General features: G+C 36.0%; 3 protein-coding genes across 6 annotated transcripts; 1 reads left to right on the forward strand and 2 right to left on the reverse strand.

Moving 5' to 3' along the window:
• Nucleotides 1–15,231: 15,231 nt before the first annotated feature.
• On the forward strand, nt 15,232–22,396 carry LOC109009978 (polypyrimidine tract-binding protein homolog 3-like). 4 transcript variants are annotated; one of them, XM_035694872.1, is made up of 15 exons: nt 15,232–15,360; nt 15,818–15,886; nt 15,989–16,060; nt 16,185–16,261; nt 16,454–16,532; nt 18,031–18,163; nt 18,390–18,454; nt 18,565–18,614; nt 18,696–18,737; nt 18,850–18,901; nt 19,004–19,061; nt 19,156–19,169; nt 20,240–20,347; nt 20,430–20,573; nt 21,692–22,396. In XM_035694872.1, the coding sequence occupies exons 2-15, from the start codon at nt 15,830–15,832 to the stop codon at nt 22,079–22,081; spliced, it is 1,341 nt and encodes a 446-aa protein (XP_035550765.1). In that variant the 5' UTR covers nt 15,232–15,360; nt 15,818–15,829; the 3' UTR covers nt 22,082–22,396. The 4 variants fall into 4 exon arrangements, with proteins under 4 accessions (XP_035550765.1, XP_035550763.1, XP_035550766.1 ...); XM_035694870.1 differs by having other exon boundaries at nt 19,156–19,211; nt 21,692–22,387; XM_035694873.1 differs by having other exon boundaries at nt 19,004–19,057; nt 19,152–19,169; nt 21,692–22,387.
• Nucleotides 22,397–22,901: 505 nt separating this feature from the next.
• On the reverse strand, nt 22,902–34,645 carry LOC109009989 (RNA-binding protein 39-like). The gene is made up of 13 exons (XM_018990675.2): nt 33,930–34,645; nt 28,238–28,316; nt 28,064–28,120; nt 27,368–27,423; nt 26,286–26,517; nt 26,041–26,127; nt 25,873–25,947; nt 25,633–25,716; nt 25,057–25,121; nt 24,787–24,985; nt 24,626–24,714; nt 23,967–24,081; nt 22,902–23,149 (listed from the first exon to the last, which is right to left on the reverse strand). The coding sequence occupies exons 1-13, from the start codon at nt 34,451–34,453 to the stop codon at nt 23,108–23,110; spliced, it is 1,704 nt and encodes a 567-aa protein (XP_018846220.1). The 5' UTR covers nt 34,454–34,645; the 3' UTR covers nt 22,902–23,107.
• Nucleotides 34,646–35,777: 1,132 nt separating this feature from the next.
• On the reverse strand, nt 35,778–43,732 carry LOC109009988 (protein LIKE COV 2-like). The gene is made up of 7 exons (XM_018990674.2): nt 43,457–43,732; nt 39,132–39,184; nt 38,896–39,005; nt 37,850–38,017; nt 37,421–37,518; nt 36,946–37,072; nt 35,778–36,596 (listed from the first exon to the last, which is right to left on the reverse strand). Exons 1-7 carry the CDS (start codon nt 43,562–43,564, stop codon nt 36,496–36,498), a joined length of 765 nt encoding a protein of 254 aa, XP_018846219.1. The 5' UTR covers nt 43,565–43,732; the 3' UTR covers nt 35,778–36,495.
• Between the last annotated feature and the right edge of the window lie 10,335 nt (nt 43,733–54,067).

The following is a 54,067-nucleotide window of genomic DNA, read 5'->3' on the forward strand; positions in this document are numbered from 1 at the left end:
ATGCATGGAGCTTGATATAAGAAATGTTATATTTGAGGGAGATGCTCAAGTGATTGTTAAAGCAGTCAACTGTGATTCAGAAAGCTGGAGCTGGTATGGCCAAGTTATTGACGACATCGGATCTTTACTAAGGAGCCGAGTTGATTGGAGAGTCGTTTTTACTCCTAGAGCTGGGAATTGTGTAGCCCACCAGCTTGCAAAGCTACGATATTCGTTCGTTTGTTGATGAGTCTCGAATATTTAAGTGTGTAGCCCACTAGCAGTCAAAATGAACGGTCACTTTGAGATCAGTACAAAATAGCAGCTCCCTATACATACATATATATATATATATATATATAAAATTATAAGTAACTTGCAATATTTAAAAGAGTAGAGAATGAAGAGTTCTAACAATATATACATTGCATTGATGTGGCACTATTACAATATAACTATATCAATGCAATAATAAAAGTGGGAAATGAAACGAAATTAATGGTTGGGTCTTTAAGTTTTAATTATTTTCAGATCAAGTGCTAAAAAAAAGTCATCGTTAAAATGATTGATACGATGGTCTCGAATACTAAAGAAGCCTTTATTTTGTTTGTTGCAGAAAATACGTACCACACTAGGAAGAAGCGCACTATATATTTTAGATTGTTTTGGGAAAAAGTAGTGGAAAACTTTTGTACCGTTTAGATTCGAAATTCATATTAATTTATTTTATTTTATTATTATAATTTTTTTAAATTTTTATATAAAATATAATAAATAATTTAAAATTTTAAAATAATAATAATATTAAAAATAAAATTTAATATTATTATTATTTAACTTATTTAAGATTATCTGAACTTATCTTAATTTATCTATAAATTCAAACGGGACGACCATAAGAGCATGAGAATTCCAAATTTTAGAAAAGCAATAACACGTGCAATATTGCAATAGGATAATGTTGACAGGATAATGTTGACAGTAGAACATGAAAACTCCAAAAGTGATTACACGGATTTACAGGCACGTGGGACCCACGTGTTGGGAGGAATGAAATTGCGATAGTCTGAAATGGGTGGATCCGTAATAGGGAAACACGGGGGTGGGGCCCGCGTGTATGCGTGATGGAGCGGCAAATATGTGGTGGTGCGTGGAACCCACGTACAACTTGAATAGGAGCAGTGGAGCACAGGTAATGCCACGTATGGGTACATAGACAATGAAAATAATAGAAATAAATATTAAAATGAGATGAAACGAGAGAAGAAGGTTTAGACTTTATTTATATTCGTAATTTATCTCAATCTTTCTCAATTCATTTTATCTCATTATTACAATTTTATCAAATTTTCACATAAAATATAATAAATAATTCAAATTTTATTTTACTAATTATAAACCATCTCAATCCATCTCAACTTATCTATGAATCCAAACTATTCCTGAAACTGATAAGTTGAAACTATTTCAATATTTAAATAGGCCCTCAAAAGCAATAGATCACATATCAACATCCAAAATATTAGAGAAAACTTAAAATAAACTGGCACAAAGAACTTGTAAAAATAGGGAGGAATGGAAGAAAGGAAAGATAGGAGTTTGGGAGGAGTCCAAGTTCTTACTGGAAGAGAAATGTTATAAGAAAATCTTACATCACATATTTTTATTTAATTAATATGTGATTTATTCTTTTTATTTTTTTATTTAAACACACATATTACATGTTGAGATTATGTAGATGTGTGTGATATAAGCTTTTCTTGTAACATTTATCCCTTGAAAGAAAGGGTAGTCACTACTCAAAGGACACAAAGGCCGTTCTGTAGGTCCAAACGAAAACTAATAATAACTTTTTTAATCAGTAAACAAATAAAAAAAAATTAAATATATGAGCGATCAAAATGAAGAGACTATAAAATGAGGGAGCATACTGAGTCACTGACGTTTACCATGAGATACACTTAAATGCAGGAGATTACGTTCGATTCAAGGAGTGCTGGGACTCTTTAAGAAATTTATTATATTATAAGGAAATTAATACATTTTTATGGAACCAAACATCGGTTACAGATTTTTGGATTAAATCAAGATCTCCTCTGATCATCTATATATAAGAGAGACAGACACGGAAAATAATAAATGTTACATGATCTGCTTTATGAGAAATGCTGGACATCAGCCGAAAGCCGCAACACACCCTTTAGAAATTTTTTTTTTTTTTTTTTCAACTCAACACGTTGTGTTGAAGATGTAGGCTGATATTGTTCATTTCTCTCTGCTTTATATATATCTTTCTATTCCGATCCTCACATTTTAGACAAGAATTGAGTGAATCTTTTTCTCAATTTCTCGATTGTAAATTAACCAAATATTAAGAGTACCATTAAAATAGGTACGTATTTGAAGAAAAAGAAATTATTTATATAATTTTAAAATGTGAAGTTTCGTGACAAACCCGAAATCTACATAAAAATAAGTCTCTTTTTTAAATAGTGGACATTTTTTTTTTTTTAAAAGGGAATGCACGTAATTAATTTGCACCATCCAAATTAATCGCACGTATAATTACATTTTTTGAGAAACAAGGTGACAGATATTATAAATGGCCAGATTAATGATAATACAATGTAATAATATGATGATAGTAAGAAGATATGAGATGGTTTTAAATAAAAATTAAAAATTAAATAAAATATTATTAGAATATTATTTTATTTTAAAATTTAAAAAATTTGAGAAAATTTAATATAATAAAATATTATTAGAATATTATTTTTATTTTATAATTATTGCATCATTAACTTTGTTGATGATTTATATAGTCATTTTGGATAGTAAAAACGTTTTATCTCATTTCAACTTAATTCATCATTATAATTTTATCAAATTTTTATATAAAATATAATTATGTGAAACGCTTTTACTATCCAAACGGATTAATATAGATCATCAACAAAATTAATGATGTGATAATTACAAAATAATTATGTGCAAAACCTTTAAAGCAAAACCCGTCCAAAAGAACATGATCAGAGAGAAAACGGAGAGAAGGAAAGAAATAGGGCTTCGTTTGGAACCACAATTTCTCTCAACTCATCTCAACTCATCATTACAACTTTTTCAAATCCCAACACAAAATATAATAAACAATTCAAATTTTTTAAATCCCAAAATAATAATAATAATAATAAATAATATTCTAACAATATTTTATTATCTCAACTCAACTCAACTCAACTCACTTCAATATCCAAACGCAACCTAAGGGAGGTTGATCCAATCAAGTCTCCCTTTTCTTGTCTAATTTCTTAAGCATTTCCATGGCAGAATCACCGTACTCTTCTACAAGTAAAAGTAATCCCCAGAAGGTGCTGATCATGGAGACAGAGAATACTGTGCCTCAGCATCTCTTGCAGCTCAATGATGAAGATGACAACGGCAACAAGAACAAGAACAAGAACAAGGACACTGATGAAGAGGTTGATCAAAACCCACGAGTAATGACTTGGGCAAATATTGGACAGATTACCGAGGAAGAAGAGGCGAATCGGCCGCTAAAGAAGCAGAAGCATCGGTCTCTTGTCAGTATTTACATGGCGACGAAACCGATGAATATTAATTGCTAGAAATGAGAAAAATGTGAGGTCTTAAACAAGCTACTGTTTTACTCCACGTTCCATACTTTTCTTTTCTTTTTTTAATAAATTTTTTCAATTTTTTAACACTCCATACTTAATATTATTTTAATTTTTATTATTTTTTATTAAATATTTATTATATAAATATTAAATAATAAATTTGAAATAATTAAAAAAAAACTCAAAAAAAATATTAAAAATTTAAAAAAATGTAAAGGATAGTGAAAGTTGCATAACAAAGCTTTTTTTTTTTTCCCCCAACTTTTTGTCATACTCATATCACCTGTAACCTCTCTCTCCCTCTTCAAACTCAGAAAAAAAAATTGGAGACTATAATTTGAAGATTATTTTTTTATCTTTTATAATTAATTTGGTTGTTGTGTTTTATTAAAAAATGAGATGAAATGAAATAAGAAATATATTAATAGTAATAAAAATTATTTGTGAATAGTAATTAAATTGTTTGAATTATAAGTTTTATTGGATTTTGAGAAATGAGAGATAAAAAAATTAAATAAAAATATTAGAAAAATGATATTTATAATTACAGATTACTCAAATACTGCACACTTCTTTTGAAAAAAATGAGTAAACATGAGATTCACATGAAAAAAAATTAATAGCAAATCTCACTCTTTTTCAAGCGGGGTGTGAGACGCTTGCACAACCCATGAATATATCTAATATTATTCTAAATATTATAAAGTTAAAATATCATTGGAATATTATTTTTTAATATCATTTTTTTTAATATTTGAAAAAGTTGAATTATTTTTTGTATTTTGTTTGAAAGTTTGAAAATTTTGTAATGATTAGATAATAACTAGATGAAAAAGTTAAAAATTTGAAATTGAAAAATATTTGTATTGGAGTGATGTTTAGAAAGAAGACGAGATGAGATGAGACTTATTCCCGAACAACTCTTAGGTATGCTTAATTAGGGAATGAGATGAGATGAAAAATCTGTGAATATTGAATAATAGTGAAATGGTTTGTGAATAGTAGTAAAATAGTTTAAATTAATTATGATGTTTTATGAGGTTTTGGAAAATAAGAGAAAAAAAAATTTAATAAAAATATTATAAAGTTAAAATATTGTTATAATATAATTTTTTTAATATTACATTTATTTTAGATTTTGAAAAAGTTGAATTATTTTTTTTTTATATTTTATTTGAAAGTTTGAGAAAATTATAATAATTAGTTTGAAAAAGTTTTAACGATTAATTTGAAAGTGTTTGTGTTTGAAATAGAGCGATGTTTGGGAATGAAGTGAGATGGTATGAGATGAAATAAGATGGAATATGAGATGAAATGATATGAAAAACATTACCAAACATCCCTATGATGATAGAGTGTGTTTATTCAAATTTAGGCAGCTAGGTAGATAAATGCAATATCTTGTTTTCCTGCCGGAGTACAATTGCATGCTAATATTTTAACGAAAAAGTTTTTACGTACATGCATGGGAAATTTCGTTTGATCCAACCAGCTGCCAAAACAATGATCTTCTTTTCTTCTTTCATAGGAACAAATCATATTAGACAAGTATTCATTGTAATCCACTATATGGACAACTTGCATGCATTTTTTGTTTATTTCTGAAGGCCAAAAATGGCAAAATTAAGCAAAGACTTAAAAATTAATCCTTTTAATTCCCAGTTGATCATGATCTGTTCCTCAATTCTTATCCCAATATATACAATGATCAATACTGTGTATATATGGTACTGATCATAATTATCATAAAAAATGATGTTATTGTTTAAAAGGTTACACGTATATTTTCTAATTGTGTAAAGAACAGAAATGGAAATGGAAACGAAAAAAGGTGGAAAAATATAATTTGTATTTTGTAATCTAAAGTATTACAAAATGTAGCCTTATATACACTTTAATAAAAGTGGGAAAAGTAATTATAAGGTTAAAAATATATTTTTAACTCTAATACACCCTCCTCAAGCTGGAGCATGAATATCAATGAGGCTCAACTTGGACATCATGGCAGAAAACAGTGGACTGGCTAGAGCACTGGTGAAGCAGTCAACTAATTGATTTCTTGAAGAAACATGCATTGCACACAAAAAACCATCTTGAAACATATCACGAACAAAATGGCAATCGATTTCAATGTGCTTGGTACGTTCGTGAAATACAGAGTTTGAAGCAATATGCAACACAGCTTTACTATCACAATAGAAAGAAACAATTGCTTGAGGTACTTGAAGATCTGAAAGCAACGAGGATAGCCAAACTAATTCACAAATTGTGGAAGCCATTGCTCGATACTCGACTTCTGCAGAGAATCTTGATACTACAGCTTGCTTCTTGGATTTCCATGACACAAGAGAATTGCCAAGGAAAATACAAAAGCCAGTGAGGGATCATCTGCTATCTTGACATCCAGCCAAATCTGAGTCAGTAGAAGCACTCAGTTTGAGTGAAGAATTAGTAGAGAAGAAGAGTCCTTAGCTAGGAGCAGATTTCAAGTATTGTAGGACACGATATGCAACATTTAAATGAGGCTGTCGAGGTGAATCCATAAACTGGCTAAGGACATGCACAACAAAGGTAATATCGGGTCTAGTGATTGTAAGATAAAGCAAACGACCAACCAATCTTCTATAAACTTTGGCATCCTCAAGAAGAAGAACACCTTCACTCCGAGACAATTTCAAGTTTTGTTACATGGGAGTCTTAACTGGTTTACTTCCCAAATATCCAGTGTCGAATAATATCTCCAAGGTGTATTTCTTTTGAGAAAGGGATATGCCTTTGGAGTTGCGAGCAACTTCAAGTCCCAAAAAAAATTTCAATGGACCACCAAGATCTTTCAATTTAAATTTATCATCAAGGAACTTCTTGAGAGTGTCCACTGCGGCAACATCATTGCTAGTAATTAATACGTCATCAACATATACTAATAAAGCAAAAAAAGAAGAGCCTTGTGACCGAGTGAAGAGTGAATAATCAGCTATTGATTGGACGAAACCATGTTGAATAATGATGGAGGAAAACTTAGCAAACCATTGCCGAGATGCTTGCTTTAATCCATACAAGGATTTATTAAGCTTGCAAACTCTAGTGTCTCCTTTTTCACCAAAACCAGGAGGTATGGACATATAGACTTCTTCTTTCAAGTCACCATGCAAAAAAGCATTGTTGACATCTAAATTAATAAGATGACAACCTTTAGTAGCTGCAATGGCTAATAAAGACTTTACTGTAACCATTTTTGCAACTGGTGAAAAAATATCGAAAAAATCAATCCCTTCTTATTGAGTAAAACCTTTAGCCACCAGCCTAGCCTTATACCTTTCAAGGCTTCCATTAGACTTAAAGTTGACCTTATATACCCATTTGCATCCAATTAAATGTTTTCCAGGTAGTAGAGTTGTCAATGTCCAATTATGATTCTGCTGAAGTGCATTAATCTCTTATGCCATAGCAGTTCTCCAATGGGGATATTTTACAGCTTGATGATAGAATTTTGGCTCAACAAGTTATGAAATGGCTAAAGAACATGCTCGGTGTGGTGAAGATAATCGAGAATAAGAAATAACAGATGAAAGGGAGTATAGCTTACCAGATTCAGGACCAATAAAAGGATGTGAAGATGGGATAGAACAAGCATTAGAAATTGCCAAATGACAGTGGTAATCCTGCAAGTAGCCAAGTGGTTTGTGTGTTCTCAATGATCTTCTATATGGAGGTGATGAATCTGGTATAGTAGGGACTGAGATAGAGTCTAGAGGAGAAGGAAAAGAAGCATTAAAAGAGTGATTATGGCTAGACTAGGAAGGACAACAGACGATGATGGATTCATAAAAAAAAAGTTATCAATGTTATATGGAACATATTGGAAAGGAAAAATCTGCTCATGGAATTATCATCAAGGTCATACAATTTGTAACCCTTAGAAGCAAGTGCATATCCAAGAAAAATACATCTATAAGCTCGAGGGAAAAATTTAGATCTGTTATGCGCAAGAGTGGAAGCATAACACAGTGAACCAAATACTCTTAAATGAGTATATGATGGTGATTTATGAAAGAGCAACTCATAAGGAGTTTTATTGGAAATAATTGGAGAATGAGTTCTATTGATTAGCTACACGACAGTGAGGATGCATTCACTCCAAAAAATCAATGGAACATTGGATTGAAAAAGGAGAGCTCGAGCTACATTTAAAATGTGCTGATGCTTCCTTTCAACCACTGAATTTTGTTAGGGAGTAGCTACACAGGACAATTGATGGATAATGCCTTTGCTAGAAAAGAAATGATGCATAGCAAACTCATTTCCATGATCAGACCTAATGATTTTGATAGAAGAGGCAAACTAATTTTCAACCATAGCAGTAAAATATTGTAAATGACTTCGAGCATCAGATTTTGATTTGAGCATATAAAGCCAAGTACTACGAGAATAGTCATCCACTATGGTTAAAAAATAACGAAAACCTCCTATGGATGAAGGAGAAAAAGGTCCCAAAATATCAACATGAACAATATCAAATAGATGTAAAGAAGTGTGTTCACTGTCAGGAAATGGTAACCTCTTGTGTTTGGCAAGAGGACAAACACTACAATGCTTGGGATTATTATTAGAAGTGATGGAAGAAAACTGAGGCAACAGTTTCATCTAAGATAAGGATGGATGTCCCATCCTTTGATGCCAAATAGAAACAAAATTAACAGTATGTGGTTTAACATTGAAAGAATCAGCATGAGATGATCCATTTTGAGACACAAAACAATGAACTGGTGGGGGTTACAACAAGTATAACCCTTCTTTAGCTTGTCCCCTCCCAATCGTCCTCCAATGTATGAGGTCCTGAATAAAGCATTCATTATGAAGGAAAATAAGACAACAAGATGAACTGATTAGCTTGCTAACAGAAATGAGATTAAAGGTAAATGAAGGCATATATAGAACATCATGTAAGATAAGGTTTGGTGATAAGAAAATGGAACCTATGTGACTTACATGAGCAGAAGTTCCATTAGGAAGCTTCACAACAGTGTTGTGTATAGGTTGATATGAGGTGAATAAAGATATTGAGTGGATCATATGATTAGTCGCACCGGTATCAATTATCCAGTCATGATCAGAAAACTGTTTGGAAGTTTTATTGATGGAGGAAAAAACCGAATGATTAAAAGAAAATTTACTTGAGAGATGATCAAAAAGAGATGAGGTAATTGTATTTGATGCCTGATGAGTAGGAGCAGAAGACTCAGGATTGAGAAGTGCCAAAAGTTGTTGACATTGTGTATGAGAAAAAGGTAGAGAAAAATTGGAATCATTGGAGACTGCTTGGTTAGCATAAGAAGCTGAGGATCTGGCTTTAACACGATATCCTGGTGGATATCCATGAATTTTAAAGCATTTGTCAACAATGTGACCTTGCAATCCACAATGAGAACATAGAGGTCTATGCTTTCGAATAGAAGCCTTATTGTCAGCAGAGGATTTGCCAATACTGCTTGAAGACAAAGCAGCAAAAGGAATGGAAGGGATCATGAAAGATCCGATGTCTCTTTATCTTTCTTCTTGAAGAATAAGAGAGAAAACTTTGTTAATCAGAGGAAGATGATCAATTAACAGAATCTGACCTCGAATGTGAGAGTATCGATCATTTAGTCACATAAGGAAATGCATAACGTAATCTTGTTGTTGGAGATCAAATATGGATCATAGAACACCACATGAACAGGATGGCAATGGCCTATAATTGAGTAACTCATGCCATAATCCTTTCAGTTGTGTAAAATATGCACTAATCGTGAGGTTATCTTGTGTAAGAGAAGCAATAGCCTTTTGTAATTTGAAGATACGAGGTCTGTTGGCTTGAGAAAATCGATCTTTGAGATCGCACCACATTACCATTGCAGAATCTTCATAGATTACACTAGCGGCAATTTCTTTGGATAAAGAATTAAGTAGCCATGACAAGACCATATTATTACATCGAATCCAAGAGGAAAACTTGGTAGTTCTCACCATTGAGAACTTGTGTTATGAGCAATGTACTTGGACTGTCACTGTGATGAAGGAAGAAAGGACTTGAAGAATCTTCATGAAGAGGATTAGGAGTTGAAGAAATAGATGAATCAGACATGATTGTATTTTGCAGAAAAATTCTTCTGATACCATGTAAAGAACAGAAATGGAAATGGAAAATAGAGGTGAAAGAATATAATTTGTATTATGTAATCTAAAATATTACAAAACGTAGCCTTATATACACTTTAATAAAGGGGAGAAAAGTAGTTATAAGGTTAAAAATGTATTTTAACTCTAATAAATTGTATTTGTTTTTTTTTTCATTTATGAGTTTAATTAATGTATTCATGAATGGCATTATGATGATCTTCAATAAAAACTTTTATTGGAATTTTACCTAGTGGTAACCCATGATGAATGGCAATTAATATTGCTCCAATCACCACTATTACTTATAATTGTCCATTAATCAACCGTACTCGAAGTCCCGAATGAAATTGTTATGGCAACCATAATTAACAGCCACTAAAACTCTTTTTACCAATGGTCTCGATCAATGATCACCTTATCATGACTACATGACTACCTCAAGGGTGGTCTGCCCACAGCCCATGGCTACCTGATCTGCATAGCCACCACTATTGATGGGTGGATCACGGGCCTCTTTAAGGAGGTTGGTCGACCCCTTAGGCACACATGACTAACAGTTGTGACATCTTAGGTTAAAATGGATAGAAAGAGTAATAAAGTGGGGAAGACAAGTAAGAGTGTCATGGCAATATTTTTTGAACTCGCCCAATTTGGATCTCCTCATTACAAGAAATCAGCACTTTTCCAATACTCAAAATCGTTGCAAAAACTCTCAAAAATCGTTGCAATTGCCCATTTTCGTCAATTTTTCGTTCAATGCATTTTCAACGCAATTAAAAGTGTCATTTCTAAGTTAAATCAGCGACAAGCAAAAATCGTCGAAAAAAATTCATATTCCCCGACGATATATTTACTCTTAAATCGTTGAGAAAAGTCAATTGTGGCAATATATCCTCGCAAAAGGTAAATAAATCACCGCAAAAGACTCTTTGATTTCCCAACGATATAGCATTTATCGTTGAGAAAATTTTTTGCAGCTGTAACTGTTCGTCGCAAATACTCTAAAAATCACCGCAAATAAGTATTTTCAATGATATTTATTGTCGTTGCCAAAAGGTTATGGGACCGTAAGGACTTTTGCGACCATCATTATTCGTCGTAATTATACATTTCTATCGAAAATAGTTGTTGCAAATAAAATTTTCCCGACGAATTTGGATTCTGACTCTAAAAGTCTATTTGCAACATACGTTAATCATCGCAAAAACTATTAGTGATGAGAAAGGGTCCTTTTGCGGCGACTTAAACAGTCTGTTACAAAAATAAATAAATAAATAAATAATAGTGAAACGTTTCACTAGTATTCTAAACCATTGAGTGAAGTATCATGATCCTTATGATATTTTTTTATAGTATCGTCAATGTGGATTAACTTCTTTAAAGAAGTTAAAAAAGTTAATCCACATAATACAGATTTTCTAAAACAGAAGTAGCCGGAAATGGTCTTTGATAAAAGAAAAAAAATGATGGTACTAAAACATTCTATATAAAAAATACAAATTCACATTAAATTTCAACAAGTCTTACAAGAACACTGCATCCAATTGACTTTTAATATATACCAATGAAAGAATTTTAGAGAAAATAAAGGGCTAAACAAAACATGTAACCTATAAACATAATCTTATACCAAGACATTCGGTAAGAAACTACCTAAGTTATGAACTCCAACTACTTAAGACATTCTGTAATGTTGCCAATATCCTCCCCTTTAATTCCATTCTCAACTAACTTTTTTGTGATCTATATAATGAGCACGATGAGGAATAAATACGTAAAGGGCTTGCACCATCAACATCCAATACACAACAGGACACATTGTCCTGTCCAATGCTCGCGATCATTCCTTCAAAACCCTGATCCAACCAGATTGTACACACGTCAAGTTGCTGGAGGGAGAAGATAAGGAGGCCACAATTGAGAAGGTGTGGAAAAGGCTAACGTTCGTAGAGGATTTAGAGAAATGTAGGAGGTGGTGGGGGTGGAGGTTGACGCGACCCAGGATGTGAAGGTTAAGAGAACGACAAAGAGAGAATGGGGGTGTCACATAAGACTGCGATTTTTTGGAGAAGAGGGATTTGGGAGAGAGATGGGGGAGGGAATTAAAGGAATGAGGGGAAAATGCGCGGGTTTAAATTTTATTAGTTTTTTCGGCGCTTTTGATTCACCGTTAATAAGCATTAATTGGCCGCATATGACTTTTATGTTGACAATGTTCACCGCAATAGATACCGCAAATAGTATCTCTTGCGGCGATTTTCAAATTCGACGGAAATAAAATGCCGCTTTGGTAACAATATTTTTTTGTGACAACAAAAATCGCTGCAATAGGTATAAAAGTCGCCGTAAAATAATTATAAAAAAAATTTTAAAAAAAAATGGTGAACAGTTAATTCTCCCCCAGCATTTCCCAACTTTGTGCTAGAATTCAGCGGCGACCCGTAGTGATTTTTTTTGCAGCGATCTTAAAATCACTGAAAAATATATGATTTCTTGTAGTGCCTAATGATAGCCTCAAGAGACACTTTCGAGGGTGACTCTTTTGGGCGCCAATGGTTGATTATATATATATATATGTAAAAATAATTTTATTAGAAAATAATATATATACGAAGCTCATGTACACAGGTTGTATGTAAAAGAAAATACCTAACTACATTCTAAGAAATAGAAAGCGATAACAGAAAATCATGAGCAGATGTTCCATTAATCACTAAAGCATAAGACTAAAGCAATAAACAAAAAACTTCATATTTGCTCCAACGTACACTCATTATCATTAAAATACCGTTCATTCATTTCCATCCAAATGCATCACATAAAGCACAAAGGAAACATCTTCCAAACCGCATCCACTTGAGAACAACCATGAAGCCCATTCCAACCATGTAAGAAGATCAACCACTCTCAAACACATCACCCTAGCCAAACCGATCCTACAAAAAATGTCATCCCACAAAACCCTTATCACCTCATAATATAAAAGTAAATGATCCACGATTTTTTCATGCTTACTACACATGAAACACCAATCCATAACTATAATATCACACTTCCTTAAATTGTCCAACATCAAAATTTTTCCAAGAGAGGCAGTCCATATGAAAATTGGAAGACTCATGAGACATCCAAATTAAACACTTTCAAGCAAAAGGAGGACTATTATGAAAAGTCAACAATTTTATAATATAATCGAACAATGAACCTTTTACACCTCTTGGACTTCCACAACATCCTATTCACATCATTACCACCAAACATTAAAGAGTGGAAAAGGCTAAAGAAAACTTAAACTTCATCAATTTCCTAATCCTGAACAGTTCTAGTGAAGCAAACATCCCACTGAAGAGAGTCGTTAGAACAATGAGCAAATAAGATACAGAAGCATACTGATCATAAGCCATAAAATAAAAAATCAGAAACACCCTATTGAGGGCTCAATCACCACACTAAATCAATCCCAAAAATGGATTCTAGATCCCTCTCCAACATCATAACTAACATGGCTAACAAAACTCTCACAACTCTCAGTAATGAACTTCCAAAAATCCACACCATAAGCCCTTTCCCCTCTCGATACTTCATTAGAACACCAACCCCCAAGCACTTCCATATTTTCAATCAATAACCTCCCTCCAAAGCTACCCCCTTTCCAATTGATATCTCCATAATCATTTCCTCAATAAAGCTCTATTAAAGATACTCAAATTACAAACCCCAAAACCTCTAACTGAAATAGGAGAACAAACTTTATTTAACAATATAAAATTTAGTTTCCTCTCTCATTCCACCCCACAAGAATGCACGAAATAACTTCTCAATTTGGTTGGCCACCCCTACTGGCAATGAAAACAACGATAGAAAGTCTCCCCACTTCCAAAAAATCCACACCATAACCCCCCCCCTCCTCTCGATACTTCATTAGAACACCAACCCCCAAGCACTTCCATATTTTCAATCAATAACCTCCCTCCAAAGCGACCTCATTTCCAATTGATATCTCTATAATCATTTCCTCAATAAAGCTCTATTAAAGATACTCAAATTACAAAGCCCAAAACCTCTAATTGAAATAAGAGAACAAACTTTATTTAACAATATCAAATTTAGTTTCCTCTTCCATTCCACCCCACAAGAATGCACGAAATAACTTCTCGATCTGGTTGGCCACCCCTACAAGCAATGAAAACAACGATAGAAAGTAATGAGAAGATTGGAAAGGGTACTGTTAACTAAAGTAATTGTGCCCCTTTAGATAAATATAACTACTTCCAACCAGCCAACGTTTTCTCAACTTTCTCAACAGCCTCATCCCTTATAGCATTAGCCTTAAAATGCGCCTCCAATGTAAGGCCTATATATTTCAAAGGTAAAGAAGTAACTTTACAACCCAACAAACTTGCCAAACTATTGATGTTGTGCATCATCCCCACCAAAACCATCTCCGACTTTCCAAAATTCAACGTAAGGCCCGAGACAACTTCAAAACATAATAACACAATCCTTAAGACTTGAATTTGACCACAATCCACATCATATAAGATGAGTTTCAAATGCAAAAGAAATACAAGAATGTGTCATAGACCCATTATTAGCATTACCAACCGATAAGCCTAAAAGAAATCCCCTCTACCCTTACAGCGGCCTCAACCATCTGACCCAACACCTCCATGATAATGACAAAAAGGAAATGGGACAAATGATCCCCTATTTCAAACCACAAGAGCAATGGAAAAAACCAACTGAATTACCACTAACCAATACCAAGAACTAGGCAGTAAAAACAAAGTGCTTAATCCAAGAACACCACATTTTCCCAAAACCGCATCTTCCAATTATTTAGAAAAGAAAATCTCAATTTACGTGATTATTTGTCTTTTCCATATAAAGCTTATAAAGAACATCTAAAATATCCTCCCTCATACGACTATCTATACATTCATTAGTAATAAAAATCGAATCAAAGATTTGTCTCTCCTAAACAAAGATATTTTGGGGCTTAGAGATAATTTGCTCCATCACCTTCCTCATACAATAACCAGATGATGCACCAATAACCACCACCAACGTGACCTCTAGAGTAACTGCCACTGAGTGGCCCATTCCACATTGGACCACTAGTAATTGCTTGTGGGGGGTGTCACTTTGATAAAAATTAAAAAAAAAAAAACTCTTTAATTCAATACCCTAGAGCGTGAATGTAAAATTTGAAGTATAAAAAGTTTGGTTTATACAACTCTAAGATAAGGTGGTGGCGTAATTGCCTCTGAGATAATTTACCTTTATTATTTGCCTTAATAGTTTGTACAGAAGGAACAACATGACCAGGTGAAAATGTGTTTTTTGTTTTGTCATGTTTCATTTTTTTTTTTAATTTCCCTAATTGCGAGGGGACAGGTAAAATTACATTAACGACCAGAACCTAATAACCTATTTTGTTCGTTGTACGAACAAACATTAAATTCCAAATCTAGGGCTCCGAACCGTTCTCTCCCTTTCTCAGATGCACCCCAGCCCCAGCTGAGACACTTATCTCAGATACATAAGAGATCAACTTCAAAGCTGTCAAGCCCGCCAGTTCACTGTAAGCTAATGTGATCGGCTTTTTCTCCAACCTTCTCCCAAATATGTTATTTTAGCATTACGTTGAAGCTTCAATTTGCGTTTCATTCGATTCTTTGTGAGATTAGTATGCCCATTCCATTCAAGCTTTTGGGTTTTATTTTTAAGAATTTTTATTTCTGTCTTGTTCTTCTGTATCAGATAAATTTCTGTTCTTTTCTTTTTCGATTAACTTTTAGTTCGGCTGCTGAGAAAATATCGAAGAAACCTGAGCTTTAAGTTTCAAATCAACGGAAAACTAGAGTTGTGTCCAAAAGCATTAAAATTGCACGATTCTAGTATTTTTTTCGTTTTCAGTTTTCTTGGTAGCCAGGCAGGGGCTAATGTTTTTCTTATATAGTTCTGTTAGTGTCAAATTATTATTTCTGTTTTCTTTACGACATCAAAATATGTTTAACAAGTTTTGTGATTTATCACAGTTATTGACTAAGATGACAGAGCCTTCAAAAGTTCTTCATGTTCGAAACGTGGGTTACGAGATAACTGAGGTACTCTCGCATTGCAAAGAAAGTTCTCTCTTCTTTTGTATTGTTTGTGTATCGTATTGTTTAGTTTCATTCATCTATTTGTATCTTCTTTCGATTTTCCAGAATGATTTGCTTCAACTGGTTCAGCCTTTTGGGGTTGTTACTAAATCAGTGATGCTTCGTGCAAAGAACCAGGTTATTACTTTTGACTCTAATACTTTTTTGGGAAAAATTAATGCTTCAGTGGATATCTGCGTAGAAGGCTATGACAATGGAAAAACCTAATTTGTGCTAGTTTTATCTTATCATTTTAAAACAGGCTCTTATCCAGATGCAGGATGTGGGATCCGCTGTCAATGTAATGCAATACTACGCAAATATTCAACCTAGTGTTCGGTAGAGTGTTTTCTGTCACAATTTCTGTTTTTCTTGTATGCATGCTGTGACAACAGGAGACTCCTTTTGGGGAGACCCCTTTGTCAGGTCACATGGTTGGGTAGCATGGGGATTAAATGTCGAAGTGTTTGTTATTTTTTTTTCTCATTTAATGTTATAGTGGAAAATTAAATGTGTGTTTGGTTATGTTAGGGGGAGAAATGTTTACATTCAGTTCTCTTCACATCAAGAACTGACTACAGTGGATCAGAACCCTCAAGGGCGCAACCAGGTTGGTGCTCAAATTTTGAATATCCTTCTATTTTTGTGGGTGCTCTTAGACCAACAATATTTTTCGCTGGGCACATGTACTCATGTGGTAGCGTTACGAAACTTGCCTAGAAATTCATAAATATAGACTTCTGTTTAAAGAACAATTTAATGATATAGATCTTCATGGATCCATATGTCTTTATCTGTTTTTGTTGAGAGGATGATCTAATGCATGACAAATGTCCTTGAATGATTTTATGGACATGTATACTTTGATACCATTCCATTAAAAAAGAGGTGCCCAAAAGGTTGAGGGGGGGAAGCTGCACAAAGATATATTTTTTGTTAACCAAGAATGAAGTTTTATTGATTGGAAAGAGCCATAGCCCAAATACACAACTTTTTCATTTTAAATAAGACCCTGTTCAATATGGTATCTAATATTATTAAAAAAAAAATGTAATGTTTTACATGCTTTATCAATATGTATGACTCTATATAAGTTTGAAGTTGGAAACTAACTTCGTTATGAGTGAGCTCTCTATCTTGCTAGCTAATTGAATTGTTCTTCATAACCATCTATCTATTAAATCTGTTGCCTATTTGTTAAGATGTGAAACCATTCTAGAGATATGTAGTAATTGATACATTGTTTGATTTTACCCTATATTTTTGGTTAGTTAGCTAGATGTCAACTCTTAGCATCACATGGGTCTGTTGTTTACCCGGGTAAATGAATGTTGTTTTTGCACGGTCTCTGGGTTCCTCGTCATCAAAAGATGTCAATACCTAGCAGGGGAGGGAGGGAGGGAAAATGGTAGACGCCAAGCTTTCAAAGAAGAGGATGAACTGGCTCAAGTTGGAGTTTAACCATATATTAATATATAACTATTTGTGTAAATATCTTAAACTCCGATACTTGGCTCAATTAGTTTTGCCCTTTAGTCTGTATGACTTCATGTGAGAACCACTGGTACTTGCTCTGACAACTCTATTACTCAACCTACAACTTACATAGACAAATATGTGTTTCTGCATGTGTAATTTAGGTTATAGGTGTTTCTCTTGCATATTACCAACATCATGTGTAGTTTAGATTATATAGGTGTTTCCCTTTCATGTTACCGATGTCACTATGCAATGCCCACCTGCAATTTTAATAAAATTTTACCTGTAAAAAAGAAAGGTGTGGTGTGTGAATTTTTTTTATATAGAATGTTCTTTCGGTCAACTTCTTGTTCAAATGATCTTTCTAGATAACGGTTCATTGTTTATTTTCTCCGAAAGACCACCTTTCTAGCTGTGGCAATTGTCTTGGAAACATATCCAAACGTTCATAAACGTATGAATCATAATATTATTTTGTTAATTTTGTAAATGTAAATCAATAAGTAATAAAGTAACTTATATCATCTCTTAAATCTTTTCAATTTCCATTTCTTGATATATTTACCCTCCTCTCTCTCTATCTCTACATTCTCTTCTGTCTCTGCTGGTATATCACGAGGAACTTTCAGGATGCGCCGCCTAATCGAATTCTCTTAGTCACAATTCATCACATGCTATATCCAATGACAGTGGAAGTGCTTCATCAAGTGTTTTCTCCTTATGGTTTTGTGGAGAAGATTGTCACATTTCAGAAGTCAGCTGGTCAGCTTCTTCAAGTCTTCTCCCTCTCTCTCATTGGATATATTTTTTGTGATGTGGGGAAGATAGTATTGATGATTTGGATATAGAGTACTGGAACTTTAACACTTTGACTGTATCAGCTTAGCATATTCTTGAAGATTTCTCTGACCTTATGCAAGGGCTCATGACAGAAAAAGATCTTTCACAAATGTATTAAATACTACTCCATTGGTCTGCAAATTTGTAGGTTTTCAAGCCCTTATCCAGTACCAGTCACACCAGAGTGCCCTTTCTGCAATTGATGCACTTCAGGTGGGCGGGCTGATGAGTGCTTCCCCCCCAAGCATCTATTAGTTAAGGGAATTGGTTGAGCAAGAGTTTATTCTGATTAAAGTTTCTAAACTTGGGCAACTCCTTTGTAGGGACGAAATATTTATGATGGCTGTTGTCAGCTGGATATTCAGTTTTCAAAGTAAGTGCTATCATTTTAACAGTCTCTTTTCAGTTATCTTTACAGTATTAAGTCTCATGTTTTTGTTTATTATAAAATCAGCCTTTCTGAGCTACAGGTGAACTACAATAATGAGCGCTCCAGGTGTGTGCAAAGCATCTTAGCTTCATTCTGCTTTGTATTAACCTCAAGCTGTCCTGGCTAATTAACATTTGTAGCTAAATTTTTCCTTGTTCTGATTTTATTCAATGTGCAGGGATTTCACAAACCCAGCTCTACCTTCAGAACAAAAGGGCAGATCCTCCCAAGTATGTTATTCTGTTGATATATTTGATAAAAGTACATGTAAAATCATCATTGTTTTCACATTTTGGTTTCTAGAACTTATCTCTTTATGTTTCTGATAATAGTCAGGGTATGGTGATGCGGGGAGCATGTATGGTCTTCAACCTCCTGGAACTCGGGCAGGTGCATTTTCGTGGTCCTTATTTTTTGTTTTGCCACCTATATATTATACAACTTTCAAATTACTGATAGATCTAATACATATTATCCGTTGCAGTGGCATTTCCACAGGTTTGTGTTGATCAAGCTTTTCTCTTGGCCTTCCTTTTTCAGGTTGTTTTGTTCATATCTGAATGGTTTTACTAACTAATTCTTTTGTTTATGAGTATGAACAGTGACTATTTTTAGATGATAACCCTCTTTTTCCACAAGTTTGAGAGTTAAAAGATTAGTATATCATAGTAAGAAGTCGTATACATGACAAACTTGTAAAATCCCATTCCCAGTGTTATATTCATTATAGATATTTTATTTTTATTTTTTCTCATGAACTCTTAGAGGCAAGGTATGTGTAATTTCATTATTTTGTTTTCAATGCTTTGGTCACCATTCCACTGCTCTGTTCGCCATGCATAAGTTGAACATGAGCTTATATATAAAAAAAAATGTCAAACTCTCAGAGACTTGATATTTTTTTTCATAAATTTCATTGTCGATACTTTGTCAATGTTTTCAGAATATCATAGTAGGCACAGTGCCCATGCCTGTTTTTTATTACATTCTATTCCATGTGAGACAGACGCACTCCCCCAGATGGCTTATTGACATCATGTTTGGGAATAAAGAAATTGTTAAAAACTTTTGAAAATTTTCTTAGCATCCATCGAAACATCTTTACACTAAAACAACAACTATCAAAACATCTTGCCTCGACTTCCATGGCAAACTAAAACTAAAACAACTTTCACAAAACTCAAAAAAACCTCTCACAAAAAATTCTTTACAGACATATTTCCAGTGGGCCCTGCCACTTTTTCAATCCCCAATAAAATCATCTCTCAACAACTTTCTCAATCCAAATATATTTTTATTGGGTCTCAACTAAGCTCAAAATTTTTTGAAATGTTTAAATCTTGTCTACAAATTTTGAACGGACTTGTTGACTGGTCAACTCTGGCACACGAATGCCTAGTAATATATAGATTTAGGGACATAAAAATGTAGATAACCTCACAGTTCCCTATTCTAATACTTTTCTGATGACCTCTTTCATTGGTTTTGCTGAACACCTTATAAATGTGATTCAATTCATTCACTTAATAGTTATTTATTGATAAACCTTTTGCATTGTATCATTCTAGATGGGAGATGCTGCAGCCATCACAGCTGCCTTTAGTGGGGGCCTACCTCCTGGAATAAGTGGCACAAATGACAGGTGCACTGTCTTGGTCTCTAATCTAAATCCTGATGTAAGTGATGTTTCTTGTATTTGTTTCCCATCCATTCCTTCTTTTGAAGTTCATTAATGCTATGAAAACTTTCCTTTTTCAGAAAATTGATGAGGATAAGTTGTTCAATTTATTTTCCCTTTATGGAAACATTGTGAGGATTAAGCTTCTCCGTAGTAAACCAGATCACGCCCTTATTCAAATGGGAGATGGATTCCAGGCAGAGTTGGCTGTGCACTTCTTGAAGGTTAGATTTATTTTTCCCATATGTTCATTGTAATCCAAAGTAGAATTTCAATTACAATCAAATTTGAAAAATCACAGTTTAGGTCCTGTTCGTTTGACCAACAAAATTTGATGATATGCCTCGTTAATTTCTTATGTGACAGCTGATATGGCAACAGCAATCCAGTTAAACATATAATCACATTTACTTAATTGTAGTTTTTCATAACTTGACATTTTTTTTCAACATAACAATGTCAAGTTGTCATCCATTCTATCCGATACTCTTGTTACACATACTTTATACCTTTTGAAAAAAAAAAAAACAATGTCAAGTTGTTGACCATAGTTATCCACATGGTGTATGTCATAGCAATCAAAATTGTTTTCTTAATATTTCTGAACTATCTGGCTGGCAAAGGATCTGATTGCGACTTTTTATATTATTTGAGGACTTCATAGCTACTTTCTACTAAACATAAAGGACAAAATCAGAAACTGTGGTTTTCCAAACCATTCGAACGGACAAGATTTGTAATATTATTTGTGAACATATTGAGCAGTATAATGTTCAAACTGCACCCAAAGATAGGGCATTTCCTTTTTTTTATTGGAACTTCTGTAACAGAAACATTGTTATCTCCAACTAAAGTCCCACTGATATAAAATATTGATTTTCTTTTCATCCCCTAGATTGAAATAGGTGTTTGTCCTTAATTGTACCGTCATGTCAACTTCTTTTTTAAGTTGAAAAATGATTATTTATAGGTCAATTGAAAGAATTTTCTTTGGGGATTTTGTCAGGACCTAGTTTGCTCCCTATCTTGCACAAATGTTCACCTCTCCTTGATCAACCCAAAAGAATCCTTTTATTTGAAACTGGTGGCCTTCTGTTTATCTGTTTCTTTTCAAATGTTGATCAATGGCTTCTCAGAAAAGCACCATCTAATTTGTATTAACTCTTTTAAGGTGATTATCCTTGTATTCTTTTATCGTTGCAATTGTGTTTGTTTTTTTCAAAATTTTGGTTAATGGTATTTACGTTTGACTATGGTGCTTTCAGGATTTAAATATAATCTCGCTTGATAGGTTACATTCCAGATAATTGAGCATTAAGTTAAGTTTTCTATTTTGACATAGGGAGCATTGCTCTTTGGGAAACAGCTGGAGGTAAACTTCTCCAAGTATCCAAATATAACACCAGCCCCAGACACCCATGATTACTCCAATTCAAACCTTAACCGCTTTAACCGTAATGCTGCCAAAAACTACCGGTATTGCTGTTCACCAACCAAGATGGTCCACCTGTCCACCCTCCCTCAGGAAATTACAGACGATGACTTGGTGACGCACCTGGAGGAGCATGGGACTATTGTTAACACCAAAATCTTTGAGGCAAATGGGAAGAAACAAGCCTTGGTTCTGTTTGAGACTGAAGAGCAAGCCGCTGAGGCACTTGTCTGCAAGCATGCCACCTCTATTGATGGATCAATTATCCGAATCTCCTTCTCCCAGTTGCAGACTATCTAGGAATCCTGCATGAAGAAAGAGGCAGCTTCCTTTAAGGACGGTTATGTACAATTCTATGGTCATACTGTTCTCTTTTTACCTTTCATTGCAACTGTAATGTAACCCACTTGGGAAGGTTAGAATAATGTTTGTCCCTCCTTTTATTCTCTCCCTTATTTTCCAAAATTTATATAATTTTACTGTTTTATGTATTCATTCCTGGATTTGTTGTTTTCTCTTTCCTTTTTGTTTTTGGCAAGAGATTTCCTACTCTCCATTTGTGTGTAACTTGAAGATTGGCGATATTTCCGTTTAAAACTTCTTTTTCTTTGGCCAGGATGGGATTTTTATTTCCATTTCGTAGCATTGATTGGGATTCTGTTCCCATGTTTTTCTATTTTTTTCGAAATTTTACCCATTAGAAAAATTCTATTTATCTTCTTCTTTTTTACTATCATCGTATGATTAACTCACAAGTAGAACATAACAAATAGTCTTCAATAATTAAAAATTAAAATACCACATGGTAATGATAAAAAACCAAAAGCCCAACTTACAGGCACGTGTGATCTAGGGCAATATAGCCCCAAGGGATCCAGGGGCAATAGCATGCCAAACCGGCTTGCCTATAACTTAATGTGATGATAAATTATCAAGAATATGGATAACATAATACAAAGTTCATGGCCTTAAAATTGTTTGAATACATACTACTACTACATTTTAATGATAGAATTTATGTAGTAATTAAGATTGGAGTACCACGTGTTCGTACCCCTAAACACAACGCATATTATTTAAAGGCCCAAAATTCAACCACCAAAACTAAAACACAAGGAAAGAAAAACAACAGCAAGATATCTAGAACTTAAAATTACAATAAAATGGCGAGTTGATGAACAGATTACATATCACCATCACTGGATAAAGATATAACTGTTATGGTACATCTGATGCAAGTGTATATGAATAAAACGGTATCATCTAAAAATCCGTCAACACATCAAAAAGCACAAAAATTCTCTTGGAAATGCTGCTTGTACGCCTTCATTCACCATCTTTAAACGTAGCTTCATATACATGGGGTTGCTGCAAAACAGAGTGAAAGCTTCTTTAAAATTCTAAACAATTTGGATGCAACTAATTAAACACTTAGAAAGTAGGGTGAAGACACATAAATGCAAAGTTAACTTTCTCGATCCAGGGTCCATGTTTCTTTTTACTGACAAAGAATTCCGTAGTCGGTGCAATCGCAACATGTCTTTCACCCGGTTAAACTCTGGACTTGTCTAACACGCTCCAATCACACAAATCAGGTAAATCATCAGCTTTTTCACCGATGGGATGTGGCCACTAGAAACTGTTCGCACCAAAGGTTCAAACCTTAGACCTGGAGGGAGCATACCACCAAGACCAAAGCCCATGCCACTTGAGCCAACCCTTAGGAGTTTGGGGGGTCCCTATTTCTCACAGCCTCCAGGGTAGCATTACCCTTGGGAAGAACCTCATAATCAATAAAGCATCTTCTCGGTTGACCATTCAATTCTTCTACCAAAAACAAAATGGGAAGCAACTAATATTTACTCTCGGTACTAAAAAGACTTGGTCTGGATGTTGGCTAATATTTATATTCCAGCCGTTTTCCTTATTTAGATTTTATGTCTGTCTGATTTCCTTCACCTGTCTAGCAAGGTGCTTCTCTTGTATACACAACTGAGGATTGACTTATTAAATAAAAAATATTGTCAAATTGCCTTAAGAAAGTTAACATTCAGCCTCGACCTACAGGGATGCATCAAACAATTTTGATACATTGTAGTAGCCAAATAAACAAACTAAACAATAAAATACATATGAAAATCAGGAACCAAACAGGACCGAGGGCTCGTGAGTATAAATAGATTACCATGAACAAGGCTGAAATCAACCTGCGAGCAAACCATCTCAAATGCATTGCACGTTGAGCAGCCATTGCAGCTTCCACAGTTTCAAACCGCAAATACACAAAACCATCACTGTTTCTGTAAGCCACATAAAACAAGTTACATATATGTGCGATTGAGCATGTGTGTCTCTATCGATCTCTTCAAATGTGTAAACACGTGTGTGTGTGTGTGTTTTGTATATACACACACATGCATACAGTATTATCTGGATGTATGGATCGCGCGTCTGTGTGGTTTACAAACTCACAGATAGGAATAGAACACTAGAATAAGTCAGCACTTAGATTTATAACATGTATAGAAGACGACAAATATTGGGTTCAGAAGAGTGGAACTCTGCAACCGACATTAGAAATTTATAAGGAACCCAACAAGTTTTCTATTGGTTACTAACACACTTCAGGGGACTTGAATTTGTGAATTCACCTACCACCCCATTCTTATGGGAATAATAGTGTCACTAAGGCCTGAGGCCCTGACAAATTGTAGCATTTAAACCTACACACACGTGGATGCAGACGTATGGGGAATTTATGGTTCTCAAAAGAAGTCTCAAAATAATATAAACAAGAATGTTACACTTATAATGGGTATGGGCATTACAAATTCATATACTTACTTGTCCACATGAATATGCCTCACTCGGCCATATTTAGAGCATTCTTCTTCCACATCCTCTTTGATGTCCATATCAAAATCTGGATCCATCTGTGCATAAAATAATATTCATTAATACTTTTTGTAAGATGGGGTGGAGAATAGAACAAGAAAACCACAGACCTCAGTTGCTGGATCAAACATATTCTTCAGCAGTAAGCACTCGCTGGGGGTTCCAACAGGTTCTGCAGCTGGGGTAGGGATAGCTTGCGCTGGAAGGGCTGGCACAGAAACTGCAGCTTGCCCGTTGACTGGTAAACTAAGGGCTTGTGGATTTGGAGCTGACCCATTCAGCACAGGAGCTCCGAGAGAACCTGCAATACTGCAAAAAGTAATCAAATTAATTTATGATTAGATTACATTCCATGAAATAAGGATAGATGAGATACAAACCTTGTGGCAATACCAGAGCGATCCAGCTTCTGCATAAGCAGTGCTCTTGATTGAGCATTCAAAGACTGTATGGAGAGTAAATTTGCATCAGCAAGGAACTCATTCTATAAAAATTTGACTAACCGATACCATTAGAGGCATTAAAGAAAAAAATTAAATTTTCTTTAACATTAAAAATTGAAGAGACCCCCAGTTGGTGCTGGGGGAGAGAATCTCAGCTTTCTAATCATAACCCTCATCAACCTTCCAACAAATATATGCTTGTATGAAAAAACACTTCAGTCAAACTTCACCACAACCATAACATATTTAGTGGTGAGTTTGCTATAATGCCCCAGTGATTCTGCAGCTAAGCTGATCCTTAGAAAATCAATCATTATGGCTAAGCATGAAAAGGATTCCAACAGACAAGCCCACTCGCCACTACTACACTGGAAATAATCTTGAAGATTTTCCCAAGTATATTGTGCTACACACTTATAGTAAATCTGTTTTATCCTAATCTAATAAACTAAACCACATACCCAACTTTATGGAAAAACTAATGTCCTACATAATGATGACAAATTTACTCACCAAACCACCCCCATCATCATCATCAAAGTCTGCAGTTTTTGCTCCCGTATCTTGCGCTCCAACATGATCCGTAACAGACGAAACCTATATATACACAGACATGGGTCGCAGATACATTGACAAGAATAGGTAGTGATAGTCAAAGAAGTATATGCACAGATAACTAACAACAACAACAATGCAGCATGGTCAAGTTAATTTAACAGTATCTGCATTAAAGCTTCATAAATACAATCCTACCTTGATAGTTCGACCAGCAAGTTCCAATTTTCCATTCAAAGATTGAGCTGCCTTTGCATCTTCAAGCTTGGAAAACTGCAAAAGCATGAAGAACAAGGAACTATTCGATATACCAATTTGTCAATCAAGAACACACTTAACATACAGTTAAGTAGGATTATTACTGACTTGAACAAACCCAAAACCCTTGCATTGTCCAGTCTCAAGGTCAAGGGGCAGTTGCACAAGCTCCACAGGACCAAATGGTTCAAAAATCTGAATAGCATCATAAGCAATACGAATTTCATAACAATTAATAACAATGTAACATGAAATTAATGAAAACAGTTTATTTTTATCAAAGGGAAATTGAAGGAAATCCAATCAGAAAAAAAACATGTCAATGATAGAAAAATTAAACACAATTGCAGTACCGCTCTAAGCTGGGTTTCCGTCATATTGAAGTGTAAGTTGCCCACATACAGTTTTCTATCCACTGCCCCATATGGACCTGCAAGACCACCTGAACCCCCACCAGAAGCAGTAGATTGAACTAGGTTCTTTTCAGCCTCAGAAGGTTTAACCATAACAGGTTGTCCAAGAAGTAGTTGGCCAGAGAGAGCAATTGCCATTGGCACAGACATTGCATCATAGAATTCAATATACCTGCGGTATCACCAAGGCTTGCATAAGTTTTTCCAAACATATGAGACGAAAAAAAATTGCCACCAAAACATACAAAGCTCATAGTTAAGAGAATTGGGAAACAAAAACTTTAGCATAGAGAGCTCAAGCAGAAATTCTTTTGATGAATCTGATGGACTCGTAAAATAAAATGTCAGCTCATAACAGCAAAAATAGAGAACTAGAACAAAAATTACATGAAGGATCAGAAAACCATAATAGATGAGGAAAGAGGTCATCTCCCACATAACCCCAAGGAGGAGATGGATGGGAATGACAAGAACCACTCTTGTCCAGTAACCATGAAAGTGCACGTTAAGGGTTGAAAATCTAAAATAAAACCATTAAAAGGGAAAGTATCAATTTAAAGTTTAAACACCACCAATGAGCAATCAGTTATCAAGTAAATCTGAAACTGGTACAAGATACCAGAACTAGAGCCAAGTCAAGAAGGAGAAGGGGTGGAAGGGGAAAAACTTGCCAGGTTTAATTCTCATATATGGCTGTTGCCAAAAGTAAACTCTAACCAAATTAAGCCTCTCAGCCCTTTATGGTAGGGTGTAAATGGAAGGTGCACATGGGCATAGAACGCACCCTAATACGGCTAGAAAATTTCAAAAGAACACAAAATGTTAAAAAAGTCAGGTTCAAGTCATCTACCTTGAGTAGACAGCATGAATTGATTCAACATGAGAGCATCCTCATTATTATTGCAATGCTAGTCCATTTAAGAATACCGTTGAACTTAATTATTATAAGATGATATCCTAATAATTATTTTTACAAGGTATATGCATAAAAATATAATATTTTCCAACAAAAAGGGTCATACCCAACTCCCTTGGACCGTCTTGAATTCCTGTCCATGATCAGGCGAACATCCCTCACCTGAAATGAGGAAAAAACTTTGAGGGAAAAAGGAGCCAAAGCAAGTAGGAACACAATATAAATGAGCAAGGATAATGCGTGGAGGGAAAAACTGGATGACCACCCTGCACATCAAAACACCAACATCCGGGTGCTCACAAAATTGTCACATAACTCATATGTATGCTTTCACTCACCCCAATGTATACAGAATGTTGAGACACAAGTAAGTCAATATACTACTCGTAACTGAAGGCAGAGGAGCATTTACTGCAACAGCAACCAAATGTATCTCAATAACATGCACTCATAATGTTTGAAGTAATGTCTCATGCAATAATAGTGTAACTATTCTCACATAAGTTGCAAGAAATGAAAATTTGAAAGGCATTAAGACTTCAACTAATGACAGAAGGAAAATATCGTAAAGGGAAGTGCTGTTTTACATCCTAGATTTTTTCATCCTCAGCCACACTAACTAGGTGGCACATTTTAAGTGATTCATTTAAGTGGTTAACACAAGAAGCCACTTATGCTGCGCCACTTCAACAAGTGTGACTGGGGATGATAAATTTAGGATGAATAGTAACATTGCTCTATCATGAAAGAAATCTAGCAACTGTAATGGTCTGCAGAGTATGAAAAATCGAACTCCACCAACCTTGCCCGCTCTTGAGAAGAACTCATATGCATCCCTCTCAGTTGCCTTGAGAGGCATCTGCCACCATCAGGTTCATATCAGCAAATCAAACAAACAAAACAGATTAATTTTTATTTTTATTTTTTTGACTGATAGCATTTAAAGATGTAAAATACATGGTAACAGATGTTCTACCTGGTATGCAAAGACAGTTCTCTGATCCCTTTCTGGATCAGCTTCTGGCTCCACTGCTTCTTTTTTATCTTTAAATCTCCTGCCAACAATACAAGTTTCAGCATAATGATAAAAATACAGTAGACCAATTATAGAAGGAAAACAAATTGTTCCAAAAACAATTTTGGAAAAAGATGCTGATAATAGTCGAACACACCCTTACATTAAAGGATGCATTAGATCAAAATAGTTATTTTTGCCCCTTTTTTCAGTATTGCGATATATGCCAGGCATAACTTTGGAACCACAAAAATAGACATTTTGGGGATTTATTTATCTCATCAGGTCAAGCACCTACCTGTCTTCCTGTCCTCACCAAGGATATAGATTGAGAAGCAATTCTGCCAAAGCAATATGAACATGAACCAAGAAATTCCTTTCTGCATGTAGCTAGATGGCATGGTAATGCATTTCATTATCTATACTTCACCATAATAAACTTTCAATGCCCACCATAATAAATGGATCCAAACACTAGTAATCCTCCAATTGCGATAACAATTGTTGATGGCATGATTTTCTTTTATAAGAAGAATAAGTTTTATTAGGATAAGTAAATAGGCGTAGCCCAAGTACATAGGAAGTATACAAAAGAGAACACCTAGTTACAAGTTAGGAACTAGAAATGGATGACAGAAAATCATACATAACTAAACCCATTGAATATAATAGCAGAAGCCCAACGGAATAAAGTATGGAAAAAGAAACGTATGAGATTATCCAAAGAGTGTTTACAGTTTTCAAGCCAAATGCACCACATGAGACAGAAAGGGATTATTTTCCACACAATGGAAATTTGGGGGTTACCCCGAAGGCCCCTCCAACAAGCAAGAAGACCCACCACCCTCCTAGGCATCACCCCCGCAAATCCATTCCTGCTGAATACCTATCCCATAACGAATTTGCCACCTCACAGTGAAGATTTTCCCGAGGGAGGTAGTCCAACCAAAGAAGACAGCCTTGGAGGGCACCTTATGTAACATAAGGGTCCAAAATTAGAGTTTAGAATTATTGTTATTATTATTACTATTATTAGTATTTTTTATTATTATTATTTTAAGATCTATTTTGAGATAGTGATTGTATTGGATTGGGTTCCTTCCACAATCTACACCTGTATATTCCTCTAATTGATTTCCTAATTTGAATAGTTTCCTATTTGGTAACCAATTCACGCTCCAAAAACCCTCCCATAAATCCTCCCTTTCCCCTCACGATATTCCTCCATCAACCAGCAGCACCTTTGCGGCCAGAAACCTTCCCCACGTAAATTTTAACTTTCTTCAACACAGCAGGGCCCCGTAGCCTTCCTCTTAGCAAACCGAGGTCCTCTCCTCACCAGAAACCACCACAGAACACGCCGATGGTAATCCCTCCTTCCTCTATTGCGTATGTCAATCTATAAACCTCTCTCTGTCGCTCTCTCTCCACTGTCAGTAACCAAACAGCCCCTGTGTGCTTTTGCTCAGTCCTCCATCGACCACTAGAAAGTCGGGACACCTCTCAGGCAACTCAGAAACTGCTGGCCGGTCACTGCCCATTGAACTCACACCTTCCCGGTAAGCCCACGCCAGAATCTTCCCCCTCTTTCTCCTTTACGTCGAGGTTTGACCTCAAAACTTATTTTTCCTCTCTCAGCAGCTTGTGCTGCCGGTCACTTCCAGCCACCCAAACCAACGCTGCAGTTGGTTCTTCTTTTCTCGGTCACAAGCTACGAAGTGAGATTGTGGAAGCAATGCTAAGAGGTAAGTAGTATGACCATACCTTTATGTGTGCTGTAAATATTCTGATTTTACATGAAAATGTGATGTTACCTACGCTACAAGCTGATTCACGAACCTAAATGAATTACGATGATATGCTGGTGAATAAGACTATGCATGCTAAACTGATATGGATTGTTGTTAGATGGATGAGATGTAATGAAAATCACATGTATGCCATGTAATGTTTAGATCATGCTATGCCATGCCTATGATATGCCATGTTGTGTATCCATATGCCCTGTTTAACATTATGCCATGTATAAGAGTATGTCATGCCGTGTAATTTCATGAAGTCAAACATGTTCTCATGCATTATGAAAGTTAATAAGAAAACACATGAATGACAGGCAAGCTTTAAGATTGGCCTTAAGTTATGGGTGGATGTACAAGCCATGGACTCAAGTGTGGTCCACCACATGTAAGCTAGTATGTTTTGAGGTGATATGGACCCAAGCGTGTTTCACCGCAGGTTATGATATGTTAAGTGATGTCATGGACTCAAAGTGTGGTTCACCATATAATATGAGGTGACACAGACTCAAGCGTGTTTCACTACATGTTATGATATGTTAAGCAGTATTACGGACTCAAGCGTGGTTCACCATATGATATGAGGTGACACGGACTCAAGCGTGTTTCACTACATGTTATGATACGTTAGAAGGTGTCACGGACTCAAGCGTGGTTCACCATATGTTAAGTAATAACATGGACCCAAGCATGTTTCACTACATGTTATGATAAGTTATACGGTGCCACTGACCCAAGCGTGGTTTACCCTATATTTTATACGGTCAACGACAATTGGACCAATGCACACATGTAATGAATTGCCACTAAATAAGTGAAAGACAAGATGAAGAAGTCATGTATGATTGTTAGGAAATGCATGGAGTCATTCATTCATGCATCCACGTTACATGTATTGCCATGATTATGTATGATTCCGCTTATCTATTACTATATATAAAAGTGGAGTCACATAATTCCGACGTGACATTCTATCCATAAAAGTATGCATTCTACCTATTAAATTTGAAGTGTTATACTTATGAAACAGTAAACATTTTAAAAGCAATGTTTCATTTTGAACCATTGTAACTTTTAAGTTTCATTTCTTTTCTTACATATAAAGATAGAAACTGATTCAAGACTCCACCCAAAAATACTAATTCAACATTTATATTGTTTTGTATTTTAAGCGGAGCCATATGACTCCGATGTGGCATTCTACCCATTAAACTTGAAGTGTTATGTTTATGGAGCGGTAATCATTTTAAAAGCAATATTTCATTATGAATTGTTGTAATTTTTAAATTTCTTTTCTTTTCTTTTCTTACATATAAAGATATAAACCGATTCAAATCTCCACCCAAAGGCACTATTTCAACCTTTATATTGTTTCATCAAATAAACTACCCTATAAATCATTTCGAATTTCTCCACTGTAAACCTGGTCTCTCTCTTAATCTCTCCCCCTCATACACAACAATCCGTGCATTGCACAGGTTATAGGCTCGTGTTACTAATGAATAATATATATGTTATGTGAATGTGTGACCACGTATGTAAGTTTTCAAAATTAAGCCTAATGTTAAACTAAGTTAAGTTTACAGTATGATGTGCTATTACTGAGTCCTCAGCTCATTTGTTTGTTTCTCTATTTTTATGTTTTAATGTCCCAGATGATGATTTCGTGGATACAAAGCAAGAGTGCCAGAAGTAGAATAAATTTCTTGAGACCTAGTGTATGATTTAGACATTTGATTTAGACATTTAAGCAGTGTTGGTTTCACATAGAACTAGCTTATGTCGTTTCTTTTATTCTTTTCAGCTTTTATGTTATGAAAGACTATCATACTAGACAAGTTTTATGATCCAATAGATGAGGTATTTTATGAGACTGAATCTCTTTACCGGGCATTATGTTATGAATGCATGTAACATTACAGACCTACGAGAAGGAGTGTTACACCTTACCTCCTCATATGCACTTCTAAGGAAATGAATTATAATTCTAACCTACCAGAACCTTGTACATGGATCAGACAATGAACTTCTTGTTCCCAGAGGAATCCGGAGCATCCTGTCAACCTCAACACTACCAAAGCTCAAAGTAGGCAGCAAACTGAAAATTCACAAGTGTGCAGCAAGATGACATGATATCATGAGACCACATGTACAATTTTAATACAATTTCACCTTCTACAATGGCAAATTCTTTTTTTTTATTGGCACCAGGTTTCCATCAACAAAGTCCTAAATAATCCTAAGGGTGTACAAGCCCTCGGCAAGGAGTTTCCTGCAAGTGCACATTGGGTAATTCAAGGGGAAATGTCCCCAGTCTGATGGCCTCTAGAAATTATTTGCCTCTAAGAGGATTCGAACCTTAGACTAGGAAGAAGCATACCACCAAGACCAAGGCATTTACCACTTACGCCAACCCCAAGTTCTAAATATTCAATTTACCCTCCAAAATGAAAAATAAAAATCGCTTTATATAATTCACTTGTTTGTTACATGGATGAATTTGACTTTTATTTTCAAACTCTTCTACATACACAGCACTTGCTTCTGCAGCTAAAGGGGCAAATACCAAAGAAAAAGTCCAAATGCAAGAATGGAGCAAGAAGTGCCTAGAGCTCCTAGTTTATAGAATCTCTTTAGCTTTTCTCATTGCACTAACAATCGTGTTAACCATCCCTAGAGCAAGTGAAGTGACCAACGGGTACTGGGCAAGACGAATCTGACAAGGAATAAGCACTTCCACTCCATCCCTCCCTCGATCCCAAACTGACTCAATGCCATTGCACTCCACTCTGTGTAGTCTCTATAATCTACATATTTCTGCCTTAACACCTCAAATTCTCCTAAACCTTAGCCTTAGTCTCTTGCAAAAAGAAAGTTCTTAAATAGGCAACTCCTTGCTCTTCATATATTCTTTCTTTTAAACCCAAACAATCACTCGATTGACTTCATGAATCCCAAGAACTACAAAAATTGAGGCCTTACTAAGGAATATAATATTTTCTCCATTGCAGAGACGACCTACAGCTAAAGGGCAATAACAAAGAAGAATCTGACTTAAAAAAAAGAAGGGAAAGAGGAAAAATTGCCCTCTTACCTCCACCTTCTACAGCCTCTACATATTTCACTGCCTAATCCTCCCTAAACCTTAGCCCCCATCTCTTTGCAGAAGTAAGCTCTTATTCATCTCCCAAACAGATATGTCTGAGGCCCTAGTTCATCCTCTATCCAATCTTACAACCGTGAATCATTCCTCACTTGACATTGATATATTCCCCACATACTAGAAACCCAGCCTTCATCATATCTATGGCAGAGAAGATTGACAGGGACGAGATGAAGAAATGCTGATCAAAGAGGAGCTTAGGATGGATCAGTATCCAAGATTGCTGTCTCCGTGTTCGCCCTCTGACCACTAGGCTGCACCCTGATGGGTCATCGAACCATTCTTTCATCATTTGACCAATATAATATTGTTTCTAGTTTGGGTAATTCTTATCCTAACTATATGATATGCCAATAATCATAGGAGTTATGACTACTGAGTTTCATATACTTCTTTACCAAATATATAAAACTCTACTTATCTTCTAAACATCGGTTGTCTTTTATTTTTCAGGAAACGACCAGTTAAAAACTAAAAGCTTTCATTTAGCTTCAAAATGTTATCTGTACAAGAAAAAAAAAACACCATAACTACAATCCTGGATTCCAAATACAAACAAATGATCTAAGTCGGCTAGTCTGCAAATTTGTGCACAAACTTCTATCTTCTCTCTTGAACCACCAACAAGAAGAACAGAGCTGAATCTACAAGAAATCAAAAACGAAAAATGTAATACGTTTAAAAGAAAAATAACCTGTTGTCTCTCATTTCTAGGTCTCTTTCCCTCTCTCGGTCGCGGTCCGATCGACTCCTGCTTCTCCGCGACCTTTCTCTCTCCTCTTTCTCTCTTCTTTCCCTCTCCTTCTCCTTCTCCTTCTCCTTCTCCTTTTCCTTCTCCTTTTCCCTCCTGTCTCTCTCCCTCTCCTTCTCCTTGTCCCTCTCCCTTCTCTCTCTCTCCTTCTCTTTCTCTCTACCACTCCGTTCTCGCTCTCGCTCGCGCTCGCGGTCCTTCTCTCTCTCCGAATCTCTGTGATGCCGATCCTTATCTCGATGACTAGAACGCTCTCGGTCGCGCCTGTCGCTGCCATTCTCGTCGTCGGCTCTGGACCTCCTGGTCTTTCGGTCCTCGCCGTCGGGGAGAGCAGGATCCTCATCGTCGACATCCCTCTTCCTATAGGTCCTCTCGCTGCCTTCCTTGCTCCTATTCTTCCTCTTCGAGTCCCGGTCTTCGTTCTCCTCCACCGTCTTCTCCAAGTACTCGTAAGCGTCGAAGTCCATGGTTCCTCTCCTTCAAGACTTTATCGAAACCCTTGATTAAATATTTGCAGAGGGGGGAAGTGATGAAATAGTTCGAATTTGTGCAGCAATGGAGATTGGGGTTGTCTAGGGTTTTGGAAGGGCTTGGGCTGGGTGCTACTGCTGCTACGGTTATCTATGATCTGAAGTTTGGACTCGAGATGTGATTTTGTCAAAAGATGCTATCCTTGTGGGTTACCGCATTAGCTCAAATGTGTGATTATCCCATCGTAAAATGAATGTTACTGAGATTAATTAAGTACGCAAATATAACATTTTATGATAAAGTTTGGAGTTGCAAACTTGCAAGTGTTCGTATTTTTAAGACTAGATTTGTAACATTTATATTTGAAAATTTATGTTCTTTTTTTTTATTAAGATTTTTAAATTTATATTTTAAACAAAATTATGTCATATAAATAATTTATTATGTATGTTCTACATTGGCTTGTAAATTACAAATTTGCCATTAAAACAATCTAAAATGAAATATAGATCAGAATAGAGCAGAATTTGGAACGAAATGAAATGAATATATATAGAAAAAATGTTTTATTGATAAAAATATCTAATAAAAGTAAACTTATAAATTGACGTGACTTGATATAATATGATATATTATAAAACTATTTTTAATATAAAATAAATATAATATGTTATATGAAATTATATCAATTTATTAATTTACTTTTATAAAATATTTTTGTAACCTATTTATATCATTCTGAACAAAATTCAAAACTATGCAAAAAAACTCCGCACAATTCTTCTTTTGAAAAATAATTCATGCGATATGAGTTAATTAAAGAGAGGTATCTCCAATAAATTTTTATTTCCATCAACATTGATCCAAAATGTGTGACAGTCTAAAATGAATTTAATTTGTAAGTAAAGTTCCAACGTATTTTTAGTTAACATAGGTTGACAAAAAATAAAAAGTAAATAGATTTAGAAATGAGTTAAAATGAGTTGAATAAAATATTATTAAAATATTATTATTATTTTAAAATTTAAAAAAGTTAAATTATTTATTATATTTTGTATAGAAATTTGAAAACGATGTATTGATCAAATGAGTTTTCAATTCAAACCAGGCTTAAAGGAGTCGCACACTCACACTTGCTCATCGACACCCTCTCCGAATTTGGGTAATCTAATCACAAACTAGTCCGCCAGATGAGCAAGCGTTTCGATGACTTTGAGTGAACCAAACATATTTCCAAAGACCGCTGTCAAAATGGAGGAAAACCCCGAGAAAGACTCAAAACGTTTCAACTCTCAAAAGCATAGAACCATTTCACTCAGATTTGGCAAAACCATGATTGCATTTGTCGATGTCGTAGAATTAACATTGCTATTGTTCTTTATGTTCCTTGTTTTATTAAAACCATACACGCTAAATCGATATCCTCTACAGGATTTTAATAAATTTGGTTAATGCTGCTAATAATTATGACTTGCACACCTTGCTAGCTTAAATGTTCCTGTTCCACAGCTTCAATCTCTCTCTCCAGGCTCCAGATACCAAATTCGATTCAAGTTCTGTTCCAGTTTTCTGCAATCAGGCAGGCTTCTCTTTCTGTAAACAGAACAGAATACGAAGATACTAGAGGGACCAGCAGCTTTATTTGTGATTATCTAGACTGTCCCAGTTAAGTTCCAAGGAGTTGGAAACACATCACTATTACTTAAAAAATGTAAAATGCAACACGTTATATGTTGTCGGGTTTTCCACTCTCTTGGGGAACAAAGACATAATAGAACAGACAATATGATCATGGTACAGACATACACATTCCCTCCAGACACCTAGTATGACTTTTTGCTACAACATATAAACTCTGACCTAAAAGAAATACAAAACAAAGCGTGCATGATAAAGGATTTATCCTGAAGCCTGCTGCTATATAACCCGGGTAATGTCATCATTCCTGTCATCAAGCAATGCTTTTTTATGCTCACAAATAGTTTCGGGATGTGAAAGTAATTACAATGTTACCAGGCATGCCTCTTCTTCGATGCCATTAGGCCATTCTGTTCAGGGGGATTCTCTCATTCGGTCGAGCAACCCTTTCCAAAGGCGAAATTGTTTGTGGCATTGTCATACCCCCAGAAACAATGATCTCTGTAGTATAGCCCAAAAACGTGAGAAAAGCAGATAAATGTCTATACAGAAAGCTTAACAGAGAAAAGTTCAGCACTCATGTATCCCCTTTTGTTAACATTTGTATTATTTATATTTAAGCCAGGCACTCCTTTCACAGAGCTGCATCCATTGAGATTTGAACACCCCCATCTATTAGACTTGGGCCGACAACCTACTCTACCATTACCAACGCTTTTTGTGGTATCCAAGTGTGATATCAAAATGGGAGTATCATAGAAATTTGCCTTCAACAATAATGAAGAAAATGACCAAGATTTGTTGTCACCGACCACTAGCTGTAAACAGTGCAGTAAAACAGAAGACATACCTATGCCTTCTCGGATAGAAAGATTTGGTCTTATGATCTCTTTGGTGTTGACTAGAAAAATATCACCAATGTATAGATGGTTTGTTGGAACAAAAACACTACATAACTCTTCGTCTTCGTTATCTCTCTGCAATAAAAACCAACCCACAAAAGAAAAGAGACATAATTTGAAAAACTCTAAACAGCAAGATGATATGATTCGTGTAAATAGCCACAGGATCCCACAAAAATCATTAGAACTCTTTGATCAGACTATTTCTATAAAGGAATAGAAACATTCACATCAGAATGAGCTGTCGTGAACTTTTTTTTTATGTATCTTCAAGTGAACTTCACAGAAACAGCCTACATTGTTATCAAACAATAACAATAACAATTTTTCTGAAGGTCACTCAAGCATTAAGGTTAACATTTTCAAGTGAATATCTGTTTCTTGGGATCAGTTTTGAAAGACAAAAGTGAACACGAAGAATACCTGAAGGGTGACACTTGATGTGATAAAACCAAAGGCATATTCCCCAACACGTGGGTGACGGATAATTGCTACCTCCTTAAAAGCTGTTGTATTTTGATCTGTAGAAATGGCATCATGCCAATTAAAAGTACATAAATAGAATTTCCATGATTGGGCTAACAAAATTGATCAAAAATAAAAATTTAGGGCCAGAAAAGTAGCTTCTATCATAACATTTAAACACCTGGTGGAAGGCACCACATACAAAATGCATTTAAATCACCAGTTGCATTACTAAGAAGAACAAAACAAAACCGATCTATTCCCCCCCCAACCCGCGCGAACTCCATAATTCTGAGCAATATTTAGTAACAAAGCAATATGATATTTTTTTTATAAGTAGTAACAAAGCAATATGATATTATGAATGGAATTTTTATAATTGGTTACCTGGAGAAATTGCAGCACTAATTTGTTTGGAGGCTGAGTATATATGTCTAATGAAAGGCATTCGCTTTATGAACCACTCTCCAAGTGAGAAAAGAGTGCCACCAATCCAGGACGAAACAAAAACACCAACAAAGAATACAAAAAGTAAAGATGTAATAAACCCGAGTCCTGCATCAGAAACCAAGTGTCATGAGACACATAATCAAGGATGTAGAACACAAAAGCACGTTGAAGAATAATCGCCTAGAATGTAATAACAAAATAAGAAGCCAGAATAAAAATTGGGGGAAGCAGAAAAACGGCATCATATCATGCACAAGTTTTTTTTTTTTTTTTTATAAGTTCATATCATGCACAAGTTTTTACATCAACAAATTGAATATAAGGGCATCATACCCATCATAAGAGTGATCATTATTTGAGACATGGTAAAGGCATTATAGGCCAGTCAAGCCATGCTGAGCAGCCATCTACAATATAAATCGATATGATCCACATCATCATTGATCCTCTAATGCCCACAAGCACAAAGGTTCCCAAACAACTTGGCATTCCAACCCAACCTTGTCATGTTCTAGACAATTTCAATCATCCTCCCCACACTAAATACTCGGTTCATAATCCATGAGACAAAACTACTTGCATTTTTCTTTTTTTAGTGGCACTGAGGTGCAAGACAAAGCCCAAACTAATCCCAGGGGTGCACAGATCCCAGACAAGGAGTTTCCTGCATGTGCACCTCGCATAATTCAAGGGGAAATTCCTCCGGTACGATGACCCGAGGAGTGTGGATGTGAAGTTTCAAACTTGGGACGTCCAGTTTATACAGCTTGCCTCAGGACCACTAGGTCATTCCTTGGGGTTACTAACCAATAAGGATAAGAATACTTGAACCTAGTTATCTAGCAGATAAAGCAATGTTGAGTAACTTAGCATGGTTTACAATATCAACAATATTATAAGGCAGAGGTGGATCTATATTTGCTCCCCATACTATTCAAAAGGCAGCATTCATCAAAATAACTAATAGTTCATCCAAAACTTACCGAATATGTCAATGCCAAGCTGGGCATATAGTGGACTGAAGAAACCATCAACAAATTGAATAAACCACCAAGTAATGAAAAATGTAACTGCAACTGGGAAAAGAACTACACTGCAGTTTCACAATTCAATATAAAATCATTATTGGAGATAAGAAACTTTTTTTTTTATATAAGTTATTGGAAATAAGAAACTGATAAGCAATAAGCGCATCAAGAGCAACAGTTGATTTTATTACCATCCAGTCATAAACTTCTTTGAGACCCAACTCTGAAGAACAAAACAGCAAGCCTGAACAAGTGAATGGAACAAGAAATTAGAAGCTAAAACATTTTAGGTTCTTTTTTTTTACAACATAACAAAACCTATCCAAACAGGACCATGTAAATCCAAACATATTCCACTCAAAAAGTGCCAATAAACTTAAGCAAAAGTACACAGTAAATGTTTAATATGCCAATATCCTAGTTGGAAAAGGACTCGAATCAATCCAGGTAATTTGTTATTCAATGCTATAAATAGGACGATCCCAATAATCTTCTTAAACCATATAAACTAACTCTGGGATTGAGACAGATTTTGAGGCTAAGTAGGTGGAAGGGGAAAAAAAACTCAAACCCTCCCTTCTCTCAATAGCTTCCTATTAATATTCCAATTTGTTTTTAGAGAGAGTGTGTCTGTCTCGCAAGCGGGTAAGTTTAGATAGTAAGATGAGAATTTTTTGTTTTAGATGAAAGTTTAAAATATTATTTTTTAATATTATTATTGTTTTGAGATTTGAAAAAGTTGAATTGGAATTTGAAATAGTCGAATTGTTTATTATATTTTGTGTGGAAATTTGAAAAAATTGTAATGATGAGATGAGATGAGAATTATGTGTCTTATCCCACTTGCCAAACATTCCTAGTGTGTGGTGGTGCAGCCCAAACCATCGATGGCTCCATTGGCCGTGTCGTCGACACAGATAGAGTCGACAGTGGCCGGCAACTCTTCTGGGAGTACTCCGACGTCGAGATCTTTTCCGGTGACGGAAGAGAGTGGTCTCATCTCTCCGTGTCACCGGAATATCAGTCCAGCTCCATCATCATCTCAAACAAAATCTGCCGATCAACCACTCTTGAGCCACTGAGTTGCAATTGGGCTCCGTTTTGCCGATAAATCATGCAGATCCCCTCTAGGTTCAAAGCGACATCGCCCAACGTTTTATCCTTCTTCAACCATGTACCTCTCGGATTTGTATCCTTCTTCTTCAGATCTGAATCAAATTTGTTGATCCCCCACAAGTCTACACCAAAGGCTTGTGCTCGTATATTTTGCATAAAATTTTGAGAGGAATGGAGCTAGGGAAGCCTATGCATCTGAAATCGAAGATTTGATTGAGATTAATATGGCTAAGTTGGTGCGCTTTTGGGTGGAATCGAAGGCTCTTGGATTTCACCAGAAGCAGAGGTCCTCAATAAAAATTGTGGCTACGGTGGAAGCAGTGTTACAGGCAGAGAGAAATTTGGAATTCACAAAACACTTGCGCGAAGGAAACAGAGTAAACGAGGCTCCAACTTGCATGGTAGATATCTAACTATTACTGAATATGGTGGAGGAGGCCAGCGGAGTCATGTAGTCATTCTGGAAGGGTATGAAGGTCTAGATTGGGAGAAATTTGATGTCTAATTACACAGAGCCGCTACTCTATTTTTCTCCATTCATGTTGATGGGTCAAGGAAGGGAAGCCAGAATAGGACATCGGGTCATGAGAACATCAACTTGGAGTTGAAACAAAAAGACAAAAGAACAACCACGATGGCAAGCCAATCAAATGCAACAACTTTGAAGACGGGTCATGCTTCGGTGACTCAGATCACGCAGGCTCAAAACCAGCAAAAGAGTCTCCTCTAAAAAAGAGGAGTATGGTAGTATAATTGAAAAAGAGATGCACAATACACTAAAGGAGATGGAAACCCAACTTTTTGAGTTTAAGGCAGCGGTCGCTTTTTTGTCTACGAAAATAGACTTGCTTTCCGCTGGAGGCAACAGGGTTGTAAGAAACGAGCTCAAGATAGGCCTGAATCCTTTAAGGCATATAAAGGAAAATGAAAAATCAGTTTCTGCACAGTCCATATAACCAGATCCAAGAGAGTGTGGCGGGTCAAAAGGAAAACCGGGTCATTCAAAGTGGGTTTTACATCGGGTATCGGCATAGAGATGGCCGAAATGGAATGCCCTCCGCCACATGTGACACATAAAAGGCCGATAGTCGGTGTTACACCCTTGGTCAGTGTTCTACTTGAAGAAACTATTGCACCCACACCAAAGTTGGAGGAAAAAGGTGTAACACCAAGGTCTGAGGGAGATGTAGGATCCGTCAAAGTTGCACAAAAAGGGTCACCAGGGGGTGGTGCACCTCCAGTCAATGTTTTTGACAACGAAATGACGGTACCCAAGCCGGAGGTGAAGGAACTTGATGTACTGCCAAGACTTGTCGCCAACCCAGAACCTCCAATGGTGAACATGGCCTCACCACTCATAGCGAAGAGAACCAATTTGTCAATATCTACTCAAAAATCTTGTGACATAAACAATGAAGATGTTGAGGGGGGGGGGAGGGGGGGGAATATGCGTTTGATGTTGGTGGCTTGAGAGGAGGAATGTTTAGGGCTTGGTGTACAGTTGGGAGCTATGTCTGGGGAACATGCTGCCCCCCCAGAATCTCTTCCTCCGATAAACAATATACCCGGTTCATCATCAGATGGGGTCTTGCAAAAGGTTAAGGTTAATGAGATACAACAGTGTATGGGGATTACATGTGAAGAATTTGACGACCAATTCATAGCACTACTCACTGCAATTGAGGCAGGTCACTCGCTTGAAACAAAATCAAGATTTAAGAAGAGCAGGGAATTAAAGCATCTTACTTGGGCAATCAACTACAACAAAAATGGAGGTAATACAAGTCAAGGGAGGACTAGAGGGAGGGCATGAGTATGAAGCCTTCCTCCATCCTCATAGGATCATTCGGGTGGAGTATTGTATACACCCAGTGTACTTGGTTACATCTATTAATATTAATACATTTTTACTTATAAAAAATAAAAGTATTCCAATTATTGGAAAAAGCCATTGAAGCCTTATTTGCATTTGATACTTCTTTTTTATTGGACCGGGTGTCCAGGAACAGCGTCCCGACTAATCCCGAGGGTGCACAGGCCATTGAAAATGAGTTTTCCGCAAGTGCACATTGGGTAATTCAAGGGAAAAATCCTCAAGTCCGATAGCTCCTAGAGATTGTTTGCACCCAAGGGGATTTGAACCTTAGACATGGGGGGAGCATACCCCCAAACCCAAGGCCTTTACCACTTGAGCCAACCCCTAAGGGTTATTTGCGTTTGATACTTATTATCATTGAGTTAAAAGGATTTGATCCTGGCATGTTGATACTGTATGGAAATAAGGGCAGAAGATACAATTTTTTTTTTTTTTTGTGAGAAAACAAGCCATGAGAAATGACTATATATTTGTAGGGACCAGGGAGGTTCCCTACTCATTCATATGCGATACCTGTGACGGTGGTGGAACTTTTCTTCCCTTAATAATGTGATGTCCTCTAGTTCCACTTAGCAGTATTTTCAACCACCAAAACCTCTTGAAGAATGAATGATGTTTCTATCTTCACATCAATAGAATCATCACCACCTTGAAAAACTGTCATGTTCCAACAGAAATAAGTTCATGTGCATGTTGTAGGTGAAACTTTTTTTTCCCTTAAATTAGGGGATGTCCTCTAGTTCCAGCTACTACATATCCTTTTATTAACGCACCCCTTGAGATAATTGAGATGATATTCCTATCTTGAGGAGCTTATTACCTCTAATAAGTGCTTTGTTCAAAGTTATATTCGCAAGCTGGTGAAATAATCAGCAATCATTAATCTACCCCACATTCATTTATAACATCCAATTGGTCTCTCAGTTATTACAATAGGTCTCTCACAGGAGAGAAAATAAAAAGGCTCTTCCCTATTGACAACAACAATAGTGATCAAGATAACGACAAAGAGGGATTTTCAATGAACAGAAACAATTCTGTCACATGAACAGAGAGACCTATCCAAAACCTTCAAAATAGAACATGATATAACTTCAATAGCAGATCATTAACGACTCAATATCCTAAAATTTTATGTTTATATAGTAAATGAAAGCACATCACGTATCTTATTACAATCTAATATGGGTTTTTTCTATCATCAAGAATGATTATTCCATGAATACCATGGATCTTACATACCCACAGGCACAGCCAACAAAAAACACATTTAAACATTAGAAAATATAGATATCGCATTTGAAGCCAAGTAACGTAAAGCTTTAGTAACCCTTTTTCTTTCTGGGACAAGTCTCTAACTATCACCCAATCTTTCCTTACATTTACGGTACGAAAGTGGTTAAAAAAACTGGTAAATAAATTTCAAAGAGAGCCAGGATCCAGTAGATCCGTGCAGTTGGAAGTCAAAGCAAATACTTGGAGGGTGGAGAGTAAAGAATAGAGAGGGAGAGAGGAAAGCCGGACCTTGCGAGTGGAGGAGTTAGGGGAGCTAGGGGGAGACTTGGGAGGATCCTCACCGCCATTCTCAGCTTGACTGAGAGGAATGGAAGTCGATTCCTTTTCTTCCGCCATTTTTCTTGCGCTTTTCAGCCTGTGAAAGACTCCCTGCGACTTTGAGCGAGGATTTCTGCTGCTCGCGTGTGAGGGAACAAGAGAACGAGATCGACGAGAGTTTTGCCAAATTAATAAATAAAATAATTGAAAATACAGACTTTAGACTTTGAAACGAAGCAATTCATTTGAAGTGACACTGTCACCGAAGACTTGCCTCCCAAGCAATCCCATAACATATAGCTAATTTGATTCAAAAATTACAATTTATATAGCTAATTTTTAAATCATTTTTATGCTACTTTTATTTTAATCCACTTTTTTCAAATCATACTGATAAACATCATTTTTTATTGTCCATGTATAACATTTAGCTGCCGTTTAAATAATAAATTAAGATAAAAGTTAAAAATTAAATAAAATATTATTTGTTAATATTATTATTATTTTAAAATTTAAAAAAATTAAATTATTTATTATATTTTAAAATAAATTAAGATGAGTCTTGTATTCAAACCGAGCCCGTCAGTCTTAAATATATTAATAGCATATGCAAAAATTGTATGACTCTCAAAAATGGAACAACTTTTCATTAACAAAACAATGTAAAAGAACAAATTATGAGTCTATGACTATTGAAAATCGTCATAAGAAAATACAATTAGATGGAATGACACATATAACCTCAGCTAGATTCTAAAAACCAAGCCTAGAAAGAATATAGTACTTAAATAAGAAAATATGATCGTTCGATAAAAGAATAAAATATGATCATTAGATATAAAAAAATATATGTATTGAAAAGGTAGATAAAGAATACAAAATAATATATATTTATCATAGACATACAAAATATATGTTAAATAACTAATTCCACGTGTGGTTTTATAAGTTTTGAGTAGAATAGTTAAAATGTAAAAAGTGATATATCATATATTAGCTAAAAAGTGCTCAAAATTTTGCCTACACCAATGAGAATAGTAAATAATTTAAAAAATAAACTTGTAATGAAAATGCGAGTTTTTTAAAAAATATTATTTTTAAAAAAAAAATTATATAAATTGTTTTCTTTTTCCTCTACCAAAATATATTTGGATAGTCAAAGTTTGCAAGAGCCTTAACTCAATTCGTATAAACTTTGGATGCTTTTAATTAATGTTTTAAGTTATTTAAAATTTTAGTTTTATTTACTAACGAGTTGAATTTGTGTAAACTCAATTTGCATGATTACTTACAAAAAAATATTGCATGATTCAGTTTTTGTACGGTATTATTTTTACCTTTAGAATCATAACATGATAACATCTTAAATGTTTTTTTTTTAAATTAAAGAAGAATTCACATTTATAATTCAATACATGTTAGTTTTAAACTTATTATAAATATTTACATATATGTGTGTGTGTGAATATTTATTATATACATACTATACAAAGATATTTATAAGTATATATATAAGTCTCCTGTAATCTCGTAGAGTGGTATTAAATTATTTAAAAAATATTTATCATATTTCACTTATCTGTTAATTATTTAATATCACGTCAATGAATACTGAGTGGTCAAGATTAAAATGATAATGAATATCATTTTTCTTTAGATATCAATCTTAAATGAGTAGAAATTAAATAGTGATATATATTTTCCATCTCTTAATTTATCATGTTGAAATATAAATTGATCATGCTAAGATGCTCACGGGTTTAAATATTTTAAAATCGTATCTAATATAGTAATATTATTAAAAAAAAATAGTTTTATTTTGTGACAAAGCCTAAAGATTGTTCATCGCGCGGAGTTTAATGGCGTTACACTGATGTCTATTACATACTCGAGTATTTTGTGACATCGAGTTTATTTTGTAACTTACACATGCAAGAAGGCCTATTACATACTCGATGTCTTAAGTCATTGGAACTTAGAAGAAGATTGGCCCAATTTGTAAGACTGTTCAATTGGGCCGGATTTTTCCCGGCCAGGTCCGGAATCCGGAAAATCAGGATCCGGTTCTAGGTTCCGATCCCGATCAAATCCGGACCGAAACCCGTTTTCGAAAATTCAGACCTATCCGGCCCGGATACGGGTTACAAACCTGGATACCGGGTTTTAAACCCGGTACCCGGGTCCTTTTACAATTCGTAAAATAAACCCCCCCCCTGAGTTGTCTTTCTCGATCTCTCTCTCTCCTTTCTCTCCCGTTACGCTTGCTAAAGAAATCCTAAGTCCATGCCTCCTCGCCGCAACCCCATTGTCGCAGCCACATCTTCGTCGTCACATCTCCTTCGCCGTCGGCCTTTCCCTAAGTCCTTGCTTCCATCGTGACCCCGTAAGTCTGTCTCTCTCACACACTCTATCTCTATCTCTATCTCCCTCTCTCTCTCTCTCTCTCTCTCTCCATTGGATTTATGGGTTTGGCTTTCCAAGAGAGAAAAGTATCATTTCTGCATATATATAATCTGGTAGCTCCAAGATAAAAATTGTTGTTCACAATCGTTAGTCTAGGACTCGACCTGATCTGAGTTTGGGTTGAGAATTGGACGATCAGGCTTTGTATGGAAGAGCTCATCTTCTGTTTCTAGTGAAATGTGGGTGTTTTTCTATTTCTGTTGGTTGGTAAATATTTTGGGGGGCTCAAGAAGCTTTAGAACCTCCAGTAGAAGAATTAACATAATTAGTACCTGGTATGGGAGAAATTCCTTATAGCACCAAATTACCAATGCATTATGGCTCCCTTTTTCAATCTACAGTTACTATTTTTTCCTCCACTAACTAGCACCCATTGTCAATTACTCTCTAAACTTTGACTCATATACAACTTGACAAACTACTATCCCAGTGGTCCCACTGGGATTTAACCTGCTAGTAGGTTCTCCTTAATAGATACCATTTATGAGTGACAATGGAGCAGTAATTCATTGGACTGAGTTGCACAGAATCAAAGTTTTGGGAGTAAATGACAATGAGTGGTAGTTCCTGGGAAAGACTGAAAGTGGTATTGGGGTGGCAGGTAACTGGGGAAAGTGAAATTTACCCTTTAATCTATGTAAAAATATGAACAATAATTAGCTTTTGAGAAAAGTTTATTTTGAATAGGGAGGTCCTCTGCTTCAGTGAAGTGCTGTTTAGATTACAAACTTGTCTTGATGTTTAGCTATGTGATCCCTCTTTACATGTATAGAAGTAAGTTCCTTCGTTCTGGACATCACAGTTGTTCGTAATTTTGTTCTCAATGTTTGTATCATGGCATTTAAGTATGCATAAATATACATTAAATATATCAGTTGATGAAAAGCAGATAATAACAGATAATATAGATATAAATATTATGGCAACATCCTGCAATAATATAGATATAATTTCAATCACACAAGCAAATAATAACAGTCACAACCTTCTTGTGCACTTATTGCTTTCATCTAATAGAAAAGGCTACTTAAAACTAAAAAAGTGGTATCTAGTAAGGCACTTTTAGATGATCATCTAGCTTCATTTTTAACAGAGGATGCTGTGAGTCTCTCTTCCCATTGATGCTGAAAAAAATTTAGAGTAAGTACTTTAAATTTAAGAAGCCATGAACAATATGAAATATGTAATTGGGTATGTTTATTTTGGGTAAGTGGTCCATTATAAAAATGTCCATTATAACTTGTGGGCATGTGGCAAACAGGATAGTATTATGTTCATGAATGTCATTTCTGCCTTCATTTGAAAGAAAATTGATGCCAATATGTAAGCAAATTATGTTCATAGCAATTTATATTTTGTAATTAGTAAAAAATTTATTTTTTCAGGTTCTCTAGTTTCTCAGGACGTACTGATACAATTAGTAAACACTTGAAGGACACAAAAGCAGTTGAATAGATGGCAGTTTCAAACTTTCAATTGAAGCATTTTGTAATTTTCATATATTATAATTTTGTGTTTTGTAATGTAATGTAATATAATTTAATATGTAGTGAATTATATTATTGCATGCATTTTACATGATAATGCATGGCCATGGAAGGTTAGAAGTAGTAAAGGTTAGAAGTACTACTACTTGATCGATCACTTTTAACAGTAGTATTATCATACTGGAATATGAAATATATATTATAGAATATATTACATGTACATGATCATCTAATTTCAAATTAAATATATATAATTACCAACTTTTCAGTAACACATGCTTTTAGATTAAAAAAAAAAAAAACTATTTGAGCTTTTTTTTTTGAAAAAAATTAGATATTGTAGGCTTTTATTAAATAAAAAAAAAAAAACCAGGTTGAAGCTGGAACCCTGGTTCATCCGGGTTCTGGCCCTAGTAAGTTTCGGCCCGGGTTTTGGCCAGGGTATACACGGAAATCCGGTCCGGAACCCAGATGAACAGTTTTACCAATTTGGCCCATCATTTTTAAAAGAGTAATTATATATACAACAGTGAAGTGCGTAAACGCCGCGTAATCGTTTTGAAAAAAAGTAGGGTCCATTATTAAAAAATTAATTTTTTTCATATGGGTCTCATGTTTTATTCACTTTTTTTAAAACGATTACGCGGCGGTTACATAATTTACAGTTGTAAATATATTTTCTCTTTTTAAAATTTATATCGTAATCTTAAATAAATTAGGAAATCTCTATTTCAAAAATAATTTATTATTGTATTTTTAAAAGTGATTAGATTGAGCGTGGATATTCTCTAAAGAAAAATTATATTAATCATCCTACCACACATTACACATTACAATTATATTAATTGACGACAGAAAGGACACGTGGGCAAAAGAACTTCTTGTTGTCCTGTGGGTGTACCGGGTCACAGTGAAGACACCAACAGGAAAAACTCCTTTCACCCTCACTTATGGCCACGAGGCGATATCACCAATAGAAATTTAGACCCTCATGTACAGAGTTCAACACTTCGAGCAAGACTCCAATGACAGGCGGTTGGAAAAACAACTTAATTTATTGGAAGAAGTTAGGCTGGAGGCAGAAATAAGAACCGTTGCCAACAAAAGAATGACCGAGCAGTGCTTCAACAAGCGAGTGCGCCCGAGAGCATACAAGGTAGGAGAGCTTGTACTCAAATAAACAAGAACAACAACGCGAGACAAATGAAAGCTGGGCCCCCGATGGGAAGGCACCTACGTGGTCACAGCCACTAATCGCCCAAGCTCCTACAAGCTTCGAGGCTACCAAGGAAATGAGTTACCACATCTCTAGAATGCCGAACACTTGCGAAAGTTTTATTGTTAAAGCTAGCTTAATTATTGTAAATTTATGTTTATGTGCATACACTACGAATTCTAATGAAAGAGGTGTTGTGTTTCAATATCAATTTTTAGGGATATAACAAAATATACATCAACATATTCATCATCAACCAAATCTATATCAATGTTAACACTCATTAACAAAATCTCCATCAACATAATCTTTATCGGCTATTTACCTCCTCGCGTGACACCAAAAGGACGAGCCACGCCAGAGGCTGCTCTGTCCCTCCCTTTGAGGAGTGCAGGTGGGCCCTCGACCATCCGGATATAAAAATTTACCTTTCTCATAAGTGTCAACAAGCGAGAATGAATCTAGTTACAAACTACCCGAACAACGTACCTCCCGTGAGACCAAAAGGGTGAGGTAAGCCAAATGCCACTTTGTCCCTCCCAAGATGAAGAACGGATCTAGCCTTGAAGTTGCTTGAAAAACTTACCCCGACCTCCGCTACAATGAAGTGTGGGATTAGAGTCAGTCTAACCCAAACTTATAATTTCCTACGATGTCAATGAGAGAGAACAGGTCCAATCCCAAACTGTCTGAATAACCTACCTCCACACGAAAGATGATACGTGAGCAGGAGGCTCAACCTCCTCGTTCGGGAGAGCGAGACTAGCCCCCTGACGGCCTGAACAACTTACTTCGACCTCCATCGCGGTGAAGGAGTGGACCATCCACATTGATATTATTGTCTGAATAACCTCTCCCACGGGGTGGTAAAGGAATGTGTGTAATGCTAAGGATGCTTTATCTCTCCCGTGGCGGAGTGCGGGTGAGTTCTCAACTACCCAAAGAGAAAGACTTACCTTCCTCGTAAGCGTCAACAGGTGGGAGTTGGTCTAGTAGTAGACTACCCAAACAACCTGCCTCCCCGCGGACCAAGGAGGAGGGTCAAGCCAAAGGCCGCCTAGTCTCCCCACGGCGGAAAGCGGGACCAACCCTACATTTATCCGAATAACTTACTCCAACCTCTGATGCGATGAAGTGTGAGATCAGCGCCAGCCTGACCTAAACTTACCATTCATTACGGTGTCAATGGCGAGGAGCCGGTCTAGTAGCAGATTGCCCGAACAACCTACCTCTTGTGGGGAAAAAAGGGATGGGTTGAGCTAAAAGCCGCCTTGTCCCTCCCGTGAAGTAGAGCGAGTCCATCCCCGAGACTGCCCGAATAATTACCACAACCCCCAGGAGTGGGTTCATTAATAGACTGTCCGAACAACCTACCTCCAAAGGGGAACAAATGGACGAGTTGAGCCAAAAGCTATCTTGTTCCTCCAGCGAATGAGAGCGGGTCCAGTCCCAAGGCTACCTGAATAATTACCCCGACTCTCATCGCGACGAAGGAGTGGACCAACCACATCCATGTCCAAATTACCTCATCGGGGGGCAAAGGTGCGGTTTGGTTTTAAGCATTCCAACCCCTCCTCGATTGAGTGTGGGTAGTCCTCAGCTACTCAAAGACGAAGACTTAACTCCCTCATAAGCGTCAATATGCAGAAGCGGGTCTACATACAGACTGCTCGAACAACCTACCACCCCGCGGACCAAGGAGATGGGTCAAGCCAAAGGCCGCCTTGTCTCCCCGTAGCAGAGAGCGGGACCAGCTCCACAGCTACCCAAATAACTTACCCCGACCTCCGCTATGAAGAAGTGTGGGATCAGTGTCAGTCTAATCCAAACTTACTCTTCCTTGTGGTGTTAAAGGGCGGGAGCGGGTCCAATAGTAGATTGCCTTAACAACCTACCTCCCGTGGGGAACAAAGGGATGAACTGAGCCAAAAGTCGTCTTGTCCCTCTTACAAATGAGAGCAAGTCCAAGCCCAAGGCTGCCCGAATACTTACCCCAACCCCCATTGGGGTGAAGAAACGGACCAGCCACATCACTGTCCGAATCACCTCATCGGAGGGCAAAAGGGAGGTTTGATGTGAGCGTTCTGACTCCTCCCTGACAGAGTGCAGGCCGAGTCCATCGACAGCCCGAATATTATACTAAGGAATGCGAAATCAACAACATGGTAAAAAGTTGCACGCACAATGCGTCATAAGCCGAAGGGCCCAGTTACATACCAAAATAAAGCACATCAACGCAAAAATGAAGAACGGAAAGACTATGCGAGGTAAAGCACATCCAAGAGACAGACGGCAAAAATGAGGAAATCAACGTAAAGGAGAAGTCTAGAGACATTGGCCTAGTCGAACAGTATCACTTTTTTTTATAAGTAATCAAAGATATATTAATAAAGATAGGCAAAACTCAAGTACACAATATGATATATAAGAGATAAGACCTATCTAGGTCGAAGTAAGAGAAACTAGAAAGTCATGAAGGCCATTAAAATCTAAAGCAATGGCCCATAGAAATAAAGTACGAAAAAAAAAAACGTTCTGAGTTTCTCTGAAGACCGCTCTTTGTTTTCGAAAATCAGATCATTGCGCTCTTGCCATATACACCACATAATATAGATCGGGATCATATTCCACACCGCCTTGATTTGTTGAGCTCCTCTCGGAGTGTCCAGCTGGCCAATAGATCTACCACCATTGCAGGCATAACAACGACTAACTCTATCCGACTAAATACTTTAACCCACAAGGCTCTAGTAATCTCACAGTGTAGCAAAAGGTGATCCACTATCTCCCCAGCTCTCTTGCACATGCAACACCAGTCTAGAATGACTAAACGGTGCTTCCTCAGATTGTCTGTAGTCAGAATCTTCCTTAAAGCTGCTATCCAAGTAAAGAAGATTGCTTTCAGATGCATCTTATTTCTCCAGATTCTCCTCCATGAGAACAAGGTGTTGGCAACTTGGGAAATGGACTTATAAAATGATCAAACTAAGAAAATGCCCTTACCCGTAGGCGTCCACCACAGCCTATAAACTTGCTGTCCATTCGGCTTCATGGAATAAAGTAAGCTAAAAAATGCCTCAAAGGTGTCCACTTCCCAGTCTTGCGCCGCTCTACTAAATGTGACGTTCCACTAAACTTGGTCTCCTGTTAGAAGCATAAGGTCTTCTATTGAAGCTTCCTGGTTGCATGCCAATTAAAAAATAGCTGGAAATGTATCCCTTAGGGCATCATTCCCACACCATATGTCTTTCCAAAACTTAATGCAAGAACCCCTCCCCAACACCAATTTAGAAAGGCTACTAAAATCCCCTCACCCCTTCCTAATGTGTTTCCAAACTCCCACACCTCTAGGCCCGTACACGTCTTCAGTACACCATCCCCCCCCCACATGCTTCCATATTTACAATCAATCACCAGCTTCCATAAGGGCGAACGAAGACAATATAAGCAGGAGAGTTGTCGGCCAGTAGGTTCATTAGGAATAGGTTGGGCACTGGCAGGGTGGACCTTAGAGCTTTGGATGACGGAAATTCCCCCATGCCTAACGCCAAGCCTATAATTTCCTTGACAAAACCTGTAACACCCCGCTCCCTAATAAAGACATTTTTTTTTTTATAATTTTAGAGAAGCCAGTGTGCTACTAAACTTGATTAAAAACTTTTCTTTTTAACGACGCACTAGATGCGAAAGATTCCATAATAAAACACACTTTATTAAATACTTAAAATTCAAAATAGAGTCTGCGGAAGCACTTATTTAAAAAAAAATACTAAAATCTCATGTGCTTATCAAAATAATTTATTTAAACCTTAAATCATAAACTGAACATGATATAAAGTGGTCAAGTCTTGACTGCAGTCTCATCCTCATAAATGTCATCACCTGGGGTGGTTTAAAAATATAAAAATATACAAAAATGAGTCGAATACTCAATAAGCAATACATCATATAGTAAACATAATAAACATAAGATTTTTTGAAAAACGTGCATACTCATAAACACATACATAAATAATATGAATATGAATTTATCTTTCACTTATCATATGCCAATACCCATTGTTGACCCCCGTCAGTTAGGGTTAGCGAATCTAAGTAGATTCTAATTCCGTCCATGACTGCGGGTTGTGGAATCCATACATAAGGAAGACATACCGGCAACACTACCAATATGTATGACTTGACAATACAATATGCTCATAATATAGGTACTGTCTTCATATCATAATATAGACCGTTACATATCTTATAATTCATACTTCATCATAATCATATTTGCATGCTTGTCATATAATAGATTTCAAAAGAAATCGCATGCATACTTGTCATATCATATCATAGATTTCAAATGAAATCGCATTCTTTCATAAGTGTCGTGATACATGTTTCCTCACATAAAATCATGATTTTTCATAAAGATTTTGATGCATAAATCTTCACATAAAATCATGCATGGCTTTTCATAAATATTTTAATTCATAAGGCTCACATAAAATCATATCTTTTCATAAATTTGTTGGTGTATAACTCATTTCATAAAATCATGAATTTTTATAAATAATTTAATGCATAAACATTCACATAAAATCATGAATTTTTATAAATTTATCATTATTTGGGTATGTAAAAAGGGGTTTCTAATGGAGGGCGTACATGCATAATATTTTTATAAAAGATGTGTCGTTTATCGTACATACGTGTAAAGGTATGATCATGCTACTTACCTCGTTGCACTAATCCACTATTTTCGGCACGTAATCGCTCGCCTATAAAAATAAACACGCAATTTGCATGAATTTCTAATTAAACATGTGATTTTATTTAAAATATAAACTATTAAAATAACCTATATTTTCATAATTCCTAAAATCTTCCTAACACTAAATTATTCTCAATTGTTAACCCTAAAAAGTATGGACATTTTTGTAATTTAACTAACTCACATAAAATTCATTCTACTGGTTTCATGCATTTGGGAATGGGTTTACGCGAGAGGTAATGGGTAGGGGCTTACCGTGATCAACAACTAATGGCGGCTCGTGGCTGGGCGCGGTGGCAACTCCGACGAGTGGGCGACTATGCAACTGAGATAGAGAGACAAGATGAACGAGAAGGGGAGGACACGACTTAAGGGAGAGGAGGTAGGCTATTGAGAGAGAGGGCGGTGGTATTTTCACTATGCGTTATGGGGAGGTGCTGACATGCTTGGAGATGTTGATTGCTATGGTGGTGGAGGTGGTTCATGGTTGGGCAGCTTGCGAAGGGAAGGGCCTTGCTCTGTTTTCGAATGCAAGAACAGAGGTTCTTCAGTGAGGTTGAGGGTGTTGTTTTCCAACGTGGGTTCACAACTGACTTTGGTGGCGTGGTCTGGGTGGTGGAGGAGAGGTTGTTGGTGTGAGCGATATCGACTTGAGT

This window comes from Juglans regia, chromosome 10, assembly GCF_001411555.2.
Source record: "Juglans regia cultivar Chandler chromosome 10, Walnut 2.0, whole genome shotgun sequence".
In the NCBI taxonomy this organism is placed as follows: Eukaryota; Viridiplantae; Streptophyta; class Magnoliopsida; order Fagales; family Juglandaceae; genus Juglans; species Juglans regia.

What these genes read in the sequence shown, in the direction of transcription:
- LOC109009988 (XM_018990674.2), bottom strand. Translation starts at nt 43,564, where the DNA reads ATGGCGGAAGAAAAGGAATCGACTTCCATTCCTCTCAGTCAAGCTGAG. An exon ending in CTAACTCCTCCACTCGCAAG is followed by an intron (nt 39,185 to 43,456) that starts GTCCGGCTTTCC and finishes TCACTTGTTCAG; the next exon opens with GCTTGCTGTTTTGTTCTTCA. An exon ending in AAGAAGTTTATGACTGGATG is followed by an intron (nt 39,006 to 39,131) that starts GTAATAAAATCA and finishes GTGAAACTGCAG; the next exon opens with TGTAGTTCTTTTCCCAGTTG.
- LOC109009989 (XM_018990675.2), bottom strand. Translation starts at nt 34,453, where the DNA reads ATGGACTTCGACGCTTACGAGTACTTGGAGAAGACGGTGGAGGAGAAC. An exon ending in TCTTCTCAAGAGCGGGCAAG is followed by an intron (nt 27,424 to 28,063) that starts GTTGGTGGAGTT and finishes TCCTCATTTCAG; the next exon opens with GTGAGGGATGTTCGCCTGAT. An exon ending in TGTTTGATCCAGCAACTGAG is followed by an intron (nt 24,715 to 24,786) that starts GTCTGTGGTTTT and finishes TTTTATGCACAG; the next exon opens with ATGGATCCAGATTTTGATAT.
- LOC109009978 (XM_035694870.1), top strand. Translation starts at nt 15,830, where the DNA reads ATGACAGAGCCTTCAAAAGTTCTTCATGTTCGAAACGTGGGTTACGAG. An exon ending in AATATTCAACCTAGTGTTCG is followed by an intron (nt 16,262 to 16,453) that starts GTAGAGTGTTTT and finishes TGGTTATGTTAG; the next exon opens with GGGGAGAAATGTTTACATTC. An exon ending in AAAAGGGCAGATCCTCCCAA is followed by an intron (nt 18,902 to 19,003) that starts GTATGTTATTCT and finishes TTCTGATAATAG; the next exon opens with TCAGGGTATGGTGATGCGGG.